This window comes from Zophobas morio, unplaced genomic scaffold (genome assembly GCF_036711695.1).
Source record: "Zophobas morio isolate AGI-343-1 ecotype UQ-CSIRO unplaced genomic scaffold, CSIRO_AGI_Zmor_V1 ptg000615l, whole genome shotgun sequence".
NCBI lineage: Eukaryota > Metazoa > Arthropoda > Insecta > Coleoptera > Tenebrionidae > Zophobas > Zophobas morio.
This window is the reverse complement of record NW_026972718.1, coordinates 1-72,089: the sequence shown is the minus strand read 5'-3', so window position 1 is coordinate 72,089 and position 72,089 is coordinate 1. Positions and strand designations below refer to the sequence as shown.

The 72,089-nt window shown below is 28.3% G+C and overlaps 3 protein-coding genes and 2 long non-coding RNA genes across 5 annotated transcripts; 4 read left to right on the top strand and 1 right to left on the bottom strand.

Moving 5' to 3' along the window:
- Positions 1 to 5,961: 5,961 nt before the first annotated feature.
- Positions 5,962 to 9,698, top strand: LOC135121561 (tetratricopeptide repeat protein 27 homolog). The gene is made up of 24 exons (XM_064045863.1): positions 5,962 to 6,114; positions 6,175 to 6,291; positions 6,343 to 6,446; positions 6,500 to 6,574; positions 6,626 to 6,751; positions 6,814 to 6,916; positions 6,966 to 7,002; positions 7,060 to 7,135; positions 7,194 to 7,317; positions 7,369 to 7,513; positions 7,568 to 7,634; positions 7,689 to 7,808; positions 7,867 to 7,971; positions 8,021 to 8,207; positions 8,262 to 8,312; positions 8,366 to 8,482; positions 8,534 to 8,628; positions 8,683 to 8,735; positions 8,789 to 8,954; positions 9,006 to 9,072; positions 9,135 to 9,256; positions 9,308 to 9,372; positions 9,427 to 9,547; positions 9,603 to 9,698. The coding sequence occupies exons 1-24, from the start codon at positions 6,015 to 6,017 to the stop codon at positions 9,696 to 9,698; spliced, it is 2,439 nt and encodes an 812-aa protein (XP_063901933.1). The 5' UTR covers positions 5,962 to 6,014.
- A 7,198-nt stretch (positions 9,699 to 16,896) lies between these two features.
- On the top strand, positions 16,897 to 18,059 carry LOC135121558 (uncharacterized). The gene is made up of 4 exons (XR_010279037.1): positions 16,897 to 17,037; positions 17,286 to 17,357; positions 17,415 to 17,486; positions 17,987 to 18,059. It is a non-coding gene; the product is annotated as an uncharacterized LOC135121558 (long non-coding RNA).
- A 5,039-nt stretch (positions 18,060 to 23,098) lies between these two features.
- On the top strand, positions 23,099 to 23,452 carry LOC135121559 (uncharacterized). The gene is made up of 3 exons (XR_010279038.1): positions 23,099 to 23,154; positions 23,212 to 23,262; positions 23,314 to 23,452. It is a non-coding gene; the product is annotated as an uncharacterized LOC135121559 (long non-coding RNA).
- A 4,490-nt stretch (positions 23,453 to 27,942) lies between these two features.
- LOC135121562 (uncharacterized) lies at positions 27,943 to 28,782 on the bottom strand. The gene is made up of 4 exons (XM_064045864.1): positions 28,612 to 28,782; positions 28,436 to 28,524; positions 28,203 to 28,353; positions 27,943 to 28,129 (listed from the first exon to the last, which is right to left on the bottom strand). Exons 1-4 carry the CDS (start codon positions 28,768 to 28,770, stop codon positions 28,004 to 28,006), a joined length of 525 nt encoding a protein of 174 aa, XP_063901934.1. The 5' UTR covers positions 28,771 to 28,782; the 3' UTR covers positions 27,943 to 28,003.
- A 20,033-nt stretch (positions 28,783 to 48,815) lies between these two features.
- Positions 48,816 to 55,191, top strand: LOC135121560 (protein phosphatase 1E-like). The gene is made up of 11 exons (XM_064045862.1): positions 48,816 to 48,847; positions 48,917 to 49,000; positions 49,080 to 49,206; positions 49,337 to 49,497; positions 49,734 to 49,836; positions 50,487 to 50,546; positions 51,327 to 51,576; positions 52,763 to 52,909; positions 52,976 to 53,135; positions 53,446 to 53,647; positions 55,053 to 55,191. The coding sequence occupies exons 2-11, from the start codon at positions 48,934 to 48,936 to the stop codon at positions 55,138 to 55,140; spliced, it is 1,365 nt and encodes a 454-aa protein (XP_063901932.1). The 5' UTR covers positions 48,816 to 48,847; positions 48,917 to 48,933; the 3' UTR covers positions 55,141 to 55,191.
- The last annotated feature ends 16,898 nt before the right edge of the window (positions 55,192 to 72,089 follow it).

Below are 72,089 nucleotides of genomic sequence, written 5' to 3'. Positions count from 1 at the left end.
TAAAAGAATATAATAAAGTAAACATTTTGTAATATAGATTATAATAATAATATGAAGCCTTTTTTTTTAAAGTGTTTATATTTTTTTTGAAGCAAAGTAAAAATAAATATTGATATAAAAACTTTTTTACTAAGCTTTTATTATTTTCAAAACTAATACAATAAAGTAAATAAATTGTAATAAAAAATTAATAAAATATTTTTTTTAAAGTTTTAATAGGTTTCTAAAGCAAAAGTAAAAAAATAATTATAAAAAACTTTTTTAGTAAGTTTATATTTTTTTAAACGAATATAATAAAGTAAACATTTTAATAAATCAAACAATAAACTAAAATTTTTTTTGTATTAAATTTATATATTTATTTTTAAACGATAATAATAAAGTAAACATTTTGCAATAAAAAATTAGTAATATAAAACTTTTTTATTAACTTTATATATTTTTTAAAAGGTAATAATATAGTATAAATTTTGTAAAAACAAATTAACAATATAAGACCTGAGTTTATATATTTTTCATCAACAAAAGTAAATATAAAATTTTTTTTTTTACCAAGTTTACATTATTTTTTTGATATGATGTAAACATTTTGTAATCTTAAAATAATAATATAAAAATTTAATTATAAAGTTTTATATTTTTTTTAAGGAAGATAATAAAGTAAACATTTTATAAGATAAGTAATAATAATATATATTTTTTTTAACGAAAAGTAAAAATTAGTAATACAAAAACTTTTCTTTATCGCTTATTTTTTTCATAAAGTAAACATTGTGTAATAATAATAATATAAAACTTGTAAAACTTTTTTCAAGAAATATTAATAACTTAATTTTTATTATTATTAATATTGCGCGAGCCGTTTACTAGCAATGCACTATTTATATATTCGACAATCCATTCTCAGGTAAAACTTTTTTTATTTTTAAATGAAGCTTTTAATATTAATATATTATTGTATATATTTTATAATAAATCAATATAATCTTTGTACGTTAAAATTTTTTTATAAATTTTATATTATTATTTATTTATTAGATTTGTTATTATATATTTAGATATGTTTTATACTTTAGTATAATATTTATATATATATATATATTTTCTTTTACTGTTAAATTTTTAATTTATTTCATATGGATGAAGAAATATAATTATTATATTTTTATTTATATAGAAAATAAATATATTATTATTATATAAAAATATATATTATTTATTCCCAATTCATTAAAAAAAAATTGTCTATATTTTTATATAATCTTATTTTTTACATTTTTATACGTAGATTTTTTTTATTTGTTACTATTAATTATTTATTACAATTATTATTTGTTATATTATTACTATTCACTATTTATTATTATATATTACTATTATATCCATTATATATTATTCATTTTAATCATCATAAATTAACCTTATTATTTTTATTACTATACATTATTTATTTTATTATTTACTATTTATTTATCATTATTACTATTCATTATTCTTTTTGAGTATATATTTATTGGTGCACAAAATTACTATTAACTTTTTATAAATAGAATACTTTTATTTTATTATATTTTTATTGTTTTTTATATTATATAAAGTTTTTATATTTTTATATTATTATTTTTTATTATGTGTATTGTATTGTTTATTTTTCTTTCGTGCATATTCTTTTATATAAAATATATTTTATTATATAATTAAATATTTTTTAGTTATTTTACTTGTATAAATTTATATACTTTTTATATATAAATTTTTCTACTTATAAATATATATTTTTATTTTTTAAGTTTTATATATTTTATTATTAAACTTTTATTAATAGTTCTTACTTTATTTCTATCGTGATTATGTAATTCTATATATAAACTTTTTTATTACTTTTTATACAACATATTTTTTTTATTATAAATAATATAATTTTCTTTTTTTTATTATTTATTATATTATTTACATAAAGTTTATATATTCTTTGTATATATAATTTTTAAACTTTTTTTATTATAAAATTTTCCTTATGTTTTAATTATTAATGTTAATGTTAATTTTTATATATTTTTTTTATTTAACTTTTTTATACTTCTAATATTATCAATTAATTTTTTAATAAAGCCTTTTGTTTATAACTTTTTTATATATAAAATATTTTTATTATAAATTATTTTTTATTGTATTTTATTATTTATATCAAATTTATATATTTTATAATATTTTTAAATAAATATAAAACATATTGTTTTTTGTAAAGCGCTTTTGTATTTATTTTTGGTAATAATTTTTATTAATTTTTATTAATTTTTATTGGCGTTAGCAATTGACGCACATGTCGGAAAGCATGTCTTTAATGAAGTGCTTCGTCTAATCGGATTGTTAGAATTTAGGTTTCATTATTACGACTATTATTAATTTTATTTTTATCTTAATTTTTATTTAATTTTTATTAAAAAAAAAAACTTTCGTTATTTTTTTCCTTAAAAATAAATATAATAGTAATAAAATAAAAAAAATAAATATCACATAGAATTATGAAACCTTCTTATTTTCCTTATGTACAAACATTTTTCAGTGGCTCACATGTGCGCCTATATTTATACGATGCTTAATGGAGAAATCAAAGAAAAGGGGACTTTTGAAGCCTTAAACAAAGAGGTCGTCTTCTTTTTCATTGAAATTTATTTTTTCCCCTTTTTTATGGTTATTATTATTATATTATAAATTTATTTTTTATTTTCATTAAAAAAAACCTCTAAAAAGTTATGAAACTTTTATATTATATTAAATCCATACTTTTTGTAAATATTTCTATATACTTATGAATATTTTCATTTACTTATTATACGTATTATATATAAAAACTATTAAAATATTTATAGTCTATATAATATATTTATGCTCTTATGAATCTTGAAAAGTAGGTTTATATAATATTAATTTATTTTCGATTATCTTTAAAAAACGAAGACATAATATTTTGTATAGTATAAATATATGAATATACTACTAATTTTTATAACTACTTTTATATTCTAATTACGCATTAGTACGCATGAATAAAATTACCAATTATGGTAAAGCAACAAAAGCGCAAAAGTAAAAAGGTCTCAACGCTGTTCACTAGCTTAAAATATAGCAACTAGCCTTTTAGGTGGCCCCCCACGAATTTTTATGGTTTACTTTTCGTTTAGGATTTCCACTTGCCAAATTGATAAATTTAAGGCAGATTAAACTATTTACAATCGAGCAATTTAAATAAATGCAATTTTTATAAATTCATTCATTCAGCCAGGAAAGCTTAACCCTAGAAACATTTGGAGAAATGCCTACTATGAAAAAGAAGGTTAACAATATAAGCGAAACTAACTTTGGACGGTGCATCAAGCCCTAACACACTTCCGTACATTGTTAAAAAATTTTCATAAATTTCGACTTCCATATCTCTATATCACAGTGGTAACAGATAAGGTGTATTTTCGGGGATAGCTAGGCTCAACCAGAGCATTTGGACTCTTGATTTGTTAGATGTGTTATCATGGTAAGATAATGAAGTGGAAAATCGATTACTGTGGATATCATTCAATAAGGCAAGGGGACGTGTTAGCACTCGATGCCTTGGTAGGGCGTCCACTTTGTTGCGTGAAGGGAAATCTAACAAAAAAAATTGGATATAACCAGATGGTTACACAAAAGAGTATACTCCAACAACAGCAATTAAACTTTTAAGTAATAAATAATATTAATAGTTTATAATAATAAAATTCATAATATTGAAAGAAATATAAAAAAATTTATTAATAAAAAGTAATGAATAAAATATTTTACAATAACAATAATAAATAAAGAAAAATAAAACTTTTAAACAATAATAATACTAAAAAAAATATCAAAAAAAACTCATAATAATATTATAAGCAAAAATGTATTTAAAATTTTTAATAAAATAGTAAAGTTAATAAAAAATTTGTAATAATATATAACTTTGAATATAACTTTTTACAATAAAAATAATAATAAAAAGTAAAAAGAAATAATCTTAAATAATAAATGAAACTTTAATTACATTTTTAAAATAGTGAAAAGTAATTAGAATAATATAATATTATATATAACTCTAATAATGATAAATAGAACTCAGTAAAGTAAAAATAATAAAAAATATATAATTATAAACTATACGTAAATAAAATAAAACTCTAAAGTAATAATAATGTAATAATAATTAATAAAACTGAATAATATCAATAGAATAAAAATTTAACAATTGTATAGATGAGGGCTAACTAATATATATATATATATGATGGCAGGTGCACGACATTTTTTTTTGAATCGTGGTTTTTTTTGTGGTCCCCCCCCTCCAGGAGTCTTTAATTTCTTCAGTAAGTTATCTTTGGCATGGGCCATGGGAAAGCTTCCCTGAAGAAGAAGCGCACAAATGGCAACAGTGAGGGGAGATAACACATCCTTGGCAGCGAAAGGTTTAGCGAAAAGTTTAGCTTCGTCTTCACCACTCTCGGCCTCAATTTTGCCTTCGCGAAGGGGTAGTAGTAGTGCATGACCTCGATATCTGACCTGTTTTACAAAACTTTAGAAATAGGAAGGGCCGCTGTCGCCTGCCTCCGATAAATAGTATACTTGACCTCCCATCTACGATAAAATTGCGTCGTCAGCTTCTACCGAATGGATCATTCCAATCGATTTAGCGCTGGTTGTGACAGCATGGTCGCTCGGATAAGGCGCAGACTTTGGCAGGTAAAGGTCTTTTAGTTCGTCAGATGAGCAAATGAAGCGGTTTCTTTTTCTTGTAAGATCTCCATGGTATTTATACTAAAAGCATAAACGCGAAGAATAATCAATTTAATATTACCACCAATTAAATTTTCAGCTGTTGTCCTTCGCGGTTTACCGTACAATGGCTTTTTTTTTTTTAATACCCCTTATCTTCGTATGCTGATACCACGGTGTTACATTGGGTTTAAAACTGCTCTGACAAAAAACATGACTAACTTCACTAAAACATATCCTTAAAAACCATAATACCAACTTGTTTTGACCCCCTTATTTTTAGCTTAGTTGCGCTCTAGTAAAAGGCTACAGGTCTTACAAATAGACACTCTATATATTTATTATTGCGCTTTGGTTAAATATTTATTGTAAATTACAATGAGAGCGAAATAGAATTAAAAATTCTTCGTTTCAACAGTTAAAACATAGCGTGACGGGTTTAGAACGTTTTTTATGAGTTACAGGTGCACTTCATAAACTATGAGCATCGTTGGTAAACTATTAAACCACATTTATTGTAATCTTTAATATTTTAAAGAAATTTGTATTTAAAATTAAGAATTAGATATATGCAGTTTTAATAACTTAACTTTACAAGGCATCGTTATAGGAAGTAGAATTAGCAATGATGTGTAATATTCGTATCTAAGTTATGGTGAGATAGTGGTATGCATATATTATTAATTAATAAAAACTACATGAACTATACCACTTTTCACATGCCCCCTTAATATAATAATTTGATTTTCTTCCAGTTAATCCCAAATGTATTAAAAAGTATTTGCAAAGAGCGAATATTGACTCAGCAAAAAACTCTACACGTAAATCAGCTCTTACAATGAAAGCTATATATTTTAAAAGTTCTCACCATTATATTAATACGTAGTGTATCTCTATTTAGTTGCAAAGTTTAAATAACTCGGGCATAATGTTTCAGTTAATTAGTAATTTTTAAAGATAGTTTTTTTGTCTATAAAAACTATAATTATTAAATGTTGAAATGCGATTAAAGGTTGCTTAAAATATAATTTCATTTTAAAATGTCAACTCAAGTAACCATCTGAATACAAAAATTGCTACCACGAGGGTGTTCCTGTTCCTCGTAAGTGAAAGCAAGGATTGACACCGCAACATTGGTGTCCTTATGTTAGGAAAGCTATTGAAATTGTTCTTGATTTGTGTTTGTATTCGACAGAGTTTGTTCTGGTATAAAAAAAAAAGTATTTATGTAAATGGCGGTTAATATTGTGGAGGGTTGTGATATAGGCGATGATCTCCAACTGTCCTTGCTCTTCCCTGATTATGATCTTCCTCCAACTTTGAAGCTACCAGGTTTATTTGATCAATATTTCGAATATTCAACTCCCAAAAAGTTTTAACTACTTATCCTAGTGCTCTCTCAAACACTTTTCGAATCTTTTAAAAAGTCAAATTACAGAGAGCTTTTAAAATCTTCAGTGGCCCTAGATTTTTTTGAATATTTATCTAAAGATAGTAAAAATATAAAAGGTACTTTTTATTTTTGGTTTTTTTTGTAGTTTTTACTAAAGTATGTTGTAGAAATCCTTATACACCTACCTAAACGGTTAAATTTATTTCTTGTATCTAACAATCCCTTTGACGTTTTAATATTGGGAGCAGCCTGCCTTCAAGCTTTCGTCCAAGTACTTAATTCGTTTACTAAATACGTTTCTTTTTGCCTGCTACACATTTATAGGAAAATTGGACTGGACCTGGTCTTAAACTTAACTTCACAGATATTATTAAGCTTGATTCTAATTATCCTACAGAAGTATAACAGTGTCTAGTCTACACTATCGCAAGCTAAGTGTGTTTCTTTTAGGTCTTACATAAGGATTGTCTGGCGCTTTTAGAGAAATGTGGAGAGAGTTGTTATCGCTTAGTTACTTCACCTTTTTTGCTTCTATTAGCAGAGGCACTTTTGGAGCCGTTATTGCCTATTTTTTCAGTAACTATATTAATTTTTCTGCCTTTATTATTATTTTAACATACAATTCTACTCTGTCCAAGACTGCAGGCTTGTGGCGCGCCCGTGCTTTTCTATTTCATCAAAGAATGCTTGAGCATAACGTTCAGAGTTTCCGTGATATTTATTTTGGCCACATGGAAAGCGGTGAGTAGATTTTTACGGTTTATGGCTTATTACTCCTCATTTTTTATAGCGCTCTCTTCTAGCTGGATCCAAAAGATTCCGTGCAGGTTTCCTTTTTCTCATAAATCTTTAGTTAAAGTTTCTGTTTTTCTACATAATAATAGAAAAGAGCTTACAATCTTATTATTGCTGGAGTGCGTGTGTGCCTGTTACCAGTACAACGACGTGACTGAGGCGCAGGTTGCTGTGGTTTTATATGATACTATTGCTGCTTTATTAATTTGCGCCAATGGATAAGACTTTTCTCGAAAAAGCAAAAGCTTTAAATGGCCTAAATTTGAGGTTGACCGGGTTTCTCGGCAAACGTACCAAATACCAGAGCGCGCCACTCCCACAGCTCACGTTACTTGTGGAAAACAACAGTTTCTAGAAAAAATATATTCCTCTTTTACCTTCTTAATTTTTTTTACAAGAGAGCTGCGCCCCTGAGGAGCCTGGACACCGCCCGCAGGAAGTGGCTTTAGAGAGTGACACGCTGTATTCCAGTGTTTGTTACGAGGAGGAAATCCCGCACCACTCTCTCGGTCTCTATGACCAGCTTATTGTCTTAGCTGCCTGGTACAGAATAACCAAGGTTCTTAGTTTCTCCTATAAAGTTGCTCGTTTTTGCAGTGTAAACGTAAAGAACACCAACCCAGTGCATGGACTTACGGCTGATGAGATGTTTCCTTACGTTAACGTAAACATCTGTTTCACAATGTAAAAGTTTTATGGTCTTAATACTGCTCTCCAGCGAGTTTTAGAAGAAAAAAATAACAATAACTGGATGATTTGTTCATTTGCACTACTACTGCGTTCACGGCTGGAGGCTAAGCATATGAAAAAAGCAGAGAGAGCCGCGTTGCAGTTGCAGGTTTTTTTAATCGGCATTGCTTGTCTTGGCCTAGACCTGAGCAGTCCATCCTCGTCAGGTATTAGTAGATCAGTTTGAAGACACTAAGTACGGTGATGGGCCTGTTTCAGAGCGCATAAAGTTTATCTATGCCCTCGCCTTTCCGCCAAAGCATTCTTTAAGGGTAACCGACAACCGCGGTTGGTCGGTGCTCATCTGACAGGTCTTTTTAGCGGGAGCTGGGATATCTCTTGCTCTCGATGGGCTGCTCCAGGAGCGCACGTGAGCTTTTCGAGGGCCTTGAATTATGGGGGGATGTCGTAAAAAGTCACATCATTTCTGGAGAAACAGAGAAGGCTTTAGCCGTTATCCGGTGCCGTTTAGCATTGGAGGACTCGCCGCTCATGCGTTGTTACTTGGGCATGTTGCGGATGACTCGCTTTACTCCGCATGCCCCTCATCTTGCTTCAATAGGCGATATCACCGGGGACCATTCCGAATATGAAACTGCTTGGGAAACGTCCGGTACTAGCCGTCTGTTAACCACTGCCTGCGCCCCGCTAACTTCGGAATTGCAGGCCATCGGTACACCAGAGCCATGCGATCTCTGGGGCGTCATTATCTGAAGGCTGGCCAGCATGAAAGGTGCATTGAGTGCTTTCAGACCGCTCTTAATATCAATCCCATATTCCCTCGTGGGTTTCTTGGCACTTTGCTTTTATTACTAAGTAATGTTCTGATGCTAGAAACGTGGTTTAGTTTGGGTTGCGCGGCAATGTTCTGCAAGAGGTGGCCGCTAGCAGCCAGTGCGTTCCGGCACGCCCTTTCTTTGGACAGAGATGTTTTTCTGCAACACTTTTGCCAGTAGTGCGTCTCGTGATTTCTCTCTGCACAGAATGCAGAGGCCTGGTCCAATCTCGGCGCTGTATTGACTAAGCTGGAGGAAATGTGAGGGTCAACGCTTTCTATATGTTATTTTGTTAATAGCGACTTAACTGTAGTAATGGTGCGCAAACTGCTTATAAGGAAGGTCTGAAATGCAACCGTTCTCATTGGAGAATATGGGAAAACCTACTTACCGTCAGCCTTCAGCTCGAAGACGTGTGCACGTGCCTTGAGGCTGTTTCCGAAATTGTTAACCTTCGAACTAAATGGGACAACCTGCCGGTAATTTCCTCTCTTGGTGTTCTGCGCATCCATCTTTTCCTGCACTTGTAGCAATTGACTCTTTTGCTGGACTTGATCATGCAAAGGGTGCGGCAATATGAAGGAAATAGCGTCGACTGTTTTTATTATTATATTTTTCTTTATTAATATTTCATTAAGATTTTAAAAAACTTTTTTCAGGGCGCACACTTACTGAAAAAACTTCTCAAATGCTGGAATGCATCGGCAATGTAGGCATCACCGACCCGTGCTTCTGGCTGCTCTGCGCAGAGTGGCACTCGTTCCTTGGTGTTTGGGACAAGGTAGTCCTTTGTTTTCTGAGCTCTTGAAATACTGCTATGTGCTTTTCTCAGGAAGTCGACTTTTTATTAAGAGCCTATCGAGCACTTTCAGCATCAAGCTGGGAACACGACGAAAAGTTAATCTTGCTGTGAAACTTTGCGTTTTTCTTGGCCTCATCTTTATTGAGTAGTCTCTTTGAGAAGCTGGCAGAGTCTGTTTTGAGGCTCAGCAAAGTGTACAGTGCAGCCGCCGGTCGTCTCTACTGCCACAAAGCAGTTTTACTTCTAAGAGGACTTTTGAGAAAGGCTGAAGTATTTCCTCTATTTTTATTACTCGCACCCACTTTAAAGCTTATTTCTTTATTAGAACGCTTATACTGAACATGTTTTGTACAGCGCGTTGCAAGATGAATTGAAACGTATCACTCAACTTGAGAGTGTACTGAAACAAGAAGAGCGTTAACGTTTATTATGTTATTTTTTTTTTAAAAAAAATTAAGTAATTTTTTTATAAAACTTACTAATTTTTTCAAAAAAATTTACGGAAGAGGGGGTTACAATGAGTAATAATGGAAGTAACACGCTAATCCCATTCTCATTACAAAGCAATTAATTTATAATTACTCTCACACAACTCCCAAACAGGTAAGAGAAAATCGCCTACGGCGATTTTAAAATTTACGTGGGCATTATTTAAGAAAATTTAAACTACGTCTTTCTTTATATAAACCTTTTCTTCACTGTGTTGTGTACTGATACGGCTAGAATTCTTCATATTGTGTTAAAATTGAGATAGTAATTTTTCTGATGGAGATAACTTAACAAAGCTATAGTACGAAAATTTAAGTCAAAATTCTAATAATAAGAACGCTCTCTTCAAAAAGGTATTCATCACTTACTAAAAGAAAAAAATAATATGTTAAAAAATATAATTATATTATATGATAAAAAAAATTTATAAGCTGAGATTGCTAGCAAACAGTAGCAAAAGTATATTTTTCAGAAACTAAAAGGATTTAACAATAATAAACTCGGAATTTTGGGTAGATAGTTACTACCTTATTACTTTTCTGTAGTACCTTTACAAGCATTTACTTTTTTAACAAAAGTATGTTTTTTACATGAAGGTTAAATAACTTCGATATCAAACTTAATTCTACCAGCCGCGTCTACTTATCATAGAATATTTAACACGTTAATTGTTCGGGCCCCTGTGATTGTTTTCAGATGGCAAGTCCAAATGGAAATATATTTTTGCATAACTTCCGCTGACACAATTTTTAAGTTGTCCGATTTAAAAATAAAAGGAAATTCCACAATTAATTTACATTTAAGGACTCGGTCTTATATTATAAAAGTGAGCTAACAATTTTTTCCCAGAATTTCCAAATCTTGGGTGGGCATTATGGAATCTTCATGATATGTGAACAGGTATACCGAGTTTCATTGACCCAGAACGGAGATAAAGATCTCTATTATATCTAGAATTGTGGCATCTGCAGAGAACGAAACCTCATTTAAACCGTACAAACTTTTGAAACTCATTCCAAAAAAATTTCTGGGAGGTTATATCGATAGATGTTGTAATAGGTATTTCTTCGAATCGGGATTTAACTTCCTTATTTAATGAATATGTCTATTTATTCCAGTTTTTAAGGTGATGTTTAAAGACGTCACTGACTGTCCTGCAAAGATCTTGTTTCAGCTTTACGGGTTTTAGTAGAATATCGTTACCGTTGGAAGTCCTCAGTTTCTTTAAAGTTTTGGATAGCGAGGTCAATCTATTCTCTGCATTTCCACCCTTGAACATAAGACTCTTTTAAAGTTGTAACAAGATCTTAGACGTTTTATTAACTAGCCTCATGATGAATGAGTTGAATAACTTTTTCTTGATTACTCTATCAGAGTTACGCCTTTTTGGCCTAGTACAGTCCCTTTCCAACCTGATACTACTGTACTTTCGCATTCCTGAGGTTTAGGAACATATATTAAAACTAATATTTTAATGTAACTACTGGCTGTGTTAAGAGCTTGCTTAAAATCTATTCAGTTTGAGCAAGAACGTCGCGCAAACGGAAGCGATTAGACATTGGTAAAAAGGGGCTTAGTATTGTCAAAACAAAGAAATATTAAAACTTTCTGGTCATTAATTAATATTAAAAAAATTGGCCTTACCGTCTTTAGGCTGGCGCTACCACAAACGAAGAGAATGCATAAGTACTCACGTTACTTTACTAAAGGGGCACAACATTCCCTTTAATGGGGGAACCTGGCATTAAAGGCGTAATTACCTCAGAATTACCCAGAACAAGCAGTCGTATACCGGGCTCTCGATTACATATAAATCCTCGTCAACTTTATTCGAATGGTACTATCCTAATGGTGCCTTAGTAAAACATGATGTAAAGAGGAATGCTAAATAGCCTGAAGGACCTTATGTTCAGGTTTTATCAAGATCGCTCTGTTAAACAATGTGCTAGCTTTCAAAGGTACAGTCCGCTTAGAGCATTCTCCTGATTGCGGAACTTGGTTCGCCTGTACAATCACTAGTTTCTCAAGCTTTTCATTAAAACGTTTTAATTATATTATTTATGATGATAGCAGCCATACCGTCATCTCATTTAGAAATTTAATCTGTTTAAGAAGTAGAAGAATTTAGCTTTAAAACGATGGTTAAAGGGAAGGCATTCCATAATTTTAATTAAAGAAATATTTCAAAATATATCAGTTTTCAAAGTTCTGGTTTTCGCTCGAGGTGTAGCTCTGCTTCAGCGTATTATTTTTGATTTAATTCTCTCATAAACCCAATTTATCATAGAGCGAAGAGTATCAAGGCGTATCGTGCATATAATTCTTTTTTTTTTTTGTTGAAAAAATTAAGCATATAAAAATAATCTTTACAGTTAATAGATAAGATACTATTAAACAAACAGCCAAACAGACTTATAATAATAAAGAATAATTACTCAAATTATTTTTAGTAATTCACTACTTCTTCAAAAATTAAATACTTAACCAGGCGGACAGCGAGCCGAATATAATTAATACTGCCTAACTTTTATTATTTTTATAATGATTGAATAATAGCTTACAATTTTATTTGGTTTATATTATACCAAAATAGTGTTACTGAAAGATGTAATTTATTTAAAAGTGCTTTAATCTAATTAATTTAATGCTCGGAATTTTTTACTATTTAATCTTAACAGGACTTAACTTGAGTTTTCAATTTTTAAATGGCTATAGGATATAAAACTTTATTGTGTTCGGGTTAAGGTTAGGGAAATAAAGCGAGCATTGTCTCCTCCAGTTAATTGACTATATATAATAGCTCTACTAGACTATAAGTAGTTAACCTATGCTAACAGTAGCACACAAGTTAATTAAAATTTTATTTCTTACATCAATCATAAAATATTCTTACCCCTCCGACTTTCTTCCTGGCAGAAAATGCTGTTAATAGTATAAAGGGCGCACTGACAGCTATTAACTCTGACACGAAGTTGTACATAGCCCTGATCGTCTACCAAATATATATTAGACCTGTAATCGCAACCGGTTGATAGTCGCTGTCCCTACAAACTGATGTTAAACCTTCACAGATACATCAGAAAAAAGCTGACCGCTTTTCACAATAGTCGCCAGGAGGCAAAACTGCAAAACGTGTCTGTAGCGGCCGACGAAGGAACTACTATCTTTTTTGCGCTTTGTCAAACGAAATAATAATAGCCAGACGGAACCTCTGGCACTTAATAATGGCGTAATTGTAACTGAAAGCGCGAAGATAAATATTAGCGCTTTGTGTCAGCCCTCCTCCTGCTCATTGCAGTCTTTCACTTAAATACCTTCAGGGTTGAAGGCGAAATAATGCATGGACCCTCAACCGTTGGCGACGGACTTATAAAACAGAGCAGAACTGATGAAATGACTCTTCTAATCTTTGCAATTTCTCAACCGGAAGCATTCAACCCCAAAGACATTATTACGAGATGCTATCAAATTTATGCTGATGGTAATTAACAAGCTCTCCTGTTTTGCAAATTTAACTGCGTCTCTTGGTACCTCCCTTCCACGATTAAAAAGAACCACTGTTGCAACGCTACTTGAGACTTTACCAGACCCCAGTAAATATCGCCTCATTATTAGCCTTTCGTCAGGCATTACAACGCCACTGGCAGAGTTTATAGAGACACAGGTAGCGTTTTCAGAATTCCAATAGGGATTTCGGAAAGGCCACTCAACGACAACACAACACCTCTTGCGCTTTTTTGAGTAGACAATTCGAAACTTTAAAGCCTTTAACCGCGTTTGACCCGAGAATTTTCTTTGCAAACTACGCACACTTTGTTTACCCTCTACTATGTATACTGGCATTGTTTCAATGTGGTCTCACGTGAGATTTGGCACCGCGCTGGTCTTATACCGTCCACTGACAGCTGGTGTTTGTTTAACTCTCTGCTATTGCCTCCGCCCTTTGCGTTGTACCCGCGAGGTGTTCGAATCCCTTTAATTTCTCACACCCCCGTCACCATTTACGCCGATGCCATTGCAGTGTACGCGAGTCCCTCATTATTATGGAAACTCCTAAACTCCATATAAAAGCACACTTGCTAATTGATTTAGGCAGTGGAAGGCCACTATTAATGTAAAGAAAAGTAGTGCTATTTTCATCATAAGAAGAACTACACACCCGTCGTCTCTAGCTTTCCAAGGTTTTTAGATCCCATGTAGTTCTAAGGCTAAACACCTAAGCGTCATCCTCGATAAGCAACTAACTTGACGGTATCAAGTATTATGCGTTAGGGTTAGGGCCTAAACGGCAACCCACATAATTACGTCTGTATAAAATGTGCGTGCGGTAATTATATAACTGTGGGACGCAACAAAACAAGCTTCTGCGGTTAAGAACGTGTTAATAAGCAACTAAATTACCGGTAGGCTCAAGAACCCAAATACAAATCCTGGATAGGCGAACTACTCCGGACTGTCTAAGATTTAAGCGCACATTTCTTGTTTGTATAGCTCTGCGGGTACTTATATATATAAATTATGAGAAAACTCCGGAAACTGAATATGAACTACGCTAAATTTTATACGTTATCATTCGAAACCGAGCTCTCTGAGCTAGAAATTACAGAGGATTTACGCAAATCAATAAAAAAAATATTTTTTCATATATCTCTTCAGAATAAATTGTAGAGCATGAATGATAAATTCAGAATGAAAAGAGTAAAACCAGAACTCTTTTACTATGTTACTTTGCATTGCATTCGGCAATTAATCTCTTAAACGAGTACGTTGTTTAAAGGTGTCATACATCTTGCTCGAGCGCTTCTTAACATGTGTATAATTTATCAAACAATATATGATATCAAACTTTTTTCAGTTTACGCGTGTATGCTTAACCTATTATTAAAATCTGTATAATTAATGTATGTAGCTACCAACTTCAAAAAGTTACTAAAAAAAAAATATTAGTAAAGCTCATATTAAAGATAACAAGCAATTAAGGTTGCATGGGTATAAAAATTTTTATGAATACTTATGTATTTGCAAATTGAGGCTTTTTGATTTTTGTTAATGCTGCAATTAGAAGAAAGCATGAGAAGATACATTCCAAAACATTATATTTAGCAACTTAAATCCTTTGGGCAACCACTACTAAGTGTGTTTAATGTTACTCTAAGTTAGTTACATTTACAAAAATTATTTTAGGTTCCTTATTATTACTTAAACCGTGGTTATAAGCAGGTTTTTAAAAATATAATAAAACCCCCCAGTCCGAAGTAAAGTAAAAATAAAAGCACTCAAATTATTAAAAAAATAAAATAAATTGTTTGTTCGTAACAAAAAGAATCATTTATTGCAGTTTTTTTAACGGAATCAAATAAGTTTTCCTTATTATGTATAAGCTGTATGTTTATAATTCCCAAAATTCTCAATTAATATATAAGTATTACTGAGCGAGAAATTTTTTTTTTGAACTTTTAAATTTTAAAACCGGTAGCTCTTCCATCCACTTGAAATAAAAAAATGATAAAATTCTCTAATACTTTTGGTGTCATAAATAGATATCCTATGGCACACAAAGAATCTACCAGTTTAGAATCCAAAAACTGTCACTTCTATTTGTGGAACTTGTAACCACTAGTTATTTTTATATCATCCTATCCTATAGTTTGAGGCAAAAAAGTCCCTATTTATTACATAAATTCTATTCCTTTTTTGAACTTAAGTAAAGACCCCTTGAAATAAAATTGTTTCTTATATTTGTATAAGCGTATTATTTGTGGAGAGTTATTAATATTGTAAAGAGTTCTACTTGGTTTTCTCGTGTGGGCAATATTTTCAAGTTGGACTAGCCCATTAAATAAATGTTTGAAAATCTTTAAAGATTTGCTAAGCTTCCTTTGCTAACCTAGATGTACCCAATTTTAGTGGGTTTTATGTGTACTAAATATTTAAGTTCTTTGTAAATTAAAAATGTATATTTTGTACTGTATGTTCTTCCTATCATGCTTGTAAATATCGTTCATATACAACTAAATATATTTTATACCTTTTACTATCCACTACTTTATAAAATATACATTTTGGGCTCCTATATAGCTTAACGAGAAATTTTAAAATCAAAAATCTTAGTTAACGTTTTTTTGCAATTCTGGTAAAGAAACTTTGTTGGGTGACAAAAATGTCTCCTTCGATAATGGAACAAAGTTTAACTCTTTAGATTTTTAAAAAGCGTTTAGTTTAGGTTTATTGTCTATTTTTAATTTTTTATTAAATTATATTTAACCGCAAAATTTAATTGGTTTAAAAATTGTTTAAGGTTAAAACGCTATGCATAAATTATGTGATTAATAGCATCATTTCGTTCATAAAAATATTTAAAACTATTGGCTATTAAAAAGCTTTTTTGCTACATTTTTAGTTTATTAAATATTAAATCATGTTTATAAAATTAGTTATAATTTTGGTAGAATTTTTAAACCACTTTTCTTAACTACAAGATTAAAGGTAATACACAAATCGAGTTATATAAAAGATTAGTAAAAAAGAGATCTAATCGCCAAAAACTGCCATTAGTAACTACTATTTAAACATGTTTTAAAAAAAGGTTAACAGAAAAAATACTTTCCTTTATACACCGTTCATATATGTTCAAAGAAGGATAGTATCATTAATTTAAGGGGCAAAGTATATTACGAATATTTTCTATTATATAATTTTCAAAGGGTATTCCTAAATGCTATTCTACTCGCTAATTAAAAAAGTTATGTTTGTTAGCATTTTATTTAAATAATTATTGGTTAATCTAAGTAACTAACTTAATATAATAGTGTGTTAAGGTATTCATAATAGGCATACTTCCTTCCAATTTCAGTTTTTGTTATCATTTTTAACTTTGAAGTTTTCCTGTGTTACCATAGTCGAGGTAATCCACTTGTCTGCGCGCAAAATAAATTTATAATGGGCCACATTCTAACTACAATATTTTTATTTCTGGCAACATAAATCTAAGATTCTGCTAGATTAAGAAACGCAAGATTGTTTCTTAAACATTATTTTTTTTCTATATATATCTGTATATTATTATTAATGAGCAAGCTCGGTTTTTCATTGTGCTTTTTGCCATCTGTTTACGGTTTTTTTGAGGACCTTAGTCTATAGAGCTAAAGCTGAAAAGAATCAATAAATTTTTTTACAACTATGAGCTTTCTACTCCCCCTTTTCCTTGGGGCACTAACACTTAGGGCTATCTCCCACTCTGAATGTGACGACCCTCTTACAGACTTTTTTATGTAATTTACTTACTTGTACATATGGAGACTTTTTAGGAAAACACACGTATATAATTATATTAATATGAGGAATGTAACTGGTATCACTCTCTTTTAAATCAATGTATTGACATACTTTAGTCAAACAATACTTTAAATTGTTTTGAAAAATTAACTGTATAATAATTATAGAGTTAACCTTATTCTCTAATACATCTATTTTAGTAAATAATAAATTTAGATAGCGTTAATAATTTTATAAAATCTAGAAAGTGGTCGCACTGTTCCTTCTTTACATTTCCTCCTTTTGGTAAGGAGCTACCCTCAAGCGTACGCTCTTTGTAAGTCCTCCTGTAAAGGTTTGAATATTGTAAGAACTAACAATTATGCTTGTTCAGAGAAATTACCTAAAGTAAAATTACTTATCTCGGCGAAAAAGCATTTAAAGAGCTTACCACACTAAATAATTTGTACGTTATAAGTTTACTAAACTTTTTAAGCCCTTTTATCTTCACAAAAAGTGGAACTAAGTAGATTTTATGGTTCTTTTTACATAGTCTAAATGCATGTGGCCATTAAACAATTGGATATGAATACGGGCCTATTTCAGATAGGGAGCGCTAATATAATAGAAGTTTTATTAATTTAATAAAGCTCCATAGTAATCATTCGCAAATAGATGAATCTGTACATAGAATGATAAAACTTTTAGTTTTATGCAGTTCAAATATGCTTATCTTAGGATGGTACATTAATGCCGTTGATACGTTGTCCTTATTAAAGATCGTAGTACATCATAAATTTGGCTATTAAGTAAAGCTTTCGAGCGAGAAACTTATAGAAGTTATATTAGATTTTCCTTGGCTTTCTTGAACCATATCTTTCCTGTTTATGCAAAATTTATATTATACCCTTTCTGTTAAAGCTTACTATTTGAAGATAGTATACGCTTATAAAATAATTTTTAAAGAAACTTGGGTAGCAATGAAACCACTGCTATTGGCGAAAACTTATTTAAGGACCTAAAGAACCTTAGAATCCTGTAATTTAATTCTGCACTTCATTTATTTCTGTTAGTTTCTTTCCATTTATTTTATCAAAGTAACGCTTTAATTTATTCATGTCAACTCCATAGCAGTAATTCTTAATTAACTATATAAAAATCCAATTATTAAAGCAACTATTTAGAGTGATATTTACCTTATATTTTTAAAAAGAATCGTGAAGGTTTATACTAAAAAAAAATATTTATGAAAAAAACTGTTATTAACTTTAACATAATAAACAACTTCCTATCGTCAGTTTTTCATTACTATTTTACCCCAGAAGGATTTACAGGAATCATAGTTTAACTGTTATAAGATGACCATTAGAATATTATACGATAAAGCAAGCAATATACACCGACTGACTGTTATTTTTGAAGGAGCTTATACGGCAATCAAATTAAGTTAATAAAGACTAATTCCTTCAGCGATCTAGAAGGGCTTAAAATATAGTAATCATAAATCATCTATGACACATAATGAGTGATGGCACAAATACATTACCTTTTCTCCGAAGAATGCATGCTCAATCTAATTGGGTGTGTAATAGAATTAGTACTATATTTATATATGTATCTCGGAGCATTCTTGTGTTATCTCATTTATATATATATATTGTACTAGTACTATAGATATATTCCGCGCCTTTAAACAATTTAATGTTAAAGCTGTGGCAAGTTTAATTTACTTAACTGTTTAGATTTTTACGACTTCTTAGTACCTTTACCAACTTGGAAGTTTTTCTCCTCTCTTTTTTTAAAAAAAAAACTTATTTAGTTATAACAAGTTGTTTTTATACAAAAAAAAATTATTAAAACCTTGTCATGGCCTGAATACCTCATATTGTTGATTATAGAGAGCTTTATAACAAGTTGTTTTTATACAAAAAAAAATGTTATCAAAATCTTGTCATGGCCTGAATACCTCATATTGTGATTATAGAGAGCTTCGTTGAGTAAATTAACATCACTGTCAATAGTCTGTTGACTTTAATTATCACTAAAAAGAGAATACTTAATTAGATGAATAATATCTTTCTACAATTTCCGAAACTACGTTGTTAACTGTAATTTTAAGTAATTTAGGAAATAATGAACTTAGTTCCATTGAAAATCAAGTTTTTAAAAATTTAGTTAACTTGCAAACATTGTAAGTTTTTAAGTGTATATTCGTATTGTCTCGATGTAGTTGAGTATAAAAACCTTACAGTAAAAAGCTTTATCTTTTTAATTACCCGTTAAAATTATTTAAATTATACAGACAATCTCAAAAACAAAATCTAGTTAGACGAAATTGTAGTTAGTAACTTTAAAAATGTTGACATCACAGAGTTTGACCTACCCAAAATTATTTCAGAGAAAAAAAATTTATTTAAACTTGACGTAGCTTTTAAAAAATACTTTTTTTTTTATAAAGGAATTTAGAAAAAAACATCATAAGAGTGATTAGAAATAATATGTTTGACGGTCTTGAAAGTCTAGAACGTTTGTAAGTTTTTCGTGCCTAACTCTTTGACTTTTTACGTCTTGTACTTGTAGATTGTATATGATATTTAAGACCGAAGTAGAGATTTAAAAGTTCTCTTTAAAGAAGAGAATCCTTTCATATGTATGTTCACTAGTCCCCTGAAAGAATTAGCACAGGCTAGCTGGTCGAATGTTTCAAGCTAGTTTGTAATGTAAAGTGCCCGGTAATCATTATAAACGTTAACAATCCAGGTATCTTGATGATAATAGCATCGAAAGGATTGAAGAAGCTGCTTTTGCTAACTTAAAACTTTTAAATTTTTTATAAGAGCTTTTTTGTCATGAACTTTCATATTATATTCTTAATTTTTTATTTTTCTAACACTGTGGGACCAGCAAATAAATATAAATATCGCGAAGAATAATCTTTTTACGAAATAACATAATGATAGGCTAAAAATGCTTTATAATATCTTATTGATTAGTATACCTGTCTTAAAATATTACCTTAGTAAAAGTTGTAAATTTTCTTTAAGGAAACCAACGAGCTCTGTAACCGCCTCTTATACTTTACGTTAACTAAAAATTACTCTGCTAGTTAGAAGTTGTAGGATATAGTTATATAGTCTCAAGCTACAGATGTTATGATGAGATATAAAAGATTAATATGTGGTCTATAATTTAATTGTAAACGCTATTGGGCTAGTTTGCCAAGCTCTTTAATAAAATACTTCAATGAAGCAATAATTTAACCCGTACCTCCATTAGCTCTTTTTAACTCGATACCACGCATAGATCCCTTCATTGAAACAGGCTCGCAACGATGCCCTACTGTGCGGATTTTTGTTTACCAAATTTAACTTATTTGTAAGTAATGGATATGTATAGTATAAATTTTTTCTCTCTAAGTTACTTTAATTTAAATTAACTACTTACGAAGAAGTTTAGCTCACTGCTCAAAAATTATATTAAAATCATCAACTTTATATTTTATTTTGTTAAAATAATTAACAATTGTTAATTGTACTTAAATATATTCTTGCTTTAGAAATTTAGGAAGTAACCAACTTGGTTCGATGGATGGTAGATTTCTTAAAGAGCATATCAACTTAACCGAGTTGTAAATTTTAATTTATGCAAATTTATAGGTATATTGCTAGTACTCTGCAATAATAGTGACAAAAAGTTTTTTTTTTAGTATAATAAACAGAGTACTGACTAGTTAATAACTTTTTTCAATAAAAAACTAAAATACCATAATTTCCGACTAGAATATCGATGTAATGTTTTAGTTTGGCAGAGCCTTCCTTATAAATAAAATTTATTTATAAATGTTCATTATTTCATTGAAAGATTTAGTTTTTGGATTGTGGACAATATTAACTTTCTTTAAAAAAACATTTAGAGAGCTATATCTAAACCCTACTTTTACATGATGAAAATATATATTAAGATCTTGTTATGATATAAAACTTTGTAAGTAATACCTAGCTACTGTCCATTTAACCAAAAGAAATATATTTCTATTAATTTTTTTACTATTATGATATATGATTAGGTACCTATATAACTGCTCCATTGAGTCAGTTTCTGGTGGCGCATTTTCTAATCTTTCGGCGTTAACACTTTTGTAAAAATATATATTCCGTAAATTTGGCTTGTCAGAAGTATTTTATCGTGAAAGTAACCCCGTTTTATGTGTTTTAGAGCTATAAAAAAAACTTAATATAATAGAATTTTACAAGTTATTTTTGTAAAGTTTATTGTATTAAGGTTTAACGGGCTTATATAAATTACTTATCCTATAAATATTTTTTAAAGGAATTTACACCACAATAAAATTATTAAAATATGTGGTTAAACGTTCAAGGGGCTACATAAACTACAAATGTTGTAAGTTTAAAATTTAAGTTTAGTAACATGTAGATAAAGTTAAAATACTAATAGGCACAGTTAACTGTAGTTTTTTTATGATGGTACAAATAATTATTTAATTATGAACTTTAAATAAAAAAATAATTAGCTTTAATAAAGAAATTTAATAAGTTTAAAGGCTACAATATTTAGTAGATAAACTTTTCCTTCTCTATGCAATACTTACTTTTTACTTTTTACACTTGAAACTTTAAATTTATTTTTTTTAAAGTGATGGAAAAAAGTATTTAAATTCTTTTTAAAGTTAATGATAATAAAGGAATATAGCTTAAAAAAAACTTGTAATAATAATATGGATATCTTTGTGAACTTATTATTATTATGTTATTAAAATTTTTCTTATCTCTATTTGGAAAAATAAGAATGTCTCCGGTATTAGTCTCAAATTAGCAATTTTGGGTATAATTTTTATGTTTCATGCAAATTCAACTATAATAACTTGGTAGTACGATGGCCCTAGTTATTAAAATTCACATCTATAAAATTTTCTTCATTCCACTTAATGCAAATTTATTTATATTCAAATTTCATTGTCTCTTACATTAAGCAAAGTTGCGAAATTGGTTTTATAATAATTTCAAAGTAAATGCTATTTTCTTTCACTTATTAATAGTTTTAACACAGAAGTCTGTTAGATAATAAAATTAAATCAGTTTCTTCCCAAGCCATTTCTATGTTGGGACAGCTAACCTACCTGTAAGTGTTTATGTTCATCTATAAAAATAATTTCTGGTAGTATTTACTAAGACTTAAATAGCTATTTAAGTCATACTATTTGATTTATTTATATAAACGACATGTATTTAAGGGTTTTGTTTAATGTCATTAAGGAACCTTTATAAAAACCCTATTACCGAAATTGGGCCTAATGCTTTCAGCAGCAATTTTAATTTTACCCACTTGTAAGTAAATATACGTTCTTTTACATACATTTACGTGGAGTAACATTCATTTCTCATTAGGGTTATTGGACTGGATAAAACTTTTCTTTGTTGCTCACGTGTCACTTATAGCTTTCTAAACTTTCCCGCTTTATTGTGCATCCACAACAGGGCTCATAAGGCATTTTCTAAAATTTCCTCAAAGGAATGTAACTCTATTCACTTATCGAGCGACGATGGAGTAGTGCCCTTAATTCCTTTTATTCCTCATGAAGTGCAAGTTACCGGCAACTCCGTAAAAATTAGGAGGATAAAAGTAAATATCTCTATAATAGTTGAACACTAGCATTAAAAAAGCAAAACTTTGAGTAATAAACCTATTTCTGTTTTAAAAGATCACAAAAGTTCTTTTATTCGAATTCATATTTATTTAATGACCTGTATCCTACCATATTAGTATAACAGGGTTATGAGTTCCCGACTAACGAATTCGTTAATTCACAATAAAGAGCCCTTAAGTAACTTGTTAGTATAGTAAAAATATAACTTAAGGGAATCGTTAAAATAAACTTTTTTCTTGACAGCGTTATTTTTATATTGTTAGATAAATTTAAAGAATGGAAGGAACTTCAAGAAACTTAAAAGTTCTCCTAATTACGATTACTCTGGTGGATATTTGTAAAATCCACACCCAGGCACACACGCTATTTTATAATATAAAATTGTAATTAAATGAATAACTACATAACTTAGGAAAGGATAAACATTAACTTTAGAAAGAAACATGGTTTAAACCAAGGCGAAGCCAAAGTAGACGTATTATTATTTTTTTTAACCAGTGGTTGTTGAGAAGGAAATATTTTTTAGGTTACTGCTGGACGTAAAACTTTAAAAAAGAATGACAGAAGTACTAAAAAGGTTTCTAATATTTGAGAAAAAAGTATTGTAATACTTAGATTAATTTTTAAGGGGGTGTTAGCTACTTTAAGGAATGGAAACCTACTAAAATATGCTTTGATCATAAGCTGCCCGTCGGTTGCAATTATATTAGTCTTTAATGTACTGGCGGTGTATTATTGTAAGAGAAAAAGAATGGTAGTGGAAAAGCTATACCACAGGAAGGCACAGAAACACGGAACTTTCTTATAAATCCTACATTAAAGCCTGCTGGTGCAGAACATCTGAATATTTTAATAGCATAAAAAAGTTTTCTGCTTTGACCTCTTGAAAGAGAGAGATATCTATTAACAAAGTTAACATTATACTTACTCTCTATTTTTTAATCTAATGGGATAAGTTGTTATTAGCACAAAATCTCTATTTAAAAAGGTGTTGCATAGGACAAATCATATATAAAACGAGGAAGTGGAAAAAGCACAGACACAAATATAGTTAATTAATAAACTTTAGAACCCATTGGTCTAACTCTGAATAATGGTACAATCTTAAAAAAATTCTTTAAAAGAAATTTTCTTGATTATAATAATCTACAATTTAATGGAAAAATAAGGTTAGGGAGTCAAAAAATCATATATGTCGGTGTAAGAACAATTATAATTAATTTGGGGGCTTTTCTTGATTAATGCCTAAAGAATTGTTTATACGTATTAGCATGCTGTAAAACGTTATAATTAGAATTTTAACTAGTTAAAAAGGTATTCCGTGCATTATATACTTAGTCTCAATGACTTACAAAGCTAAAGCTCTAATTGTGAAAAATAATTTAGGTCATCGTAGTCTATTTTTTTCTTAAGTTAAAGTCGTCAAATCAAATTGAAATATTAAGTCCTTCACCCCCCACTCCTTCCCGTAGGGCCAAGTATAATATAGTCCACTGAATAATAGTTTTTTTTGTAGTTTCTAGTTCGAGCTGAAAAAAAATTGTTTTTACTTATCTCTGAATTATACCTGCTAAGCATATAAAATTTTATAGTAAGGGTCTAAAATTCCAAAATTGAAAATGGGTATGCGGTTTATTGACTCGAACGAGTGCCAGGAGTCAATGACAAGTATATAATTTAAAGGATCCATTAGAATAAAATAATGCGTTAAAGGCCAATTTAACCTTTTACGGACAAAACTCTGGGACGTGAAATAGATTTTTTGTTTCACCTTCACTGATAACTAAATTAATCACTTCTTTTTTTATGTTTTTTGATTGCTACCTAGACCTTTAGAACATAGTACTCAAACATACCAGAGATTGTTTCAGAGACCTAGTCTGTCGTTTAGGGCTATTTTTCATAGACCTACTATTGTAAATTGAACCTAGGCGAGAAGTGGTAAACATAGTAACCAGTAATCCATAAGAATTTAAACAATATCTCTTTATTTTTACTTGTTGTTTACTTGGAGCTTCACTTTGAGGAAATAGATTAATAAGGAGTGCCACTTAGACAATTATAAGGCTTAGTTAAGCCCATAAGTCGCAGGATTATTATTAATAGTTGCGTGGCGTCGCTTTTAGTTTAAAGTTGGGTGTGAACAACCTCAGTTGCCCTTAGCTCCCTTCTTAGGTGCGGGTGTAAAGCAATTCAATATACTTATTTTCCTCTGTTTTAATTAACCATACTAGTTATAAGCGCAACAGTTTAAATTTGACTGCGCATAGGGAAAAGCTGGAATTAACAATACTAAAAAATTGGAACAATTTCCAAATGAGGAAACATCAGTGAATGTAAAGCAACTTTTACGGACGAATTTTAAACAGTTGATTAGTTCTAACCAAGTTTTTTTAACAAAAACTGTAATATTACTAGTTCATTTTTGTTTAATTATTTTTTTACTCTTTAGAAGTTTATTGTTAACCCTTCTGTTTTTTATTATTATCCTGCACTTTGTTGCTGGGTATTATTTAATTCATTATTTATGTAGTCTAGAGCTCGTTATTAAAATAATTAATGAAAAATAATAGAAAAATTGTTGGTCCAGTGTAATTATTTATTATGATTATTATTTTGCTTAGAAAAATTTAAGTTTTTTAAACACTGGAAAAGTTTCTTTTCTTTATTAAATATTTAAATAACATAAGTACTTTTCTTTTGTATTTCTCCCATTTTATTATTAACAATCTAAGAAGTAGCGCTAGCAATTTCTGTTGCTAAATATTATTAATTTTTGGTATAAAATATTAACATTATGTTTATATATGTAGATAAATAATTTTTTAAAAAATAGTAATAAAACCATAATTTAAATCACCCGTCGCCTATATAGTTTCTGTACTAACCTAATGATGCCTTCTATCAAAGAACCCAAACTATACTCGGTTAGTAACCAACATATCCTTATGTTACCGATATATTGAACTTTAAGTGACTTTTTATTACTTTCATAACTTAAGAAAAAGACGAATTTCGTGTGTTGATCAACCTGATTTTGAAGGATGAAAAATACCCATCGATATCAATAGATAGAAAAGTGTTTTAAGGATCTGCTCCGCCACAAGTAACGATTCTTTAGTGGTTTTCTGAGTTCAAAAAGGAGTTGTACAAACGCAAGGGGTGCTGAAAGCTTCAGAACACATCAAAAAAAAATTACAAAATTGCCGTTGATGATCGTGTTGACGTCACAAGAATCAATGGTGTCAGAATTTAATACCTTAATCAATAATTTCATGCTTCCTCTAGATGGGCGTCCACTTTTTGGAGGGGCGAAAATCTCTCATGTGGGCTAAATTTTGCACGAATATTTTGGCATGACAAATCCTTGTTTGAAATGGGTAACTCGTTTGCTTGCGGTGGACTAAAAAAAACAACGTGTTGCTGATTCGGAACGCTTTTTGATGCTGTTTGCGCGAAATAAAATGGTTTTATTATGCTACATGTAACATTGCATGATGCTGGATTCATCAATATACTACAGAACCCAATCGACAGTTAGCTGAACGGAAAGCAAAGGTGAAAGCCACCATTAAAGCCTAACATCTTTGCGCGAGCTACTGGGCAGCTTAGAGAGGAATTTCACCTTACGAAAAATTGTTTTTAAGATCATACCATTCGATACCTAGATCTTACTTAGCCCCGGAAATAGGATGCAAGTTTTAGGTTACATCACTCATTATAAATATCTTTTCGCCATGACTTTCGTCCGCAACTAATCACTCGGATGATATAGTTTTATGCATAACTTAGCTGTTTTGGCAGAATTTTTTTTAACAGTGTTAATGTGGAATATGACTGCTCTTCTTTCACCTTGTATAAGAACAAATGGTTTCAGAAGGCGATGCTAGCATTCAAAGCGGAGCTTTCATAACAAAGTTAGACTTGCTATCTCTTTGTGTATTCAGTGTTATGTGTGAGCACCATAGTCAACATTTGGTTCAAACAAGTCTCGTTAGTGAACAAAGTTATGTGATATGTTCTGTTATGTTAGTAACCATTCGTGTTCGCTGCATGTTACGGGGAAGATAGTACCTGTCAATGGACTAAGCCTGCCTCTGGGTTTACCAGTTTTAAGAGCCTATCTTTCGATACGTATGTCCATAATATAACCTGATTTTTAGTTAAGTTAGTTATTTATTGCAAATTTAGAACTCTCTCAAGCAGTGTGTAACCCTAGGTCCAGAGCAATCCGCAGGAAGGCCCAGGGAAGGTAGTAGAAGTACTTGAAAATGGGGCGTACAAAGTAAAAGGTAATTAAGGACGACAGTAAACATTTTTTAGGAATACTGTTCATTTTTTAAAAATTGGACAACATAGTACTACGGAAACAGTCTACAAATGTCGCTGGAGTGGTAAACTAAGAATGAAATATCTATTCTAAATCTAAGGTGCGGAATTAAGGCCATAATTTGTAAATAAAGTTGACTATTAACAAAGAATGTGAGATAGGCGGTTTATCAGGTGGTATACACCGGGTAAAGAAAAAACCAGCAAATGTTATGGGATAATGATGATATTTCTTCAGTTTCTTTAGCCATGTGCCTATTACCAACTTCAAAAATTATGTCATTTTACTCGCAGTGTTAAACAAACAAGTGGGGGCAAAGGCAATTTATAAAGTTTAACAGCTTGTGGGTTAACTCGAGCGACCCCCCCCCTCCGTCACATTGATTTTAATAACTTGTGCTACCCGATTTATATACATAGTTTAGTGGGAAGTTAACATGTTAGATTTTTCCAGTATGCTGAAAAGTGGAGCCCTCTCACGGGGTAGGATGGTTTATCAAGGTACCGAGTCCCAAAACTTGGGCACTACAACTTAAGGTGTCGCTTGGTTTGTTAAGCCCATAAGGAGCGTCAGACTGTAAAAGCAGACTGAATTCCCACGTAATCAGTCAAACCTCACGCTCGAATCTTTTATACCCTTTTAAGAAAGGAACTTTAAATATGTAGCCTCTTGCGATAAAAAAAAAATTGTTAGTTAATAGTTTAATTTGAAGACCCCAAGAAAGTTATTTATATTAACAAAAGTTCCTTTGTACTACCTTAAACGTGTAGATTCGTCTTTGCTAGACTTTAAACATACTTTAAAAAACTACGTTCAATGTTCTTAAAGTTTATATATGTATTTTCGTAATTTTCATTATTAAACCAGCAAAATTTTTTAAAAGATTAAGAAATTTTATTTAGCGAAAAAATTCGAAAATGAGGGCTTGGTGCGCTAATATTTCAAAGCGCTATGGGCGTGGGATGAAAAGTATTATATGTATGTCCCATTAATTTTCAAAAAGTGCGTAACAAGGAGCGCCGACAATATCTTTTCCCTTTAACTCGGTGATTTCGATAAGCACCAAGCATTTTATAACATTTCCGCCGAGCTTTTTTACCAGGTCCACAGCAGCCTTATAATAAAAAGAATATTTGTTTATCAATAACTCTATAAGGAAAAAAAGAATTGTTTAAGGTTGTAGAAACCTTCATAGTTCCACCAGTAGCGAGGACGTCATCTATGATCACGACGTTATCTCCAAAACTGATGCTTTCAGCGTGTATTTCAAGCTTGTCGATACCATACTCCTTCTTGTATTCTACGCTCACGGTGTGTCCAGGTAACTTACCGGCTTTTCTGCAGAAACAAGGGAAGGTGCAGTATAACAGAAAAATTTAGTAATGGTTTAGCCCGCTATTACAGTAAAAAAAATTTGAACCGGACAGGAACGAAAGCGCAGCCCAACTTAAGTGCAAGAGTAGGACCAAATAAAAGACCGCGTGCCTCTAAACCAACAATGGTGTCAACCTTTTAATAGGATATTATGAATAAGCTCTTAATTACCAAGTTCAAGTAACTTAGTTAACTTTAAATACAAAGAACAAAAGTTATAACCTTTAACAAAGGAGTAATGTGTCTTTGAAATTCCTCCAATAACGCTTTTATAGCGGAAGGACTTTTAAATAAGGGGAAAATATCGAGAAACAATATTCCTTTGGAAGGGAAATCGGGGTATTTTACTATCATTCGCTCTACTTGATCCAAACGGGTCATGCTTACAATAGTTGCAGGGAAGTGCTTCGTTTAAGCTTGAGTTTTTTATTACACCACCATTCTTAAAGCCGCCATATGACTAAAGTAACCTCGTGAAGTGTGGGCCGCATTAATGCATGGTGAATGCAGAAAACGATTTCCTAAAATACCCCTTCTGCAAACTGTTGTAGCTCCCAAATAGGGTTGTCTTGGTACGTTTGTATGTTTAGCCAAAAATATATCCATGTACTCATCATGTATAGTCTTTTTACAAACACCTATCTTTTAGTTGTATTTTTCGTCTACCATAGAATTTCAAGGTTACCTTGCTTGTAACTAGAGTTGCTAAAATGAAGGCTTTTCTAAAAATGTATTTATGCATCCCACAACTAATCGGAATTGTCAAAAACTTTGGGTTTTATTTAGTAGGAGTTACAAAGGTTTTGTATATTTAAAAACTACTTTTTAAAGCCTAGCCCTGAGCTGGAGCCTTTGTTCCCAAACCCATCCTATAATTTTCTATCCCGCTTCCATTGAACACTTTTTATATAGCGGTGGACACAAGAGGGCCACGAAGGCTAACCACGAACAGGAGACATTTTTTCTGAATCTCCCTGAGGCTAAGTTTCCAACTATGTGGGAAAATTTGCAAGCAAACTGCAACGTTATAGTAATTGGTAGTTAAGCAACACCCAAAATAAATAAGGTGGGCCCCCTTCCTTTCTCCCCCTTTGCTTGTGGAATGGGACCCCGTCAACATTTTTAGACCCAACAGAAGTATCCCAGCATTAGGTCGTGGTTCCGCTATTTGTTATATGCACAATTTCAGTTCAGCCGACAGTATATTGAAAAACGAAAAAGAGCTTGATAACACATCAGCCTTGCTTGTACACAAAATTAAAATGCTGAAGAGACAGCCGCCGTACTGACTCCGAACCTAAGCTACCCGCTCTGTTAGAGAACTTAAGCTTTGAGAGACCGCCAGAAAAGTAGATTTTCCACAACCATGCTACCCGGGGGTTAAGACGCTCTCATAAGAGCTCGTCAACCCGGTTAAGAAAGAGCTTAAAACTATTTCTTAATGTCAACTGAAAACCAAAAATTAACTCAGCTCTGTGAATTTGAAAATTTTAGGGCACTTTGGAGAATAGCGGAGTTATGAAGTGGCGTCACCGAAAACCTCCTTTTTCTATAATGCTACCTAGAGGGGCGGCTTATTCTGGTGAAAAGAAAGCCTCTGTTTTTACGGTTGGCCTTTAAAGCGAATTTAAATCCACCTTAGAAAAAACCTAATTGCTCCCTTTTCTTTAACTCTTAGCCCCAAAATCTGATGGTTAAATTTATAGATTTTCACTAACTTTAAATTTTTTTTTATAGTTATTTATCAACGCATTTTACACCATCATTGATGGTATAAACATTATAATAATAACTTTTGGAACATATGAAGGCTACATAGCATAACATTAACATTAGTGAAATACCTATAGACAACAGTTAATGGGCGAGTAAACCACTTACAACCAAGGCAAATAATGCGTGGTAAAAGTATTTTTTAATTCTAACGCAATGAATCCGTCAAAGCTCCAAAAAAAGATTAGAAAAAAAAAAAAAATAGAAAAGACCAATAGCCAATCCTGGACTTTTCAAGGGCCAAACTGCAAAAGTTTTTGCGAAGCCGCAAGTATTCTAAGATCGAAGAAACTGAAAAAGGAAATTATCAACAACTTAAGCAAAAAAACTTGTGCACAATAAAACTTCTAGGAGCACTAATTTTAAAGTTGGGACTCTTATCTATACCAAATAATAAGTTCTTTGAAAAGACCCTATAATACTAGACGTAGCCGTTGAAGAAGGCCCCGTCCGCCAAAAGGTAAATTTGGTTATGCACACGAATAAAACCCTTCTGGCATTATTTTTGGTTTGAATGGGCTTACCTTTTAACATTAACCTCTGGAATATGCTATATATTGTCTACACTTAGGGCGTGTTTCGTTACGTGCTTAGTAGTATATTGATTATATAAGGTGTTTAGACGTTTTCTAACTTGGTTTTTTAAACTTTAATGAATCTTTTAAGCTCATCCTTAAAAACACCACCACAATAAAAATATAAAACAATATTCAATGCATTTGTATTTTAAAGAAGTGCTTCAACTGTAGTGCTTGGGGGGGACAAAATATGTGGTGAGAGTTAGGAGTGGAAAGTTATCATATTAACTTGTATTCTTAGCAACTTGCCCAAAACGTTCTTTATTTATATATGCCTTGTTCCTTGCGCTTGACTATTTTTAAGCGCCTCAAAAGATATGTGTTTTTTTTTAAAGTCTCCCTTCCTTCTGTGTTATTAGTAACTTATAAATTATTCTCGGGCAACCAAAAAAAAAAAGAAGTTTTATTAAACTTTAAATTCTTCATTTTATAGATCAAGGAACCTTCATCATTTTTCATCCAATTAAATAAGTAAACAAACTTTGCGATTGGTTGAGTTTAGAAGATATTCGAGTTGTATTATTACAACTCTAAGGTTAAAAAAGAGGGATTGCCTTTAATGAAAAAATAACAGAATGGTCCAGCTGTAACAGGGGTCACACCAAAAAAAAAATGTATATAGCTTTAAATTTAGTAATTTAAGATTAACCACTTGCAGTTTATTAGTTACAACCCATGCTAAATATTTTATTCGTAGCAGTAAATATATAAATTCAACTTTTTTGAGTGAAAAAACTAATATCTAACAAACTTGGCTGTGGTACAAAAAGCTGGTGAAAGTAGAGTCAAGAGTCCTAAGTGTTTCATATATTCTGAAAAATGATAAAACCTCTGTTTACTAGTTTAATTTTATACATACCATCTTTATTAGTTTAACCAGAAAAAGTGTTATGTAATATTTAAAACGTGATAATGTATAACATTTACGACTTGATACCGCTTTTACAAAGTTTAAGAAGGAATTGGGGAGCAATGAGCTTTAGCAAGATGACAAAATAAATCCATTCACGCCACAACTACCTTTCGCAAAACCTTCAAGCATTTTAGTTCACCCGATAACGGGTATCACTGCTGTTACAAAAAATCTAGGCAAAATACTTTAAAGACGGGTTGCAATTGTTGCATGCTCGAAATGAACGCCAACGCGTACTTGTTAGTCGCACACAGGCACGGTGCATGAAAAAAATATTAGATACACCGCATGAGCTCTTAATTTTTAACCTACACTAACTAATAATTCTGGATAGTCCATTAAATTTTATACCAATTTATCTATATTAAATTACTATATTTTCTTTAATACATCCATTCGTTAAAAAATTTGTTAGACTAGATTTACAATTCTTATAACTTTTGTAAATTTTTAACCCCTCTTTAAGGCTGATATATTGGGGTGTTGTTTACCATTACAAATTATTTCCTATATATACGTATATTTAATGATTTCTCTAGCTTAGCGACGCTACCAAACGCAAGATGCAGGTCACTGGAAAATTACACCATGTGCAGAAAATAAGAACTCCGCGCTGTTCCATTCTAACTATAGCTGATATAGAATATTGTACTGGGCGTTCGCGAAATTACATACTTTCTTAACTTATATGTCAGCAATAAATAAGCAATTGTTTAAAAATATAAAGAAAGAACGAAACAAAGCTAGTGAACACTGTTAATAAAAGTGTAGACCCTGCTCCATCCTAATAAGCAGGAACGATATTACTTACGGTCGCTGGTACAACTACTATAGGTATCTTCAATCCTGGATGGTTTTCTTGTCGAGCTTTCTAAATATTAATAATTATATTAATGATAATAATTAATTATTAAATAATATGATGATTTCTATTAATAATAATACAAATACCCCAAACGGAAGTAAGCGCTTCAAATTCACCATCGACCAGCAAAAACACAATTTCACGGTTTTTGATTAACTTCAGCTATTTACTGAGAGTTTTTTGGCCTTACGCGATTGGTTTCTAATCGAGCCCCGACTTGAATGTGTATTTTTGGTGAATTTACTGTTGATAAATATAGTACTCTAAAGGTTTCTTTTAAAGATGTATTATAAAAAGAAAAATAATGGAAACTTACCTAAAAGTCCCCATTTGTCAACACTCATAAAGTCTAGATTTAAAAGTTCCTCGCTTACAAAACCGCAAAAGCCTTAAAAAGGAGTAAATATTACACTATAGTTTTTAATGCTTTTAATATTTATGATAAACACTTTTACTTATTTATTTACTAGTTTTTTATATTTATTTGTATATACCCTTTGGGCTCATATTTACTACCTTATATTACTATATTTTATTTACTTATTACTACAATTTGTATTTACTTCTATATATTTATTTTTAATATAAAAAAAATTACTATAGTCAGCTATTGTTTACTTTACTTATATGTTTATAATTTCAGATAATACAAACTTTAATAGTTCCTTCTTTTACCCCCCAGTATTTTTAATAGTTGTTTCCTTAAAAAAGTATGTCACTATTATTATTTTACTTATATATACTGTTTACTTGTTCATTTATCTTAACTTTATAAAGTTCAGTTTATTCTAGTATTTATTATTAATTTTTTTGTCATTAAATAATAATACATATTAATATATTTATAATACTTATTAAACTATAATTATCTTGTATACAACAGTTTATGTATAGATATTCTTATAAAATTCACTGCTTATACTTATTTTTTTTCTTCGTTTAATATTATTATAAGTATAATTGACTTAGTGAATTTTTTTAAGAACAAGCATATAATTATAATGAATACAGCTGTTTTCCTCATTTATATATTCCATCATTTTTTTTCTTTGTTAGAGATTTAATATAAATATACCCAATAATTATAAAATAATAATAATTATTTTTAGTATTATTTTGTTAATTATTATTATTAAAATTAGTATTACATCTTATTACTTTTTCTTGAAAGTTATTTTATTTATTCTTCATAATATAACGTTGAGGTATTAGTCATACTGTTATTATTTTTTATTACTATTATATTTTGATAGTTTCTTATGTTTCTTTAAAATTATAATTATATCATTTATCATTATTAATTATAGTTTTTTTTGTCGTCCTTCCTTATTCTTTATAAATTTATTTTTTGAAATTACTCTTTTCTTCGTAATATTATTTAATTTTTAACTCTTTATTTATATATTTACTCTAAATTATTATTACGACTTTCAATGCTTTGTGATATTCTTATTGTTCTTTTATTCATTGCAATTATCGGAAGTCACGAAACATTTGATAAATAACTTTTATTATTTATAATGACTTTTATAAGATAATTATTACTTTTAAATATTTTAATTAATATTATAAATCTCAATACTTTCATATATATAGTTTATACTATTTTTTACTTTTCTCTATTAATATTACTAAACCTTGAGAATTTTTACATGAATTATTTAATATCGTTGTTATTCTTCAGCTTAATATTTTTATTTATTTACGTACTTTTCCTTTTTTTTTTTTTCTTAACTTATAATTATTTAATATTTATTTAAAAACTACACTTCTTTAAATATTTAATCCTTTTGAACTCCATAAGTAGTATAGCCAAGATTTGATGCTAAGCGAACTGTTGCCCTTACAGCTGATGTTAAAATAATAATAATATAAAATATAGAATAATATTCAATTATATACTTTTTCATAACAATAGTGATGTAAATTAAATAAACGAAATTAGATATATTATAAAAGATTTATGAAGCTTAATAATAATAATAATTCAAAATCTGTTCATTCCAGCAGCGGGAGCACTAACGCAGATAATAGCACTGCATTTATCCTTTCTTTTATTTAGTAGTTTTTTATTAAAAGTTAATATATATTTAACATTTATATTAATAAGAAAGGAACTGTAAACAAAAGCTATTATATTAGAATAATAATACAAGTATTACTAATGCAATGCATTTATTCATTTATTTATTTTATAATTAAATAAAAAAAACTTTTATATTATAATAATTCATGTATAATTTATTAACAACAATTTACCTTTATAATATTTTTAATACAACAAAAGTAAAGATTTCTAAAGGTAAATATAAAAAATTACTTAAAATAAAAATATAGAGATTATTTTGAAAAGTTTTTTACTTTCAATGCTTATTCTATAAAACATATTAATTAAAAATGCTATTTTTTTTCTTTTTTACCTTCATTCACTTTACAAAATAGATAATATACTAACATAGTTATGTATACCTTTTTAAAAGTTTTGTGCCATTTTTAGGATTGGAGCGGATGACTGCTATTTGGGTAAAAAGGGTTGCAAAAAAGGTAAATCGATCTCCTATTTACTAGGTCAATAAAAGTTTCGCACAAACCGAGATGCGCCAGTAAACATCATGGAAAGGGGTTTTTTTACAGGAACTGAATTCTGTTCTTATGCAAACCGCACAATGGGATGGTGCTGCAGAGGGTGACTCATTAAAGACATCACTATAAACTGACTTCCTTTGAATACAAAAATTATAAGGCAAAAGTTAAATTTCTTCTAAATTAATCTTCTGTTATTTACCTTACATTGCCTGTTGTCATTAAGATATGCTTATAGTATTTGTAAATTTATTAAAAAAAAAAAGTTAAATATTGCTAAGACCAACTGTACGTAAGAAGTGCACGTTTTATAAGTCTAATACCGCCAAATATACATATTATACCAACTACTTAAGAAAGGCAGTACTAAATATAACCTCCTTTAGCCGGAACCAGTAGTTCACCTTTATTTTTATAAAAGACTAAAACACACCCTCCAAACTCATCTATTATAACTACGTTAAAGACTTAGTTATATTCCCCATTAGGAAAGCTAACTTTGAAGCAAGACTCTTCAAAAAAAAATATTATTTTTCTTTGTAATTAGATATTCATATCTGTAACGAAAGCTCTGCCCGCTACAACTGTAAATTACTAAATTACTTTATGGTATACTTATCATTTTTTCGTTCTCTTGGAGTATAATATAAGTCACCTCCCGCCGCTTATGTTGTAAAAAGAAGTTAATATAACAGTAAATGTGAATTAATAGTAGCGCATTAGATGAGCCATAAGTTTTAACCACTAATAGAAAATTTTTTTTTTCTGTTCTGCTTTTAACCAGTACTCAAGGTAAAAGGTCCCAAAAAGTTTATATTAAAAAATATAATATATCAGTTAGAACGAATATATAGTAGTAAATTAAAGAAATCAAAAAACAAAAATCCTAAAACAAAATAAAATAAATTTCCTGTCTTTCTGCTACCTTGTTAGCAAGGTCTAGAAGGGTATAAAATTTTACGACATTAAAAACCACAAAAAAAATATAATTTGTGACTAGGTATTTAAATTATCGGTGAAGCCAAAAGTATAACAATTTCCTTTGAGCACTATCCAGCTGAAAGAGGAAAAACGCTCTCTAATCTTTATCTATGTAATTATAATACTAAAATTCCAAAACCCAGGCTCCATATTATGGTGTCCTAGTGGGTTGTATAATCTAATTTCCATTTTATGTACGTCGTTAGTAAGTTTTGAGCAGTCTTTAATGTATTTTTGACGGTATAATTTAAAACTAAATTATAAATTGTTTATACTAAATCATTTTTTTAAGTAAAGAATTATAAACAAACTTCTCTAACCTTTACCCACGAAATTAGATTTTTGTTTCTTCAGTCCCGTTGACTAAGGCAACGATTGTAATTTATAAACTTCTAAAAAGGTAGATCGCGGGCCCTTTTTCCATTATACTTCCTAAACTTAGTCACTACTTTTATAATGCAGCACACAGGAAAAGAGGAGTCAAAAAGCGCAGACAGTACAAAGACACCCCTTACTTTAATTTTTATTTATTGTTCTGACATAATGGTCATTATATATATTATAACTTAAAAACTTCTTTAACCTACATTTCTTCATAACAAAGAGAGTTGAGGGAAGAAAGGCTGTCCGGTCATCAAGATATTTGGTATCGTTTCATAAAGTTAAAACTTTTGCCAGCCTTATAGATGCGCTAAAGGTTATTTACTATTCGTTTCATGAGGGTATACCTAGATAGTTTAGATTGGTAATATTTTTATAAACTGGGAAGGGGTACTTAAATAGTTGTTAAGGAATTACCAGGATATTTTATCGCATACAGATTTTAAGGCTGTTCTTCAAAAGTATGCTAAAGTTGCAACTGAGTGTCTGCCCCTGGGAAGCAAAGCAGTTGGATTACACCACAGATGGGTGATGCATAATTAGCTTTATATATAAAAAAACTAAGAAATTATTCTACAAAAGTTTGAAAAATAGATACTTATGTTCATTTATATGAAAAAACGTTGTGTCGGTAAAATAATATAGAGATTAAATTTCACTACAGAATTTGGCACTATAACTCTACCTTATCAATGCCTATACATAGTACATAAACCAGCTGGACCACGCTGTTAATAGTATTTCTTTAATATTTCTTTAATAGCAACTTACTTTAGTTAGTTTAGAGAGTTGTAAATAAAACATTCACAAACTTTTACTATCATTAGACATTTAGGGGCCCGATATTCTTGTCATTATCATAAGCTTCGATCATTTACTTTGGCATCAACGAGATTTATAAGAAATATGCCAAAAGATATAGCCGGTTACCATATTTGTAAACCAATCTGGGCTTGATAGGGACCGTTTCGGAAAACTGCAAATATTCCCAGGTAGAAGGGAACGTAAATAAAATAATAACTTGCGTAAAAAAAATTTGTTATTAGCTAAAATATCTATAAATTTTTCAAATTATATGAAAATCAGGTTAATGTGGCTAAATAAGTCCTCACGCACTACGCTAAGTAATTTTTCAGTTTGTGTAGTTAAATAAAATCCGTACCAACCGAGGATTTTGTTTGTTCACGCACTAATCTAGGTATTCTTTTAGGCTTTTTTAATTTTTATAATTGGTACATCTTTTAAACCATGATTTTTCACTCGCATTTTTAAGTTGCCCGATTATCTATTGCGCATACACTATAATCTATGCGTACATATCCATAGATTTTTCCAATGTCAATAAGGAAACACTTAGTTTAGGAGAAGAAGGTAGCCAGGTATTCATTTCTCCTAACTATAAGTTAACAGCATTTATAATATTCTTCATCTGCTAATAAAACTTAATTGGCACGAAAAATATTTTTCTTGTTGCTATCTTCAAAAACAGATTGTTGTTAGCCATATAAAAAAGAAATTACAATATTTGAAACATGATATCATTTTATTTTTAGGTGTTGCCTCCAGTTTAAGCTAGAAGACCCTCGAACTAATAAATAGAGTGGAATAATAATTTTAGCAAAATAAAAGATCAGTTTTAATAAACTCACAAGATATAAGCGAGTAGACAAGGGCGGTCTAAAGTAAAGCTGGAGCATTCTAATATAATGTAAAGTTATAATATCCTTTATGTATTTCCATGCGCATGGTAATAAAAAAACTAAAGGACTACCTTAAGAAGTTAACGATTTTCATACCGAAGCTAACTTGCATAAGACTAATTAACCTACTTAAACTAACCAGTGTCCTTTCAAAAAAAATCGAAGCCATAGTGTCTCAACTAAAGTTTACTCTATCATTTTTCTATGGATATAATAAGTCTTCGGCTTAAACAATTGTATTTTTGTAAAACATTTGCTTACTTTTCTAAATAATAGTCCTGGTTGTTGCAGAACGAAAGTTATCGATTTTAAAATTAAAAAAAAAACGCTTTGTTACGTGGGGTTACCATACACCTTCAATAGAGTCAACGGACATTAAAAATGGAGCAAATTGCTTTTTAGTTATTTTCTGGTCAGTAGCAGGTATAAATATGAAGAGAGGTAGAAATGGCTCTTTTCTTTAATGTGGCTTGCTTTAGATCTCGGGACTGATGTGTTTTTATTTCCTAGAGCTTTCCCTTCTCGTTTTATTAGTGGATGTTTCGTCTCCCCAGGGTTGCGTAAAAACTAGGAGAGAAAAAGAATTGTAAGAGTGTAGTGAATATAGACATGCTTTTCAGCTTGGGAGGTTTTTCGTAAGCTATTATGAGCTTAGGAAGAAAAAAAAAGTGAAATAAGCTATTTGGATTTACGTGCAACGATTGCATGCATTAAAAAAGTTTTATAAAACAAATAGGAATTGTGCCTTCTGTTGCAGATATTTATTCAAGTACTGTACTTTCCGAATCTAGCATTTTTATTAAAGTTATTCAATAGAACGAAAATAACAAAGCTAAAAGAAAAAAAGTTTTTTTTTGTATTATGAGAAAAAAAGATAACTAGAGCTCGCGCTATTAAAACTTTTAAAAAGAAAAGATAAAATAAAGTAGATTAAATAATTGCTACTTCACAGAAAAGCAAAGTTACTAGTACACTTGAATTTCTTATTTTTAACTTATTGATAGCGTGTAAACTAAAAAAAAGGTAATTAACTTTAACGAATATACAAAGAATTGTCATATAAAGAAAAAACCAAAGGGAACAGGCTAGAATTGGCTAAATTAATAATAAAAAAATTACTATACCCAAAACCAGCACATCAGCCCATAAACGGTTTATAATAAATTAATTTACCCAAAACTAGCACAAGTAAGAAAAAAATTTTATAGGAATTTAAAAAAATTAACTGAAACAGAAAAATTAATGACTCTCTTTGCTAAATAAATATATTTAAAAAACTTGAGCTATCAAAACTTTGTGGAAGAAAACAAGCTATAATGCTGTTAATGAAGATTGTGTTATTAATTTTTACAAACCACCTTATTAGCATACAAAACTAATCATTTAGTAAATTAACTATTATCAAGAGGAGAGAAAAAACAACCTCAAAAGTTTTAAAAAGAAACTTTCCGTTGTTCATTGTTATTTAAAATAGATAAGTGATTGACAATCAAGTATATTAATCATTACTGTTCATAAAATTAACTTACTAGCAAACATTACGAATTTATAATAAACTATGTAGTAGTAAGCTATTATTAAGCAGTTTGAAATGAAACGCCTTAAAAGTTTTTAAAGAAACTTTTTGTTTCCCATTGTAATATAGAATAATGTAAGGAGACAGTTAAGTATATAAGAAAACTATTACTTTACACATCTAACTTTAAGCACAAATGATTTTATAGAGTTATGTATAGGCAGTGAGGAAAAACGCATCAAAAGTTTAAAAAAGAAACTTTCTTGTTGTTCAAAGCTATTAAACTATACAAAAGTAACTGACAATTATAAAAGTTTGACAGGTTAGTACTTTCTAAATTCATTTATTAGCACACAATGATTTAGACTAATAATTTGGTCTAAAAATCTTATAATTTAGTGTGTAAGCTATTTTTAAGCAGCTTTTCGTTGTTCAATGTTACTTAATTTAAAATACTGTAAGTGCAATTATCAAAGGTAAGAAATCAGTACTTCTATAAATTCAGTAGTTAAAGTTTTTAGTTAATCGCTACTAATAAATAGTGTAAAAGTATGAGTTTCCTTCACACGTTTTCATTAATTTTTATAACTATTTATGTATTTTTATAAAATAATACTAAGTGGTTATAATTGAAGTAATCTAGGTAATGTTACACTGTTATTTAATAAATATAGTGTAAAAAATTTAACTCAAACTTGAGTTTGTATTTACCTTTTACTTTACAAATTTTATTTCTGTTTTTATTATATAAATAATACTAAAAAACTTTTTTTTTTTAAGTATTTTCATTAATAATTATTATAATATTATATATGTTAGTATAAAAGAAAGTAATGAGATTTATCTTGTGTACAAATTTATTCTTATAAATTCTTTATGACAATTTATTTTATATGAATTTAAATTTAAATAACAAAAAAGGTCTTTTTTTTAAAGTAATTTTTTTAATAGCTATACATTAATAAATATTTATAAAAGAAATAAATTAAATTCACAAGTTTGCGTTTACCAATCTTTATCATTAATAAATTGTAATTATATAATAATACTAAAAATCTTTTTTTTTGTTTTTTTTTGAAAGTTATATTTTCAATATAATATTGATAAATAGTACACATGAAAAAAACTAGATTCCCCTGTGTACTTTTTGGTTTGTTATATACAATCTTATTGATTACTGAATTTATAAAATTTTATTAATTAATAAATTATGTTACATAAGAACTAAACTAAATTCATCTCAAATTTATTTCTACTCATTATTTTTACTCATTCTAATTATTTAATATGTAAGTTATTACTATAAAATAATGCTAATTTAATAAATATTTTAATCAATAGTTATTATAACATTAATAAATATTAAGAAAGAAGAATGTTAGACGTAAATTTTCTGTTTCATTTTTAAGCTTAATATACTTGATTAAATTTTTTTACAAAATAATACTAAAAGTTTTTTTATTTAAAACTTTTTATTAATCACTATTAAAAGAGTGTATCATAAAAAAAATGAAAGTTTCGCCAAATTTAATTATTATTATATGCAATTTTCTCCTGAATAATACATATTTCTAATTTTAAAACTTTAATATTAAGAATAAATATTGTTTATAAAAATAATAGTAAAGCATTTGTAATTTTTATTTAGATTTTTGGTGGAATGAAATATTGTTGAATAATTTACAACGATGCTAGTGTGTTGAATATTCTTTTTGTGGTTTGCGAAATTAAGCACCTTTTTACCAATCCATAGCAAATCCTTATAGATATTTCACTGATTATAACGATGCCGTAGCGTAATGTGTTTTATTAAACCCAATGCGTTTCATGTTTACAAATGAGTTTAACAGAAAGAAAGTAACCATAGAATTCAGGTAATAAATAGTCGAAACAAGTTCACAGTTTACCTTTTATAAATTAACTCATTCGCTGTATAATGAAGTTAAAATTTGTTAAATTAGCAGTAATTTAATGTTAGTACTATGTGCCTATAAAAATATTGTTATTCTCCTGAATAGCTAGGCATTCTTTTGTACTGCGTTGTATGGCTTTTATTACGATGAACCCAAACAAATGTTTTTTTTTGGAACAGATACAACGAAAAGGTTGATACTTTTCCCCAAATATAATGCATTGATCCTGGCCAAATTAGTTGTTATTCTGTATAGAATTTAGCTAAGTGACAATTCCCACCTTTGGGGGGCCTTTAAGTTAAAAAGATATTTATATAAATAAAAAACGTACAACAGTAAGCCAAACTTTATTTGTAAAGGTTACTATAAATAATGCTTCCTTACTGAAAGTGAATAGTTATTTATAAAAATTTTATGAATTAGTAGAAGGCTACAATTTTACTATATATCTCTGTTCTATAGCACGAGTGTGTGGTTAAAGCGCCAATGAATTTTTTATAAGATTCAAAATATGAAATTTGAGATGTACTCCCCAAAAATAAAATAGCGCTGTCGAACGTGATAATTATCAGCATTGTTTTTCTATAAAGAAAAAAATTCATCATTACTTAAGCCTTTTTTTCTTTGAGATTATATTTACTAAGAAAATTTTATAAATTTTAAGTATAGAATAAACTTTACTATTTAATTTAATGAAGACTTCTTACCGGTCATATTAAAACGCTTTATTACAAAAAAATATTTCCACTTAAAATAAGGCAGAAAAGGAGCACTATTTCATGACCTATATGAGAGTAACACGAGAGGGACTGCGCTTATTATTTTTGTATTGCAGAAGGAACCAAAAACCTTCCTTTTACCTGTTCTGCTTTTGCTGTACGTTCTGGGAAGGCCCCAAGCTCTCAAAGATTTCTCCCCAAAAGAAAGCACTTAGCAGTTATACCGTATTTGTTAAGGTGTGCCATGCATTAAGTACTGAATTATCTTAAAGAAATAGTTGAGCATAAAGTTAAACTTTTGAAAGTCTTTAGGCGGGCAATTAGTACCATCAAAATTTCAAATGAAGTTACTAGGTAAATATATTTTTTTTTTTTCAAGTTTGCTAACATGCTTAAGAATAATAGTTTTGTATTAGGCCAAAACGTTTTTAAGTAGGGCATATATACATGCTTCTTTACTTAATTATTATTATTAATATAATTTATTAAACATTTATTATACAAGGAATATATCCAATTGCAACCTAAGCTGTGTGACTATGAACATGTAGCAGCCCTATTAATCTAAAAAATTGTAAGAGTTACTCCACTATCATTATGAAATGATGCGTTATTATAAAATAAAACGATCTCTCATTCAACCACTCGGATAGAATTATGCTTTCTACATTGGAGGGGCTTCACTTCTTGACTTTTATATACGTTTATAATAAACATATTGATGGTTTTTAAATATCTACTATGCAAAGTTAGTATGGTAAAACTGTTTTTATGCAATTATTTTAGCTAAATTCAGGTAGATAAAAATTTAAATTATTGAGGTCTATGAACGTTATAACAAATAAGTATGTTTTCTATAACAGTTTACATCGATCTATTCTTTAAGACATAATATCTCATTAACTTTGGTCCCTTCAGTTTTTTTCTTAAACTTGAGACAAATGATACTGAAAATGCGTTCAAGTTATTAAATTATATTTTAAATTAGTAATATACTCTAAATAAGCTTGTAGAGTTTTTGTAAATGCTGAACTATCCTATCTGCTTTAAGGCTTATAATTATTATAACACTACGAAGAGTATAGCGAAACTGGAACTAAAAGTAATAATTGTTATATATTGTTTTACATTCTTACAACAGAAACTAAATAAACTTCGATCAACATTATCTTTTATTAGTGCGAAAATTTAGTATTTTTTTGGATGTAAAAAATCCTTATATATTATATTACCCCGATTTCTTATACTCATGAAAGTAAAGCATGTGCCTTCATGCTTACTATTATAAAATTTTATTTTAAAACCTTTAAATTAGTAATTATATTGACTTTTACAAGAAAATGAGATTAATTATGTTAGCACCCAAACTTTTTCGAGTCTCTCTAGCTTGTTAGCGTTGTAAGTTTTTCTTTTTTACATTAACTGGTTAGTAATTACTTTTAGAAATATTCTTTTTCGTTGTATATATTACTTTTAAAGTTGATATTAGAAAATAAAACTTTGGATTGTAGAAGATTTCTTTATTTTACTTCCTTATATATATGTGAATTTTTTAATATGTGTATTCATTAAATAAAAATAAGCTACTCCAAAATTTATTTTTTGTAGTTAAAATAAAAAATAAAACTTGAAGTCTTTACGGATAAGTGTACTGCTCCAGGGACGCCTAAATTATTAAATTAACAAGAGTTCTGATATTAATAAGCTTCATGAGGCCATTTAGTATATTTTAAAATATTTTTTATAATTTTTCTACATTAAAGTTTGTTATAAATAGAGATGCACACATATAGAGAATCTTTTATATTGAAAATGTTCTGGAATATATTAAGCACATGAGGTGGTTTACAGCATAATTTTTTCAGTTACACTGCTACGAGGATTAAAGTATGCCAATGAAAAAAGTGAGACGTAGTGTTATGTATTTTAATAATTTTTTCATCTTTAACGCGGCACTTCATAATACTGTTTACCGTAATGGTTACTTATTACTTACTCGCTTCATCCTGCACTTTTACTTCGACTTGGCAAATAGGCTTTAAGATTTATATATCAATAAAAAGGGTTGACAAGTGTGTTGAAACAAGCATTTATAGTTTCAGACTGCTCTTCAAACTTATGAAAATTAACTGTCATTTTACACCACAGTTTTAGAATATTGTACTTAAAAGGGGATAGGGCGTTTTGAAAAACATTCGTGTCATGAAAAACAATTTTTATCAAATACAACATTATTTAAACAGTGCTACAGTAGACAAAAGGTTTTGTTAACTTAAACACAATTTTTTTTTTTGGAAACCAACTATATTTCTTTAAGGGATTATTAAAAGAGTAATATTTTCATAATTCACTTTAAACACTTTTATTAGAAAATTGTTCACTAGCCGTGGCCGTTCTGTTAGCTCTCTTTGGGCGTTTCTCTCCATTTTAGTATTATAGTAAAAGTTATTTCTTTATATTTATAAACCTTTGTTTCTTGCTTGTTAACATATAAGTAAAAAAAGCACATAATTTTGCGAAGATCAAGTAAAATTATTTATATAAGCTATAGTTAGCGTGGAGCAGCGAGAACTTCTGCTATTCTGAACATGGTGTTATTTCCAGGGTCCGGCGTCTTGCATTTAATAGCGTCGCCAAGCTAGACAAATAATTGAAGACATGTATAGAGCAACTAAGTTCCTAACTGATTAATGATAAAATACACTTTGGTCACGAAATTGGACAGTGGTGCGCTCATTGCTTAACAAGGATTATAATATTAATCGGTAAACAAAGCTCTAAGGTTTTAGCTTAAAGGAGGGATTTGAAATAAGTATCGAGAATTGTAAACCTAGAGGAAACAAATTTTAGTAAATGGGTGTATTAAAAAAAAAATTAAGTTAGGGGAGAGATATATAAACTAAAGTAGTCGTCAGACGAGGAAAGTTTGGAGATTGGAAACTCTGCAGGTACAAGCTGCCTATAGAAAATGAGTTTAAAGTGGATATCCGAGCGATTTTCGCAGAAATGGATACAGAAACTGTAAAGGCGGTTCTTATGTTTTAACGGTTCGACCCGTCTGAAGTAATTAAATGCGCTCCTTGAAATGGAAAGACAACCCCTACCTCTACTCGTCAAGGCGTATTAAATGCGAAGCAAGAGCTAAAATTTGAAAAGTATTGAGTATATTGCCGTGTCGGTTGAACCCCTAAAAAGAAGCGGGAGGACTGGCCAGTGCTATAGATGCCAACTATTTGGACATACAGAATCATACTGTAAGTCAAGCTACAAATGCGTTAAATGCAATGACCCTCAAGGGTTGGCGTCCTGCACTAAAAGCGAAAATTAAAAGCCTACCTGCCCTAATTGCCCAGAAAAGCATGTTTCAAATTGTAGAAGATGCAGAACTACCAGAAATATGCACTTTTGAGAAAAATTCATAACAATTTTTCAACTAAAGCTTCCAAAACCCTTAAAGTTTTTCATCAAAGAAAATATAAGCTATGCACAGCGTACTAAACAGAACTATAACCTGAATCAACTAATGCAGTCCCTTAAACGACCTAAGGAATAAGTTTTTAGCAACACTTAACCAATGCGATCAGCTATCACTAGCAAAGGTCATTAAGGAGTTAATTTAGAAATGAAATAATTTTTAGATTATCTAAATGGAGTCACTTCAGAAACTTATTGCCAGAATGAACCTGGACAAAATTTTACATCTGGTACACATCGGAAGGAAGGTAACTGATTTAAGGTACCTAACTATTCTGTTCACAAATGCGACTGGAAAGATGCTGGAGGATCAGACCTGACTATCTTTACTGGAAGAAACATTACCCACCCAGCCCTCTATTGTATAGAGGTAACTTTAGATGTGTCTGCGTAAATATAGAGCTCTGTTACATTGGAATAGTCAGTATGACTGCTACTTACAAATCTTTCGACAAGGTTATGCCTAAAATTGAGGGGGTTTTAATATCCGGAGAGTTAAAATTTAAAAACCCTTTGTGGAAAAGAAGGCGGAGGAGTGACAATGAAATAAGGTTTTCCGAAATAGCCGGCAAAAAAATTTAATAGTTATTGGTCCAAAATCGCCACAGTAACACTAATTATTTAAGTACCTGTCCTCGTCAATATGCTAGTTGTACTCTCTCCTGATCCTAATCCCATCCTCATAGAGATGGGAGATTAGTCGGTCTCGGCAACTTGGGTTAAAAAGGTAACCAGTTATACCCACAGTTCTGGAATATTTAGACAAAAGCATAGTCATCATGCAGCACTTCATTGGCAAAGAACTTGATTTAGACACAGCTGTTGTGCCAATGGAAGGAGCTATAAAGGTAAACTATAGTAGGCCCACAAAAAACCATCAATATAACCTACTAGGCCATATTAGATCTCAAATTAAAAGAAGGCAAAAACAAGAGGTCTGAACTCTTGTTTCTAAGCGACAGAAAGCTTTACAAAAAGATCAGTTTTTGAGGTTAAGGAGAAATTAAAAGCTTGTTTTCTTAAAAGCTAGCAAAAAATATAGTCTTTTGGGTCAGATAATAATTCTTTAAGTAAATTAACAAGAATTATCCAATCTACGGAGGCTAGAGGCATAACACCACACATTCATGGTGTGGAAGCCTCAGCTACCACGTCCTCCGAAATAGTAGAGGTATTTGCTGTCGCCCTGGAAGCCCACTCACATATATTAGAATCCGCATAGCTTTAAGCATGTGTCCACCATGTCTACTTCTTACCTTTTAGGACCTAACATATGTAACAAGGTTAAGCTTCCACCAGTGCGGAACTTAAAACTATTATCCAATCCCTTAATATTAGAAAAGCCTCGAATACCAATAATGCTTAAAAACTTAATTCCACGTGCTATCACTATGATTTTAAGATTAATTAATCAAATATTTACCACAGCCTATTTCCCCAAACAGTAAAAACTGGCTTAAGTGCTTTTTATTCCTAAAACTAGTCCCTCTAACTGTTTTATTAAAGACTATCACCTAATAAGCTTGTTTTTTGCCTAGGAAAGGAGGCAGAAGCGGGGTCCTTTGTAAATTATAAGAATTTGGGAATGGTATGTGCGTCCTGCCTAATGTTCACTTTGGTTTGCGAGTTAAGTACCCTACAATTCACTAGATAATTGAGCTTACGAGAGAAGCTACAAAAGCTTTTTGATAAGACAAAGTAACACGTGTGGTCTTTTAGATATTGAGAAGGCTCCTCGGTAAAATAGGGCACGACTATCTAGCTTCCTTTTTACTTTTCTGTGGTGGTACACCTCATACCTAACGAATAGAACCTTTTCCGTTAGAGTAAGTTCGTTGAAGCCCGCTTTTAGTTAATTAAAGGCTGGTGTTTCACAAGGTTTCTTAGTACCCCCTTTACTTTTTTTCGATCTACATGTGCGACATGCCACAATTGTTGAAAATATAGAAACTAGGCTCAATACGTAGACGACACAGCCTTATAATATAGTTCAAAATCCTCCTGTCTGGTGTTTAAAAGCATACGGTTGCCAGTAATTGAGACATGGTGTTCAACGGGGAGGTTAATAATTAACGAGCCGAAAGGTAGCTTTGTAATTATAACAAAAGGAAGGATACTTACCTAGAGCTCTAGTAAACTGTCAAATCCTCGAAGTGAGATGGTTAGATATCTCAAACTTGTGCGTGGACGAACGACTAAGCTGAACTCCACATCTTTCTAAAGTCGTTTTAAAACCAGAAAAGCTATAGCCGTGTTAAATCCCCTACTATGCAGTAAAAGAAAATTGCATTTAAAAAAAGAGTTTCCATAGCTAAACGCCCGCTGGTCTCTAACCCTGCTGCTTGTGCCTATTTTTTAAGCAATCATATTCATAGACTATAAATACTACAAAAATCGCGTTCTAAAATGGTGGTGGACGCCTCCTTAGTTTGTGCATCACAGCTAACTACATAGTGAGTGTAATCTCAAGCTTATTTAAGTTTATCTAATTAGACAGACTCTAAATTAGACACTATTAGGATAGAAAAACAAAAAGTAACCAGGGTGAAGACGAAAAACATGTCCGAAGACTTTACCTCATGAACACAAAGTGTGCGTGCTGGGTTAGCAATAATAGTTAATTGAGGGTTACGACATGATCGTAACAAGATGACTCAGAAAACTCATACTAATACTAAACCAAACTTAAATTAACTTATTGATAGATTAAGGCCTTATATATTAAAAAAAAAAAAACTAGCTTTGTTTAACGTAATAATGAAATAAACAGTTAATATATTTGATAAGGAAGGCCAATGACGTTATTTGGGTGTAGTTTATAATAGCTAGCTGGCTATTTCTACATAAAAATTTCCAAAAATAATTTAGAATTTATAAATTTATTCGAGAAAAAAGAAGTTATTAAAAGTAAATTATTAAGCTAACAAATATCTTAAAAATAAATTTTTTGGCTATCTCGCCAACTTACGTAAATTTAAAATGATGCCAATGCAAGACTGCTACCCTCATTTGCGCTCATGCCAAGATAGAGTACAGTAGTGTACTTACTGTACCTTGCACAGGTAAGAGTGTGAGTAATGTAACTATGCAGTAATTTTAATATCATACATCCCAAAATATTAACTCTATAGAAAGTATTAGTAAATAAATGCTAGCAAGGAAACGCATAAGAGATTTGAGGAAAACTCAAAAAGCACTTCTATCAAGAATTGTAGGTAAGCTTTTAATTAGTTTAAAGGAAAAGACAACCTTCAATTATTTGCTTTAAACTTAGCACATATTTATTTACTTTAGGTAGCATTGATTGTGATAACTGGTTTGATCAGGCTTTATCGTTACCGATAAGACCTCGTTTAGTCTTGAATGAAAACTATATTCTTCCTGAAATAAGCAGACTCACAACGGAATACATTAACAAGAAGTTTGTTATGTGTAACATAAAATAGATAAAAAATAATAATATTCATAGTACTCGTATAAATAATTTTTTAAATTTTATTTAACGTCGGCTTTTCCTTTAGTTAAATATAAATAATTTGTTTAACTTCAAGATACTACAAATATTTTGAAAACAACGAAGAAGATTCTGTTTCTTCCTTAAGAGCTAATTTTTCGGTTGCTCTTCTTTCAGGAAAAATTTATACAACTTTTAAAGAGCTTTTGGGAAATTTTGAAGTTCCTGTTTGTAAGGAAAAAGATCCCGATCTTCGATGTACTTGCTACTTTACACCAATTATGAGTGCAACTGCTAAAAGCCTACTATTTTATTTTTTTAATTTTTAGTAATTGTTATATAGCTTACCCTTATAAAAAAGTCTGGAACTTCATTATTATACTTATACTTAAATAAGCATCTCAATTTTATTATATAGTAACTGAAAAGCTTTAAAACATGTCTTAACTGCTATCGTTCGCTATTGCTTGTATAAATTTGTTTTTTCTTTCCAGATTCTTATGAAAAGCTGTATCACCCCGTAAAAATAGCTTCAGCAATTTTTGAGAAAGTCGATTCTTGCATAGAAGATTACAAAACTTTTACACCGACAAGAGAGTATTGTTTTTATATATGATTTTATCTAATAAAGATTATAAATATCTCTTCTGCTAAGGACTTTGTAAATATATAAATATTAAGTTATTTTAAGAACTTTATAAATAAAATTAAAATTAGTTTTAATAAATTAATATCAGAGTTTATTTATAATAAACCCTCTCATACAAGCGAAACGCCTTAGAGCGATTGTAACTTAAAAGTTAGAAAGATAGTAAAATCTTCTAAACTATAAAGTTCTTTTGTAAAAGTCTTCACATATTATTGTACGTTTTAAAAAGATTATAACCCCAACATTGGAAGCAGTATGAATTTAAAAAAGTCTCCTAGTTTATAGAAAGGATCTTTGCTTAATTAAGTTTTGTTACATTCGGTCACATTTTAGTTAAAGCAACCTCTCTATTAATTTTTAAGTGGCCTTTTACGTTGTGCAAATTGTTGAAATTTTTTTTTATTTGAGCAGTCACCGCAATAATATTACCCTACTATATAGAAATTAAAAGATAAGTAATAATAGCTACAAGTAGTATACTTCGTTAAATTAAAATCAACTAACACAATATTTAGTATATTTAACTGATAACCAATCTTAATAGCTAATTCTATTTTAAATATTTAATTAATTTTTCCCATTTCTATATTTATGAAAGATCTGAAGAGCGGACAACTGAATTTGGTGAAGTACTTTTTGCTTGCGATCAAGGACGAAGGCACAATTTTTATTACTAATTAAAAAATTCTGTACCATATAAATTTAAGTAAAGCATGTACTAAATTATTTTTTACATCAACGGTTTCAAACAATTATGCATTTGAAGAACAAAAATTCCAAACTTAGAGTTGAATAAAAATATTACAAGTGTCCCACATAGACCAATAAACATTCAAAACTTAATAATATGGCTTTTATTAAGAAAAGAAATTTTACTTTATATTTTTTATAATTAAATTTATGGAGCTTTAAATTTTTATATAAATTTAAATTTAAAAAATTTAGCCTAAAAAAAACAATTGGTTGGGGTGGTAAGGCCTACTATAAAGGGTTTTTGAAATTCGCTATAATTCAGTAGAACTAATTTAAAATTAGATCTATTTACACTAATGATAAAAATAAATAATTAATAATAGGAGTAGCAGATTTGTAATAATATTTAAAAAACGATCTCAAAAAAAGTTTTCATATTTATCGAAAGTGAAACCGGCAGTAAACTGCAACGGATCAGAAAATGATAGAGCTGTAGAATATTCATTTATATTCGGAGCTGTTTTTTATATGCACTTAATTCCCGAATAACGGTGGACTTTTTTATTTTATAATTTGTCAATATTTACTTTTATATATATTATATTCTGTTTGATGTATTGAACACAATAACAGTTTTAATATAATTGATAACATCAACGCTATACTACTACATTAGCCTTAAATATCGTTTACCTTACTATTTAAACCTTTTCCTTACTAAACTTTTATATACAATTTTCATTAGAACAACCATGGAGGACAAGCACGTGATTATTCCGCACTTTAATGAGCAATTTGGCCTTGAAAATTACGAAAAACAGTCTTACTTTGCTATCTTTGACGGCCACGCGGGCGTAGAAGCTGCCAATTTTGCGAAAATTCACCTTCATTTTAACTTAATTCATCACAAATTATTTAAAGACGACGTTGCCTCCGCTTTAGTAGAGGCTTTTGCCCAGACAGACAAAATGTTTCTAGAGAACTCCGCTATCGAAGTCAATATGTTATTTTTAATTGTTTTTACATTCAAGTTATTTATTATAATTGTTATTTTAACAAAAATTTATTAGAAATAATAAGAATATACTAAAAAACAATGGTTTACTAGAAGGGCTTTGCTTACTGTGAACAAAAAGAGTATACAAAGTATTTCCACATTCAAACTTTTAAAAAAAAGGGATTTGTAATAAATTTTATTAAAATTTTTGTCTTCAGGAGACGTTTGTATAAAACATAAAAAAAGATTTAAAATTAATTCTCAATTTTTACCTTAAGCGCTTTAAAATAGATAAGTAACATAAAAAATTTTATTAATAAATTTCAATAATTAAATAAAGAAGCATACTATAAAATTTGTTACTACTAAAATTCATAAATTAAAAGAAAAAGAGGACTGTTTCTATCTTAACTTTAATAATATTAATTTTTAAACTAAAAACTATTTTTACAATTACCCTTATCAAATTTATAAAAACAATAAAAACTTTTTATATAAGAAAAAATGTAAACGTACATAGAAAAATAAAACAAGTATATTAGTAAACTTAATATAAGTTTTAGTACTTTTTACGATGTATCACTATTATAAGGTTGAGTAATAAAAACTTTTAATAACAGAATCCATTTATAAAATTTTATAAGGATGCCAAGAAGCCCTTAATTAATTTAATGTTTAATTTTTCTATAGATATTTGTAGTAAGAAGTGACTATGAATAGCTATTAATTATTTTACTAAAAAAGTATGCAAAACTGAATAACATAAATAACTTTTATAAGTAAATTTTCAGTTTTTAAACTTTTTAAAAACATTAATTATTAAATCATAAATATAAAATATAGTATATTTACACGTCAAATTTATAATAGTATTAACCATTATATATTCTCGGGAATATAAATTCTATTTGAAAATACTTTTCATATATGCCAATTACATATAATATATATTCTGCATCTTTATATAAAGCAAAATTACTATTAATAGTAGTAATAAAAGTAGCTAGCAAATATTTAAATAAAATTTTTGAAAAATACAACTGCTCTGCAGTAGCCGAACCACCGCCTATGAGCTAACTTGCTTTTTTAGATGTGGCGTACCTTCCTTTACTTTGTTATTATTATTGTTGTGGTTATTGTAATTATTATTATTACTATTACTATTACTATTACTATTGTAAAAGAACACTACAAGCGGTTGCACGGGAATTGTAATGTTTTTGAGAGGAAGAAAAGTCTATGTCGCATGGCTTGGTGATTCTCAGGCTCTTATTTGTCGAGATGGCTATCCTCTAGAAGATATCTGCAGTCCTCACCGACCAGAGAGAGAGGCACATAATATTATCTTTCTTAAAATATAAAGGATATGATGATTGTAATAATTCTAATGACTTAAGGACGAGAAAAAGCGGATAGAAAAGGAAGGAGGGATTGTCGTGCATTTTGGAGCTTGGCGAGTTAACGGAGTTCTTTCTGTTTCTCGCGCTATAGGCGACTCCCAGTTAAAAAAGTTTATTATAAGTAAAGCAGACGTGTCAAGCATAACACTAGAAGGAAGTATAATCTAACATATTATTCCTATTATTACATAGTAAAACAGCATTACTTAAATGTAGCCTAATCCTTGTTTTTAAAGTTGTTCTTTAGTTTGTAATAACATTTCTTTTGTAAACTAATTATTAGACATAATGCTTTTATTATTTATTGCTTCATACCCCATGAATCTCCTACTAAAATAGTTTGCACTTAACTCAAGATAATACATATATACCCAAAAAGATATATGTATTTATTCCTATAAATTAAAAATACCTTATTTACATTCTCTTGTGCTAAAAGTAAAAATAAAATTTTATAAATTTTATAGATGAGGATTTTGCTGTTCTTGCTTGTGACGGGCTTTGGGATGTAATAAACTCCAACGAAATAATCTCTTTTATTCGGGAATATTTATCGCATCCATCCAACCAATACGTCAATTTGGCGCAAACTCTAGTTGATTATTCCATTAAATTGGGATCGACCGACAACGTGACCCTTATCATTGTTTTTTTTGACAAAGATCCAAGGTAAACTTTTTTATGGTATTATATTATTTTATATTAAATGTAAGTTACTGTAGGCATCGCCATAGAAACCTTTAATATAAATATTATTGTTATAACATTCACATAAAATTTTATTTAAGTAAAAATTTTTTTTATAAAAAATAAAACTTGGTTATATTTAAATTTGTTTTTAACATTTTAACTTTTAAAAAAAGATTATCATTACTAAATTTCATTATACTAATAAATTTTAAATTTAAATTTTTTTGATAAATATACAAAACTTTGTGGGAAAAGAATGCTTTACGAAATTTTTAACTATAAGATATTATCTCTATGTAATTTTATTGTACTAGTAACTCTCAAAGTGAACAACTAAATTTTTATTATTAGTTCAGGACGTTTAAAATCTAAAAAACAATTATATAATACTAATAAATCTTAAAGTGAAATACTAAATTTTTGTAAATTATGAAACTAATTTTGTTGAACAAAAGATAAATCCGTTTGATATAAATTTTTGGAAATATATAATTGGTCACTAACTCCTTATTTGCTCATCGAGAAAACTAAAAAGTGAAGTTTTAAGCTATTTTTCTTTGCTAAGAGTATTCGTTTGTTGCACTCAAGAAATTTTTTTTAATTATTTATACAGTACTACACTTAATCTACATATAAAATGCAGATACAAATAAACAGCTTTATTTGCAATAACTACAGTACACAATAACTAGGGCATATAAAGTAGACAAAAAGGATGTATTTCTTAATCTTATAGTTAAATTTATATTGTTACTTCAGATTTTTAACAAATTTGTATACTACTGAAGCTTGGCAAGAGTCGAGGAGCTTCTGTACTAAGGATCTAACTAAATTATATTTAGTTATACAGCTTACAAAGTATAAAACTAATTCTGTTTGTCTTTTGATTATAAATAGACTTACAAAGATTTAATTGGAATGCAAAGTAAAGTTTTCATATATAAATAATTAGAAAGTTAATTAAACTGCATATACTTAAACATATTATAGTTTCTATTATCATATTTAAAAGTGAGTAGTTATAATAATAGCACATAAGCAATTTTATCTATTTTTAGTAACAAACATTTTTTCCAAAGATGAAGAACAACTATATAAAGTTTATTGTCGAAATTAAGCCCTTAGTCAAGTAACGAGTTATTAAAAATAAAAAATCTCAGAAAGTGAATTTTTTTTGGAAGATAATAAAATTTTGCCTTTTTAGCTCTTGCTTGCCATTTAAATTCGCTGCATTTCCTTTAGACCTCTTTAACAACATATATTTGTAAAATTAAAAGATTATTTTTAGTTTTTTTTAGTTGTATGTTTTTACCCAGTCACGTATTTCTATTTAACTAAAAATTAAGTTTAATCCATTTTTTCTTATCGCTGATTAAATATATAGGCAAACCCTTTTTAAAGACTCAAGAGAGCGAGCTGAGACTGGAAGGCATAATATCAATGAATTAGTTACCACCCAGACCTCAAAATAACAATCTAGAGGGCTACGCTACTTATTCATAATGAAATCCTTAGTTATTAAATTACTACTAAAAACGTAATTTTTAATAAATAAAGCTTAAGATGTGAAAGGAATTGACCTTTAAAAATAAAACTTTATTTTAAAGTATTGAAATAAATTCTACTCTTTAAAGTTAAGACTCAAAGATAAGGTTATATTTAAAGTCGCAAAACTGAAAAGCTTAATACTATTAATACTACCATGATAATATGTGCAAAAGAGTAAATAATATAGAGAAATGAAACACCACGAAAATTTTTACTTCCTTTATATTTATAAGGGCTTACGCTCTATGTTAAACATTTAGCTTTTCCCCATTTAACTCGTAAAATCGAATTTGATCCATCTTTGAAATATATATAAGCGCATAGCCGAGACAAAACTTTAAAGCATATGAATGTCACAGCAACAGATTACTAACTACTTTTATATAACATTATTCCTTTTCTCCTCCATATATAGACGACTCGACATCGGCCTATGTTAGTAACATATTTTTATTTTACAATAATACAGCTTATGAAGGTAACAAAATGGTTTTGGTATTAAATAGTAATGATGTCTATTAAAATATATTAGTAATAAGTTTATATTTTATTATTAGTGAATCTTTTAATTATATTTATAAAATCAGTGAAAGTTAACTCACAGTCTTTAATAAAAAGCGTTCTTATAAACAATTAATGTGCGCAGACCCCTCACTTGAAGAAACTGTATACTGATATTTTTACGAACTTTGGGCTTTCGAGAATATAGTTATAAAAATATTATAGAGGGTCATAATGTAGATGATCGAAAAGCTTTAAGAACTTTATTAATTTATGTGATAAGATGGGACTCTTCCTTTAAGCACCCAAAGTAACCTTAGAGAAGAAATCGAAAATATAGAAAACAATGGTAGCAGCTGTGCGTAAGCTTGCATTATCACAGGGCACCTTCAACGTGTTTACTAAAAATACTGTAAATTTTTTCATGAAAATATAAGGAAGTAGTCTTTTTCTATACCTCGATCAGGGTAAACTAACTGTAAAAAGCATATTAAAATCAATGCAGTTTTAATATTAGGATTTCTCAGGTAATTTAAAAAATGTTATTTAAAATATTCTATTTAATAGGTCAACCACCTACTTAGAGGTTTAATATAAAGACATGCAACTCACCGTTAAAATTAATAACCCATTAATAATCTTAAATTAAACGATTTTTCTCAATTTTATCTTAATTGTGAGTATCTATGTAGAACTAAAAAAAGCCCAAATGAATTTTTTTTATCTTATCTTTATATCTCATTGTCTTTTGTCTTGTTATTCTAACCTTCTTTATGTTGAAAGTCTATTTATTTAAATTATTTATTTTTACTTCGTTTTATATTTCGTTTACGTTTATTTACAATAAAAATTAATAAGCTTTTTTTTTTCCTATAATTAGTACACGTTGTGTACTAACTGGGCCTTTTCTGTTAAAAAAAAAAAAAGTAGTAAACCGGAATGTGTTGTCTTAGTGTTTAATAATTTTTATTGTACTTACATCTGTCACTTGCTATCTAATATCACAAAATTAGTATGGTAAAAATTAAAAAGGGTATAATGAGAGGAACAGGAAGTAAATTAATTTATTAAGCTAACTTAGTGTTTCTTTAAAGTACTTTCGAACTCTGGTCCATTCAATTTAGAAGCATTGAAGATATACAAATAATACAAGGATATCAAGTGACGGGCGATATATAGCTAATCGGGTATTGTCAGCATTGAGGTGGTCACTGGTTAACCTTTTTACTATCAACTTAACAAATTGTGTAGTGTAAAACTGACTAACTTCGTGCATTTTACAGGGGTTTCAGACGAACATTGGTTAAGAGTTCTCATAAGCCAAGATTATAACTAACCGATGTAAGCGTAATCAAAAATACAAACTCTGGATTAAAAAAAAAAGATAAGCAAAAAATATTAAAAGACACTTATTGGTAAAACTTAACTCTGAATACAAATACAGAACAATCAAGAGTTGAAACAGATTAATCATGAACTAAAGTAAGGCGGCGCTTTACATAAAGAAAAACTTTTCACCAGGTAAGAGGCTTGCTATAAAATAATTCTAGCGATATAAGTTTTGGTGCCGGCTAACTTAATTTAAAGTACAGATTCTTCTAGGCTATAACAGTAGCTGCTGTTACCTACAAATTCTATTTCAACATAAAAATTTTGAGCAATAATTTTGGGATACCTGCAGTCTCTTTTAAACGGTTCTGTGCTAAGTAAGCTAAAGTTATTACAACCTTAAAAGTTAACTTTCTCTCCCTTTTGCGTTATTAATACTATTTCATACATTGATCGTGTGCCAAAAATTGTAGTCTAATACAAGCTTAAAGTGCAAAAACAATTTAATTGCTTTCTTTCTTAATTTTACTTGAGAGGAGTCCACTTTATTTTGGTTAACAAGTTACTTGCCTTCCATTAATAGGGTTAATTAATACCAAACCCTCAAGGGAAGTTTTCTATTAATACGGGAGGAAAAAATATGATTATTTTTATTAATTAAGGCAGTTAGAAACAAAAATGACAATTATATGGGACGTACTTTTATGCTAAATATCTAGTATAATAAAGGTTCATGTTGCTCCGTTTAGTGAAGCTATGCAGTTTTTAATAATAGAAAAGTTAATTTCCCAGTCAAATCAAAACATCAAAGTTTTAATTACATCTTTATTATTAAAATACACATATATATACCTTTTAATAAGATTTTTTTTGGTGAAGTACCATTTCACTATACTTCGCTTTTTTATTTAAACTTTTTTTTGGTTATTTGCCAACTTTTTACACTTCAAGTAAGTGTAATATGTAATACTAAATATCAAAAAGTTAGATTAGTGGAATTTGGGTTATTAAAGAGAAGTAAGTTCTTGCTCTTAGCATTTTCGAAAGTAAGCAGATAATTTTAGCGTAATGACCTTGATATTTTAAGGTTCCAACCCTTAGTTGTGGCAGAAAGTGTAACAATAAATAATTCTACATTTGTTTATAACTTCTTGCTAACAATTACAAATGTTATGGGAGTGCTATTTTAAGTTATTTTTTATTTTGTTAGTAACGAACTAAAGGTTACTTATTTATAGAACTAGTAAATATCGTTCTCCTTTGTAACAGTGAGGGGAGCCTTACAACGTTTATAATAATTCAAAATGTCCATATCTTTCTTTTTTTTTTTTTTTAGCAAATTTCACCTAAAATAGACATATTTCAATAAAAATTATTATACATAACCCAATTGGGTTAGTTACTATGAAATAGTTTACCACTCTTTTTTAAATTTATTATTGTTGATAGTGTCAGTTTTTAAACTAACACATATCCTTCCACAAATGGATAACCACATTTTTTAATAAGTGAAGTGTACTCTACTATTACTCTATTATACTATTAAAAATTTAGTTTTTTTGTTTAATTTATTTATACAAAAGTTTTTTTTTATTGGTTTTAAAAAGTCGATTAGCAAACACAGAGGCTAATTATTGGGTTATGGATCACATTAAAATATTTAAATTTTTTTTGAATATTTTTTAAAAAGTTTTTTTTGTTTTTGCTCAAAAAGAAATATTTAGTTTCATGGTACTCTCCTTGTAACTTTTACATTACGTAATAGTACTCTATTTCCACTTGTCAAAGCCCTTAAATAAGTAGCCCTGCTAATGTTTTTCGTTACTTCGTTGCAGGTGTGAAGCATTACTTCTGTACATTTTTTTAGAAATGTCCACGTCTATCAAGTTATTAGAGTTTGTATATACGAGGACTGTCCGGCGATAAATTAGCATCGTCTAGAAGGGGTTTATCACAAAAAGAGAAACTTGGATTGTACGTGTACATACATAATGTTAACAACTGATGTGTCAAATTTTATTAGGATTGATGTAATAGTTATTGAGCAAAAGTCAAATAAACACCAGCGAAACCTTGCCATTTTGGAAAGTTGAGTAGGGTGTTGTGATAAAGTAGCTTATAAAAAAAGGGTAAATGTGCCAAAGAAATCTACGAGGAATTATAGGCCACTCACCCATAATGTGGTTTGTAATATGCAATAGGCAAGAGGTGGACTCGGTTGTTTAAAGACTAGAGTCAATTTAAACACCCTTACAGTATTTACTTTTTCCAAAAAAAAAGTATTTTTTTAAAACAATCAGTTCATGAGTAAAAACTTAAAGGCTTTTTGGATCCATTTTAAAAAGGTTTATTAAAAAAACTGCGCCACTAATTACTATTATAACAATAGCTATTATGTCTATGGCGTTCAAATACGCTATGAGTAATTATACTGTTATTATTGTTATCATTAATATATTCTTATTGATACCAAAATACATTTGCTAATTATTTTTATTACTTTTTTATTTACCATAATTACCAGAATTATTAAATTATGAATCTTTTATAGCCATTATCAATACGGGAAGAAGTGTTTTAATCATTTACATTTTAGATAGTGGGAGTGGTTATCATTTAGTAAAATAGCTAGTACTCCATTTCCAATAATCTTTAGTTTCTTTAATGCAGTTCTCGGCTATGCACTTATCATATTTATAAATTAAATCAAGTTCTCATTTACGATATCCTTAAAAATTCACATATGCTGAGGAGCTCTTGAAACATTTATAAAATATTGTGTAGTATAATTTGCAGTCTAACTATTTTGAAGGTTGGAGGATATGCCAAGCTAATATTGCATTAACTTTGTGGCAATGAGGTTATAATCGAACAGCTAAATTACTTTTACTAATCAAAGAACTAAATTAATCATTAAATAGAAAGAATTAATCAAAGTCTCTATATTAGCAAGTTAATCTGAATAAATAAATTTAAAAATTCCACAGGAACGTGGCGGACCAAGGTTTGTAGACGAGAAACTGTTAGGTTTGGAATTAAGAAAAAGTTCCTTCAGTGAAAAACTGTTTAAATTTTTGTGGACGTCGAGGAAATGGGAAATATTTTGCCTTTTATAAGCTTTATATTTGACTTTCGAAAGATATTTAAATCATGTCAGAACTCGAGACCATAATAAATGATTTCCTGCTTCCCTAAGGCAAGCGTCCACTTTTCGACGTGGTGAAAAATCTAACAACATAAAATAGTTAAACGTTATAAAGGCAATAAACCACTTTAGTTAAGTAGTGGCACTACAGAGAAGCTTAATAGATACGTTTTTCTTGTTTCCTCCTTTATTTTTTACTGGCTAATAAATCTTCCAACTCTGTGTTTATTCCACAATAGCCATAGTCTTTTTGTGATCCAATGTTTTATTAATTTAGTTGGGTTTTAGTGTGCAACTTTTTACACATTACCAATTACTTTCGGATTAAAAAATTTTTTAAATAAAGAAAAAGTAGCAGAATGATTTTACAAAAATTTACAAACAATAAAATTAAAGTTTTTAAGATGATTACTTTTGGTTTTAGAAATTGTTAAAAAAGGTATTGCGCAGTAGGGTTACGAGCAGGAGGCTGTGCCCACAACATTTTTTCGGAAATTCATTGGCGCCTTTACAGGGCCCCCCCGCTATGCAATTTATTTAACTGAAAGACTTTGAATGCTTATGACCAGTTTTTAATAATTCAAGGCTATGATTTGAAATAGGTTGTTAATTATTACTTTTAATTCTTTGATTTTTAGTTGTTACCTAATTATCCGTTTTTTTAATTGTTACAGCATTAATTACATTTTTTTTTATAAAAAAAATTTAGTTTAATATTTTTAAATATTTTTTCCCTTTGCTTTATATCCTTTCCCAAGTATGGAACCAAACTTTTGTACCTTCTACGATTCTGAAGAGTCCCAAGAAATCTTTAAGCGTTATGTACAATTTTTCTTAAAAGATACTATTAGCACCATGTAAAATAACTATTTTTATTAAAAATTTGCGTAGCTTTATTATTAATCCCTTATTTTTTATCGCGCAGCAAGGAGATAGGGATTTTATATCAAAACGACAGAGAGGTCTACTGCCGCGATCCGTTTTACTTTGAAGGGGGAAAGCTTGGCTTACCTTTTTGGTTACTTGAATCTTATTACAAAGGAGTTTTAAAAACATTACTTACGTTACCAATTACTTTTAGGTCTTTACCAATCTTAGCCAAATACTCTTATAACTTTTTTTTTAAATGGCAAAGAATATTTAAAGAGAAGTTAAACTCTAATTCATTTATTGATCATACTGAACAAAATTTTTCATTTACTGTTAAAAAAAATGAGAAATCACTAATGATTTATGAGACTAAAAGTTCAATTTATAATAAAAGAAGTGAATCTAATGATAATAAACATAAGTTTTGTAGCAGTGAGGAAGAAGTAGTATACAACTTAAACGAAGATGAAAAATCCTTCACTGTCGGCAAGGTAGCCAAAAAGTTATTAACTTACGCCAATTGCCTATTGATGGTTTGCCCGGATAATTACACCCCGTGGAATTGGCGGTATTTCGGTTCCCAAAATGTATAATAATTTTCAATAAAAACTTTGATTTAGGCGCCAAATATTTTCTTTAAAATACTCAACCTTTAATGATGAAATTAACTTTATTGACTTGCTTACTACTTTACACCCGAAATGTGGCAGTGCGTGGATTTACAAGTCTCAGTACTTTATTATTTATTTATAAACTTTTTCTAAATTACTTGGTATTAGCTAGAATATAACGTGTAACACCAATTCCCTTCAACTTTGAAAGATTATATTTTATCTTCTAATTGTTAGAAATAAAAGCGCATAATATAAAGATTTCTTTTTTTTCTCAAAAACACCAACAAATTCAATGCTAACCTATTGTTATAGAAAAATTGGAAAATATACGTAATTTCAATAACTCTTGTTTATTTATTGACAGGGGCTGGCTTGTTGAAAAATTTTATTCCTTTATTATTAATAAAGGTCCCTTTATATTCCTTTATTTTTTCCACAACAGTCTAACCTTAAACTTAGCTGGTGTGAAGTTATGCAGTTTAGTACACTTTTATTTTTTTTCTTTAACTTTTAAATTTTATATATAGAAATTTTTCTTAGAAAAGAACTTAATAAATGCGAAGAAATTAGCAGTCGATATTTTATGAATTATTATGTTTGGAATTATAAATTAAACTGCAGTTATTTATTATTATCTTTAACGGATTATGAAGAGGTAAACTAATTCATAAACTATTTATTAAAAAAAAGAATTTTTTTTAAAATTTTATTATAATTATGTTAAAAATTTTATAATAACTTTTTGTATAATTATTTACAATAAAATGCGGTTTATTGTTTTATTAAAAAAAAATTTGTCTTTTTTTATTCTAAAACTTTTTATTAGTTTTTATTTAAAGTATTTTTTTTTTGTATTTTTAATAACAATATTTTCATACTTAAATAATTACTTATAATTATATTTTTCTTAAATAAATTTATGTTTATGTAAACTTTTTTTTTTACTTTTTGCTATTTGAAAAAATTTAATTATTATATATTACTCTTAATTTTCTAGTATTTTGCTAGAAGAAAATTAAAAACCTATAAAATAAAATTTATAAAGATTTCGGCCACAAAAATAATTTTATTATTTTTTCTAATTTTTTATTAGATTTTAATCTTTTTTTTATACTTTAAAAAAATATTAAATTTTGTTATATGATTTAAATTATTTATATATTACTTTTGACACCGAAAGGGAGACTTGCATCTTTGGCATAAATATAAAGACATCAAAATATAGATCTAAATCTTTTTCTTTTATTGTAAAAGGGGTATTCAGTGCTTAACAATTTTATAATTAAAATTTTAAAATAAATAATTCTTAATAATATTTTTTTCTTTCTCACTAACTTTAAGTTCATCAAAAATACTTTATTCTAAATTTTATATTTAAAAATTATTGATATTAACTATGTCCAAAAAATTATCAAAAATTAATTTAAGTTACAGTAAATGATTTATTCATTTTTTTATAAAAAATTTATTAGTTTTAAATTTTATAAAAAAAGGAAATTTAAATTTAACAATTTTTGAATTAGTAAATTTAAACAAGAAAAGTTTAACATTTATATTTTGTTTCTTATTTTAAAAGTAAATTCTGTAGTTTTTATTTTTTAATAATTATTATTATAAAGAAACTTAATATAACACTAAGGGGAACTATAATAATAAATACATCGACAAAAAGAATAATGAATTTATACAGTTATGAAATATTGAGTTTATATATAATGAATTTAAAAGTTATTATATTTTCCAAAGTATTAAATTTTTTTTATATTAAAGTTATAACAATAATTTTATAATAATTAAAAAAAAAATAAGTACAATAAAAGTTTATAATAATTATTATTTATAAAAAGTTTATAAAAAATAATACTAAATGTTTAATAATAAATAAAATTAATAAATATTTACTAAAAAGAAAATTGAAATTTAAATTTATTTTTATAAATAAATTTTATAAGTCTGTAAATATTTAATAAAAGTATTTAGTAAATATATGATCTAATTATTTTATAATAAAAATATTATAAATTTTAAACCGTAAAGGTGGCGTTTCTGTAAATTTAGTACAAATTTTAATTATAAAAAATTAATTTATATTACAAAAATAAATTCTTTTTAACTTTTTTTTACCATTAAACTTCATTATAATTTCTATAAGACTTGCTCAAATTATAAAACATACTCTGAATAATAATTATTTATATATCATTTTTTAATTTTTTTTATGATTTCCAAAGATAGGAGATTTATTTGAAACAATAATGATTTATAAATTTTTTTTTATTTTTTTTATGACTTGCACAAGATAAGAGACCTTTTAAAATAATTAATGTTTATAAATTTTTTTTAACAATAATATTAAATTATTATTTTTAATATTTTTGTGACAGCCTCTAATGGAAATTTCTTCTTAAATAATAAATAATTAAATTATTTCCTTTTGAATTTTGTTTTTTAAATAATTACTTTCTTATTTTTTTAATTTTTTTTCTGTACAAGTTATAGTTTTCTTTTTTTTTTATTTTTTAATAATAGATATACTATAATTTATATTATAATTTTCACAGGATAAAAGGTTTTAAAGTTTAAAATAGCATTTTTCATTATTTTTTTTATTTACAATAATTGTTGATTATGTATTTTTTCCTATTTTTAAACTTACACAAGTTTGCGGCTCTTCTAGAATAATAATTATCTATATATTTTCATAACAACTAATTACAAATTTTCTTTAAGTAATAAATGTACTTTTATTATTTTTATGACTTTCAAATGTTAAAGAATCTTCTGAAATTTATAATTTTTATTACAATAGTTATATAATTTTAATTTTTATTGCTCTCACAACTTTTAACATCTAAAATAATAATTCTTTTATATACTTATATTATTCTACAATAAATAAAATTATTAATTTTTTAATTTTTTTTTGTGATTTGCAAAAGTTTAACAATTTAATTATAATTCTTTTTAAACTTTTTTTTTTATAAATTTTTTTTCAATAATCTTAAATAGTAATAAAAAATTTTATAATTTTTTCAATTTTTAATGATTTGCACAAGTTATAATATTTAAAGTAAAATATTTAAAATAAATTCCTTAATATTATAACTATAACTTAATTATTAATATTAATTCTTTTTCATTACTTTTATAACATTTGAAATAATAATTTTTTCTAAATTTATGAAATTTAATTTTACAATATAAATTATTAATTATTAAATTTTTAAAAAATTCTAACAATTTCTACAAGTTATAACAACTGAAACAGTAAACCTTTTTAAATTTTAGTTTAAATAATTTTTTTTAATGATATGCACAAATTATAACATTTTTTTGATATCACTTTGAATTAGTATTTTTCAATTTTTTTTCAACAAATTATAACATCTGAAATAAAAATTCTTTTATAATTTCCCTTTAAGTTATTTCTCTACAATAATCTGAAATAGTTAATAAATATTTTTTAATTTTTAAAAATTTTAACCAAGTAATAACACTAATTTTTCAGGCATTTATTTGAATTATTCTTTTACAATCACTATGAATTAGTAATTTTTAAATTTACTATTATTTTTATCAATTTTTTATGATGCGCCAATATTCAAAATAAAAACTCTTTTTAAACTTTTTTTTTAAATTCTTTACAATAATCTTCAATAATAATAATTTTTTTCTAATATATCTATAGTTTGTAAAAGTTATAAAATCTAAAACAATAATTCTTTATAAATCTTCCTTTAAAAATTTTTTTACAATAAGTTGAATTAATTATTAATTTTTTAATTTTTTTTTTTTCAAGTTTTTTTTATTACTATTTGCACAAGTTAGAAACTCTTTTAAAGAACTCCAAGCAATGGATCCAACGCCATCTGGCAGACTACTCTGGGTTTTCTTATAGAGAAAAACTTTTATTATTATATGTAAAACATAATAATTATCGTTCGTCTTGCGAATTTCTGCGTAGCGAACTTAGAGGTTTATATTTCTTTTTCTACAATTCATATTTATTATCGTTATTATTTTTTTTAGATGTATTCAATTACTTGTATTTTTGCGCGGATCTTGAATCTTTATGGCTTTATAGAGTGTTTTTACTAGAAGAATATATCAAAATACTGTAACTTTTTTGTTATATTCCATGTTTATTTTTAATAATGATAAATTTATTTTGTTATAATACTAATCTTATATCAAATTGTAATTAATTAAAAAAAATTAATTTTTTTGCTGTTTGTATAAAATTTTATCGAACTAACGAAATTAGTACGTTTCAGTTTCTTGTTTGGAAGGCGAATAGTTTTTCTTAAACACTAATAATCATTGCAAGGAGTATTATTAGAGATTTTAAATCTTCACTGTGTGCGTGTCTCAGCCTTAAAAAAATTAATAAAAAGATTTACAAGAGGCAACGCTATTTACTAAAAAGAAATAATTTTGAGATTAATTTTAAAAGCATTTTATTAAAAAAAAATTTTTTTAAATTTTTTTTTAAAAATTGAATAATTATATAAAATTTATTAGAAAGAAAAATTGTGTAACGGAGATCAGTGAGATTTATAAATTTGAGAAAAACTTGGCCACCAATTTTTTAGAGGAGAGAAATGTTTATGATTATGAAACTATTCAAGTTTTTGCTGAAAGATTTTTAATAAAAATTCAAACGATTTTTATATATTTATAATATTTATATGCTCTTCCTATTAAAAAGTGAATATAAATCTGTATGAATAATTTTGAAAAGTTTTCTTTTTATAAGTTTTGAAGACTTTTCCTTTATCAAAAATTATAATTAATTATAAATTTTGCGCTATATTACTTAATTTAAAATATATTTGAGTTTCCTGCTTAAAAAAGGTTCAATAATTTTTTTTTACAACATATTTTTTGTAACAATTAGTTTATAATACTTTTTAAAAACTTTAAATAATATTAAAAAAAGTAATTAGGGAAAAAGAAGACTTTTACTTTTAAAGATAACACTCTTTTGAAAGAAAAAAAAAAGTAAACAACTACCATATTTGACAGCGTTAAAAAACTGCTAAGCTCATAGTGTTAGCTCTTGTAGAAGATTAACAAAAATTATAAATTTTACTGAACAGTAAAATTATCAAAAAGGAATTGATAATTATCAAACTTATTTAAAGTAAAACTTATCTTATATTTTTATTATGTTAAATTCTACTTGTATAATGTAAACTTTTATAAAAACTCAGACAAAAAAAATTCTCCTTTTATAAAGATTCTCATAAGATTTTTAGGTTTTCTTTTAACTTTTTACTAAAACTGGTAATCTTACTTCTTCTTATACTGGTCCTTTACTACTTAATTTTTAAAATTTTAAAAAAAGGTATTATAAAAAAGGTTTGGTTTACTATAAACTAAAAGCTAAAGATAACTATTTAATAAAAAGAAGGTATTGAATATAAACAAATGATTTATTTTAAATGGAAGATAAAAGTATTGCAATTTTTCTCTCTTTATTAATTGGCAAGTTCTTTAAAAAGAAAATGGATTTTTACAACAATAATATAAAAGCTTGTCAAGTTTTATAATTTGCCTAATTTCTATTACAATAAGACTTGAAAACCAAACAAAATTTGAGTCAAACTTTTTTTAGCGTAGTATACTATGATTACAACTTAGTGATATAAATTTTACAAAAAAATTGCTTATCTATAAGAAAACAAAATTGCTAATAGACCGTTTAAAACGACTTCCCCGATATGTCTTCACAATAAGAGTGTGATCTCCACTTCTATATAATAAAAGAAGCTTTAAAGGTATTATAAAGGTTAACAGAAAGTTTAAAATAAATTTTTTTTAAAAGATCTTTAAAATCGGGGAATAAAAGTTGTTAGCCCTTACAAAACAGTCCGAACATTGAGCAAATTTATAAACTTTGACGTATGTTTAAGTTGGATTTACAAATATTATAAGCGATGATCACTCTTATGCCCAACGCTCTCTAAACTGAAAACAGAAAAGCAATTACATCTGTAATCTTTAAGAATAATGTATAGAAAAATTCTCAATCTGCAATTGTATTTTTCTGTAGGTTTGTTCACGCTACTCGTAAAAACCTGCACTTTTATGAGTGTACAAGTAGTGAGCTGTGTATTGCTAGCCACAAGGTTCACTTCGTTCATCTACCATAAAAAGGGGAGAATGGGAAATTGTAACAAATTAGGTGAAGGTTGTTACTCCTATGAAGACGGAAGAATGTTGTATAACCGGAAGGAAAGTGTTAATAACAGATAAAGTATATACATTAGTTTGTTTAATATAATATGAAAGAAAATGAGAATTATAAATATCTAAGAATAGAACAAAATAGAGAAGGGATGACACCCATTAATACTTAGTTATACGAACTGCTTAATAAATGGCGACAAATGAAAGGAATAGCTTAACATAAACTGAATTGAAAGCGATCTTTATCAAACCACATACAGAAGTATAATTCTCTGGTTGTGGAGTGTGTTGTACCAGCGCTAAGAAAAATAAATTTTAGTTTTTAATCAGGTGGTTTTATAAATATATGTTTATTAAAATTATCTCGAAGGCGTTTGATCCTCGCTTAACGATAATAAAACTGTTTATAAAAGAACAATCTTAAAAGTTTACGAAAGAGTGTCAGCTAACTGGACCGGATTACCTTGACGCTTTGAGCAAGATTTGCAGTCGTTGTGTTAAAGTTTTTCTTTCCATTAGGTTTAGTACAGAAGAAGTTTACTTTTATTTTAGTTAAAAAAAAATAAAGAAAACTATGCTCGACTACTTGAATCAATTTACTTTATTGTAAGGGAAGGCGTATAATTATTAAATTTATTTACTGTTATGAGGTTTTTTTTTAAAATTTAAATAATTTAAAAGCAAACTACAATATCAAGTAACGATGGAAGTACATATCTAATTTTATGCATATAAAAATTCTCTTCAAGTTTATGGTATTGTAATACACCAATGCTCTTATTCATTTTTTTATATAAAAAGTAAAGGTATTATCTCCAAACTAAGGATCCGAGTTGGGTAAGTATCGCATTAATATAAAATAATTACGAGTAGATTAAAACGATAGTGAGATGTTTCAAAAGTAGGCTCAGTTTATGCACAATGAAGTCTCTGCTAGATAAATTTAAAAATACCTAATTCTGCCAAAATTTCAAAAAAAAATTAAGAACTGTGAAAGAAAATTTGGGCGATATGTTATGCATATATATAGTTTACGCAAATTTTCTAGTGTTGAAGAGTTAGTTTTTAATAGTATAACTTCTACTGACAATCTTATTATATACACAAAGCCTATAATAACTTTTTCAAAAATTCTTTTTTTTCTGGTTTAATGTGTATATATGCTTATATGGTATTATTTAGAAACGATAAATAAAAATATATATATAATATATACATATAATACACATAAACTTGAGTGACAGAAAACAATATGTAAAAAAAAGGTTAATAAAGTTTCAAAAAAAATAAATATATTAAAAGTATATAGTTTATAAAAAAACTCTTTTACTTACTTAAAACTGTTTTGTCAACTCTGAATTTTTAAATTCAATCGCGTCTTCAAAGAGTCTTGTCTTTCTTCTAAACTACGACAGTTATTAACTTCATAACACGTAATGATAACATTTAATAACGTATCAATGAACAATAACATAACTAGTGAACTAGTTACGAGTTATCCAAGATGTGGAAAAAATAAAATGTACAAACGTAAGTAAAAAAGAAAAATTGAAAGTGCCATCTGCTAAAATACAACAAGCAGTAAATACTGCTTCATTACCATTATCTAACAAAAAAGCAAACATTTTTTTTTTTACTTATATGCTTCAAAATTAAGTAACACACCTAAGGATGTTAGTATTTTATTCTAAATACAATCAAGTTCAGTTTTATTATTAATTGCAATTTTAGAGTAAATTTATCTAAAGCAGCATTTTGAATAGAGCGACAACGTTATAGTGATACTTAGTTGTTTATAAGCCGAGTTCCATTTATACGCTAACATGCCTACACAGTTGAAAAATTTCTCTATTTTCCACAACCTTCTCCATTCTAATTCAGCCACCAGGCAGATAGCGGTTTAATAAATATCATCACTTATAGCAATAGAAATATATTCTTTATTATTCTAATTGTAATACATATAAACTTGTATAGAAAATAGCTTATATTAAATATTATTGACTATTTGGTTTCATTAGAACTATTAAGTTCCTGGTTTAAAAATATTTGGTAGTAACTCTTTCACGTATATTACTTTGGAACAGACAAATTTTTCAGAGGGATCTGCTCTTTCTTCCATACTTTCTAGTCGCAGCTGGAGACAAGGTACCCAATCTTTATATTTTTCAGTCAGATTTTCATACCTTTTACGTGCAGTTAAGGTTAAGGCATAGTGGCTTATTAAGTTCTTTACCAACTTTGATAATTTTTGTAACATAAAGGGGTTTGTAATCAATTTATTTCTCCACTAATCATAAAAAGTGTTGGAAATGCTGGTGCTAATTTACTTTAAGAAGGAAAGAGGAGTTTTAAATATAGCATCAATTTAATATAAAAAATTTTATTAAAGAAACGGTAACATCTCATTTCTTAAACTTTAAACAGTCATAGCATTACGTAAGTCACTAATTTTTTTTTCTATAACAATACTTAAAAGTTTTGGAGGAAAGCATTTTTCGATTAAATAACTGCTATAATATAAGTGTACTCATAAATAACTTGTTCGTTCGTGTAAAAATTTGTCATAGAATAATATCAGCTTTCCACTTCTTTTAACTCATTTAATTAAAATTTAATATGTTAAAAGACATGCTTTTTTAATCAACCCATTTCAAAAATTAGTTATAAAATTTGAGTGAAAGTTAAAAGGAGACGTTTAATAACAAGTATTTCTCTAAACAATGTTACAGTATTTTTGTTGTTTTTAAAGGCTTATAAAATTGATAACCGCCATAAAGTGCAGAAATTTAAAGTTGTTAAAGTAGCAACTGGGATGCAATAATATATGTATACATGTATCCTTTAGCTAATTCTAATAGAGCTCGTAAAAACCATTCGGCAGTTAATAAAATGTAGTAAATGGTGGTTTCATTGCATTTTCGACGAATTACTCCTCGTACTGGTGTACTTTTTTTTTGTTAGCTAAATTTTTACTTATCATAACTTATTCATTTGAAATCTAAAAGGTACGAACACTGCTACCAAAATTTTTATATTATAGAAAAGCATTTATAAATTTATATATTTAATAAATACCTTAAAAAAGAAATTTGAAATTAACATTGAAATGAAATAAAATAAGTATATACATATTATTAAAATTTTAATGAAAAATATGCTTGTATGACCACGGCGTCTGAATTTCCTTTTCAAATTCTTTAAAATTTTTTGTTAATTAAAGTGGTCTTCATTTTACTTTTTACTTTTCTGGAATTCTACGAGATTCAATGCTTCTTTACATAGCTAATGGTAGAGTTTTTAATTAAGCTATGATAACAATTATTAGTACATAACGGTGTAGGAATGCGTGAATAATAATTTTAAACAAAAAAATGTACTTGCCAAAAAAAAGTTACACTGTGAATGCGTATTGTTGTTGAGCATTTATCATAGTAATTTAACGTTTTTTTTATTAATTATAATTATTCTTTTGAGTTTCGTTTTTCTGGTATATACCTTGGGTAGTTTACTTTAAAATTTATTGTAAGCTGTTCGTTGATAGTTTTTGTTCAGCTAGTTCGTGCGAATGCTCTCACAAATTTTAATTTTTAATAGTGTTAACGTTTATAATAATATAGATTGAGGAGAAGGGGGATTTTCTAGCTATAGAGAATAAAAGTTTTATTATTACCTTAACCCTGAAATTGTGTTAATATATTCTACCATTAAATATTTCGAAATTAATTAAAATAAACTTTTTTTTTTTACTATCTGTTGTACAAGAGTTTAAAAAAATTTATTGGAGGCTAGAGTACGAGAGTAAAGCAGTTTTTTATAAAACGGTTTTTTTCTTATTAATGTTGCTTTTATATAGTATTGGAGTTTATTTATAGGATCTACGCGAAGAGGAGCTAAATTAACTTTAAACTAATTTTTCAATAAACTAATTTTTTATATTAAATAAATTTTTGGTTGATTGTCCGTTTTTGACTTTAGAGATGTTTATAAATTTACTGTTTATTAACAGTAAAAGTCCTTTTTAGTGGAAAATAATTAAAAAAAAAATTATGTTAACGCATTAATTTTTTTTTCAAAATCTAACTTATGTATTACTTTTAAAGCAAACTCAAAGCTAATTACTTTTAGATTTAATATAAAATAATTTTTATATTGTTACAATAACTTTCTTTACAAAGTTAATGCAGAATTTTATCGTAGACCAGCTTATATACAGTTTTTA

Excerpts from the sequence above, each read along its gene's own strand:
- LOC135121561 (XM_064045863.1), top strand. The coding sequence starts at position 6,015 with ATGGCGGTTAATATTGTGGAGGGTTGTGATATAGGCGATGATCTCCAA. Across the intron at positions 6,752-6,813 it reads CGTTATTGCCTATTTTTTCA|ACTGCAGGCTTGTGGCGCGC; the intron begins GTAACTATATTA and ends ACTCTGTCCAAG. Across the intron at positions 7,003-7,059 it reads ATCCAAAAGATTCCGTGCAG|AAAAGAGCTTACAATCTTAT; the intron begins GTTTCCTTTTTC and ends ACATAATAATAG.
- LOC135121560 (XM_064045862.1), top strand. The coding sequence starts at position 48,934 with ATGCTAGCAAGGAAACGCATAAGAGATTTGAGGAAAACTCAAAAAGCA. Across the intron at positions 49,837-50,486 it reads ACTTTTACACCGACAAGAGA|ATCTGAAGAGCGGACAACTG; the intron begins GTATTGTTTTTA and ends TATTTATGAAAG. Across the intron at positions 53,136-53,445 it reads AAGCATAACACTAGAAGGAA|ATGAGGATTTTGCTGTTCTT; the intron begins GTATAATCTAAC and ends TAAATTTTATAG.
- LOC135121562 (XM_064045864.1), bottom strand. The coding sequence starts at position 28,770 with ATGACCCGTTTGGATCAAGTAGAGCGAATGATAGTAAAATACCCCGAT. Across the intron at positions 28,354-28,435 it reads TGCGCTTTCGTTCCTGTCCG|AAAAGCCGGTAAGTTACCTG; the intron begins GTTCAAATTTTT and ends TTGTTTCTGCAG. Across the intron at positions 28,130-28,202 it reads CTACTGGTGGAACTATGAAG|GCTGCTGTGGACCTGGTAAA; the intron begins GTTTCTACAACC and ends TTTTATTATAAG.